Below are 72,089 nucleotides of genomic sequence, written 5' to 3'. Positions count from 1 at the left end.
AAACTTAAAATTGTTTTTTCTCAAAACAGCCCTTGTGCACGTTAGCAGTTTTGCCTATTCAGCGACGATATATTTTACAATTGTAATCATAAAAAATGGCATGGCGCAAACTTTTACAGTTGTAATCATAAAAAATGGCATGGCATCAACTTTTACAGTTGTAATCATAAAAAAGACATGACATCAACATTTAACAAATTCTAGTATTCTAGTAATGCAGTGAATAATGGTTACTGACTTTTACCTAAGAAAGGCAGTTGTGTAAAACATTTTCGATTATAAAGTAAAAACGATAAAATATTTTGTCATTACTTAAATATCTGATAAGTGTTATTAATAGCCTTAATGTAGGTATATTATGAAATGTTAGTCAATAATTACATAAAAGATAGTTTTTTTTCTTGTTTTTTTTTTTTATATGATTGATTCGTTTCTATTTCAGGTTGTGTTATTTTTAATACAGACGCTAAATAAGAAGCTTGTTTATGAACTTCTATCTCTAAGGCCTCTCGCGTTGAATCACTACATTAGTTTCCTTCAAGTGGAAGGAAAAATAACCGACCTCACGGATTTACTTACGTACGTTTCTTTATAATAAAGTAAATTAATATTTTTAAGTTTATATTATATAAAAATGCAAATAAAAAATAAAATTTATTTCAACCATATTATAGTGATTACATTTTAATGAAAATTTTAACTGTAATAAAAAATTAATTAGTTAAAATTTTTATTATATTAAATTAAAATAAATGATATATATTGGAGACGGATACTGGTTAAAAAAAACACATGTAAATTAATTTTATTTGAATGCTATAGCATGATTATTCATTAATCTATTATATGAATGTTTTATTTTCAGAATGTTAGGGCGGAGTCCAGAGGCTGCGGTAATATTAATATAATAAATATAATTCAAAACTTTTTGCACCCGAATTTTTTTATAATTTACCATTATTAAAATATCAAAACTAATACTATATAGATTCAATATTTATTTACTTAGGTCTATGATTTTATTTTTATTTCAAATATATATAACCACAATGTTATTATCCAGGTCTATCAATTCCAACACACAGTCAAGACTCAAGGAAACAGCATTGATGGTTTGTTAAGAAAAATAAATAACTTACTTTCAAATCACTTTAACCAGCCCGGAGTGGACACGCATCAGACTAAAATGGTTTCCGATTATATTAAATTATTGGGTACGTGAAACTGTAAGTTTTATAGTCACTATTAACAATTTTGCTTATTTAACTTTTTACTTGGTCCTTGTTACCCTGTCACATGACGGAATGTAAAATATATTTTTGTATTACATGTATTTTTATATTATATGTACTTTTATACTATATGTATATTGACGCCGCGTTGGCACATCGGTTACAGCCATGGATTGTACCTGTTGCGCTGGCGGTTGCGGGTTCGAACCCCGCACATGACAAACATTTGTATTGGCCATACAGTTGTTTGTCATGGTCTGGGTGTTTGTGCAGTCCTTGTGGGTCTCCCCACTGTGCCTCGGAGAGCACGTTAAGCCGTCGATCCCGGTTGTTATCATGAACACCTGATAGGGATCGTTACTCATAGTAGGGAATATATCCGCCAACCCGCATTGGAACAGCGTGCTGGATTAAGCTCTGATCCTTCTCCTACGAGGGGCGGCTGAAAAATTGTGAGCTATTTGAACGACATCTACCCACTATATAAGCGAAGTTTCACGTCATTAGCTTCATTACGCTTTGAGTAATTGAACCGTAAACATCACCATGTCTGAGTCATCACTGCACTTAACGAAGTTTGAGCATCGCGCCGTCATCAAATTCCTCGTTAAAAAGGGGAAATCAGCAAAAGAAATTTTTGAAGAAACTTCTAGTGTAATACGGAGAATCTGAACCGTCGTCAGCCACGGTTAAACGATGGACACGCCTATTCCAACAAGCCAGAGAGACTATGGAAGATGACCCCCGCTCGGGTCGGCCGAACCCGCAATCACCGATGAAAACATCGAAAAAGTAAAAAAAATTGTACTGGACGATCGCCGAATAAAATTGTGGCAGATAGCAGAAGAGCTTGGCTTTAGTAAGGAACGAGTTGGAGATATTATTGTTACGAACACACAACGAAACTAGCGCCATCTAGCGGCAACCATTGAAACCACACAAAGACAGCGATAGCATGAAACTCTCTACTCAATACTAGATGGCGTTAGAGGAACTACTGTGGAACTATATAGAAGTATAGTCTCGAAAACCGGGTACATACGCGAACTTTCCAGAATGGTCTGAGCCTCGTGTCGGCCGATATAAATAGCCGCAGGTAGGCGAGCGAGGCAGTTCAGTTTGAGCGATCTTTGAGGCGACTTCAAAGTGAAAACTAGTGATCAAGAGTGGTACCAGCGAAACCTACGACATTGGCTACGACTTAGGACATCGTTAGTGCTTAGTGTTTGAACCTAGTGCTTTGTGTCGGACCTAGTGCTAGTGAATAAAGTCTTGAAAAGAGGCAGCAGGTCTTTCTCTCCAAATCCTTCGAACCCTAACACGTAACAACTGGTGTCAGAAGTGAGATTTGGAGATGCCATTGACTCCGAGAGAAGACTTCAAGGACTTCAAGGGCGTCAGGACAAGGGCACAACGAGCTGCGAAGGCCACACCTACTGGGGACCAAGCTCCGCCCACCGTGGACCAAGCCCCGCCCACTGACCCCGCCTATCATGTCCCGCCCACTGACCACGCCCCCCAGGCCCCGCCTACTTGGACTCAGGCCCCGCCTACTCGGGCTCAGGCCCGCCCACTCATAGTCAGACCCCGCCCACTCGGGCTCAGGCCCGCCTACTCAGACTCAGGCTCCGCCTACTTTGTCTCAAGCCCCGCCCACTGGATCCGCCCACCTTACCACGCCCACCAGTGACACCGCAGCTTCTACAGACTCTCAAGTGGCTCTTCAATTATGAAGTTTCATTAAATTAATGGAGCTGCAAAGGGCTGAAATTCGTAGTGCTTTGCAAGAATCACAAGAGCAAACAAGTTTCAAATTGCAAGAATCACAAGAGCAACAAAAGGCTGAAATTCGTGGTGCTTTGCAAGAATCACAAGAGCAACAAAAGGCAGAAATTCGTGGTGCTTTGCAAGAATTACAAGAGCAAACAAGTTTCAAATTGCAAGAATTACAAGAGCAATAAAAAGAGCTCCAAGAAAAAACGCTTTGGGCTATAAAAGATGTTAGCGACGCGGTGACTAAGCTTCGAAAAGATATCGACGTAGTGGAAGAACGAGTTACCGGGTTAGGATTGGATCTTGAAAATGTGAAAACCGGCCTCACTGAACTAAAGAAGAGAGTAGTACGCCTTGAAACCATAGGAATTGCGATGTCTAGTGGAACTACCGGAGTGGCGCAAGGACCAAAAGTGAAAGTGCCGCCATACGACGGCACTACTTCGTGGAACGCTTATCGTCGACAATTCCAGACTGTTGCTACTGCGAACGGATGGACGGAAGAGCAATGCCTGACCGCTCTCACTGTTGCGCTCAGAGGGAAAGCTTTGTCTGTCCTGGAAGCACTGCCAGGAAATGGGTTCCAAGACTTGATGGAGGCACTTGAATCCCGATACGGGGAGCGACACCTGGAGCACGTATTCCGTGCCCAACTGCGTGACAGAGTCCAACGTTCAGGAGAAGGACTTCAACAATGGGCGTTGGAAATCGAAAAACTCGTCAGGAAGTCATACCCAGGAGCCGACATCAAGATGGTAAACACGAATATTGTTCAAGCATTTGTCGACGGAATCAAAGACCTGGAGGTCAGAGCTGCAGTGAGGCTTCGTCACCATACCTCGATAAAGGAAACATTGGCGCATGCTTTGGAGGTCGAGGCTGTTCGCCATGACATACGGCAGACCCATAAGATCCGCGTGGTCTCTGAGGAAGTCAAGGAGGTTAAGGCTCCTACGAAAAAAAGTGCTGGAGTTATGTGCTACAAGTGCGGCGAGAGGGGCCATCTTCAGCTCAACTGTCCGCAGAAGAAGACCCAGATAGCAAGGATGAAGAGGATCGAGGAACAAATAGAGGAGCTGAAAAAGCAAGGGGCTTCGCCCCCTGCCCGGGATCAGGAGTATGACTTCAAGGCGAAACACCGCAGCGGAAAGGAGCATGGGAATGCCGACGCACTCTCACGAAGGCAGTTTTCGGAAGTCTGCAAACATTGTGTTAAGCAGGAATCTAATGAAGTAACATTACAGCTAACAAGAACAAGTCCTTTGGGTATCTGGGAGAATGATGCTATGAGGGAAGCTCAAGAAAGAGATGACGACCTTCGGCACATCGTCACATGGAAGAAACGGGGTGACGTAAAACCAATCTGGAGTGAGGTTGCACCCACTGGCGCTGTCACTAAGGCGTACTGGGCTCAATGGGACAGTCTGATACTTCAAAACGGAATACTCTACCGCAAATGGGAGAAGACTAACGGCAGAGAGTTCCACCTTCAGATAATTGTCCCAAGAACGAGAGTACCAGATGTTCTCCGTGAAATACATGATGGCGTATCAGGAGGTCATCTAAGTGTCAAAAGGACGTTAACAAAAGTGCGAGAACGATTTTACTGGTTGCATTGTCGAGATGATGTACAGGATTGGTGCCGCAAATGTACTACTTGCGCTGCTGTAAAAGGACCACAGACCAGGAGCCGTGGGAACCTGCGGTTGTATAACGTCGGTGCACCGTGGGAACGAATTGCAGTTGACGTAGCGGGGCCATTTCCTGTAACGGAATCGGGAAACAAGTATTTTATGGTTGTCATGGACTAATTCACCAAATGGCCCGAAGTGTTCACCATACCAAACCAAGAAGCTACAACAGTCGCTTCTAAGTTAGTTGAAGAAGTGATATGTCGCTTTGGTGTGCCTCTAGAAATCCATTCTGATCAGGGCAGGAACTTCGAATCGCAAGTATTCCAGGAAGTGTGCAGAATTTTGGGCATGCATAAGACGAGGACCACCGCGTACCATCCACAGTCTGATGGAATGGTTGAGAGATTTAACCAGACCCTTGAGAGGCATTTGGCGAAATTGGTAGACGACAGACAAAAGGATTGGGACAAGTATATACCACTCTTCCTTCTGTCGTACCGAACCGCCGAGCATGAGAGCATAAAAGCTACCCCGGCGTATGTCAATTACGGTAGAGAATTACGGATACCAGTAGACCTATTGACTGGAGGGTCACCGGAGGAACCAAATACCGTACAAGACTATGTCAGCGATATGCTCATAGATTACCTTCCAAAAAAAACTATAATAAATGCAGAGTATTATACTGGGCTTTTAAAAAAAGTTCGCGAAGCCATTGTCGAAAAAAGAAGAGGTAAAATCAGCCAAGGAATTTTGTTTATGCAAGACAACACGCCGGTTCAACGGCGCGCATTGCGAGGCAAGCCTTGCGAGAAACTGGCTTTGATGAAGTGAATCACCCTCTCCCTATAGTCCAGATCTGGCACCTAGCGATTATTTTTTATTTAAAAATTTGAAAAAAGACTTACGGGGACGAAGATTTGGGGATGATGAAGAGATGAAGGTGGCCGTTAATGAACATTTTCTAGCCAAAGACGCGGGTTACTTTTTATCAGGGATACAAGCCCTCTATAAAAGATGTCAAAGGTGCATTGAAGTCCAGGGGGACTATATTGAAAAATAAATTTTATTTATAATTTTATCTAGACTCTTAATGCCCTAGGCTCAGAACTTTTCAGCCACCCCTCGTACATGGGGAAAGAGGCCTATGCCCAGTAGTGGGATATTACAGGCTGAAGCATGTATATTTGTTACTTAATAAATTATGCGTCTATATCAGCCGGCTATTACCTAAAACTGATATTTAAACAAAAAAAGCCTACTTTTGTATTGTATTTTGTATTTTTTTTTTTTCTTTATAGAAAAGAGTACACTGTTAAATTATGCATTGTGTTTATAACTATCGATACTATATGTCTGTTATACTATATGACAGAGTGGCAGAAATGTGCCAATAAAACGGAGCTGAACAACAAATCAACACTGCACTGCCTGTCGTATTGTTGTACGAACCATTGGACCGAAGGAGCTGGTAATATGATGTCACCGCTCACGCTTTGCCAACGACAACAAGTGAGACTTAATATATTTTATAATATTACTAGCCGTGCCCTGCGATTCCACCCGCGTTAATTGGACGGGGAAAAAAATACCCTTCCTCTGTAAATGGGCTATCTATGATAAAAATGATTTTTCAATTCGAACCAGTTTTATTTACCACCTTTGTAAATAAAAAATATACTATAATATAATAACTATACAGGTATTTTACAGGTGACTCCATTGCAGTACGACTGGGTTGTGTTAAACGTTCACGCCAATTCTAACAAGTGGGACATCGTTGAATCTTTGTTTACGAAAAAAGTTAGTTTTGTTAAGTAGTTTTAGTAGTAGTTGTAAAGTTTGTGTTTCATTAACTATTATAACTAATAATAATCGAGTAATTGAAAATTTATGTAAAATAAGGAGCATAAATTAAAACTAATAAATCCAACAGGATTGGCTGGGACGTACAACGGTATCATCACACATACCAATTGAGACTCTACTGTCTAGATTGAGTGAACTGTCTGCCAGTAAGCAAATGCTGGCCACTTGCCTCAACAAGATACAGAGCTCCGAAGATAGGCTGCGATTAGCTCAGAAATATAAGGTAAGAAAGATAAATTTATTCAATTTAAGTAGAAAAAGAAAATACACTTTAGTAAAACAACACTTACGTCAGACCAAAATCTTGTTAGAATGGAAGTCAGTCTGATGTTATAAATGAGTTTACATTATACGCCAATTTAGATTTCTCTCTCTCTCTTTCTCTCTCTCTTGTCTCCCTCATGTCTGAGGATTGTGGTCAGCATCAGGGTTGCATCTGGAGCGGATGACTTACCTCCACCGGTCTCTATCCATGGCGTCTCTTAAAACTTCTGTAAAACTTAGATTGGCAGATGAGTTTTTGACTTGGTCTGCCCATCTCGTTGGTGAACGACCGCGCGATCTTTTGCCCTCCGTGTTCCCAACCACAATCAATTTAGATTTATTACATCATCATCATCATTCCAGCCTATTGCAGTCCACTGCTGGACATAGGCCTCCACAAGTTCGCGCCAAAAATGCGTGAACTCATGTGTTTTGCCCAGTCACCACGCTGGGCAGGCGGTTTGGTGACCGCAGGGCTAGCTTTGTCGCACCGAAGACGCTGCTGCCCGTCTTCGGCCTATGTGTTTCAAAGGCAGCGGTTAGATAGTTATCCCGCCATCGGTCGGCTTCTTAAGTTTTAAGGTGGTAGTGGAACCTTGTTATCCCTTAGTCACCTCTTACGACACCCACGGGAAAAGAGGGGGTGGCTATATTCTTTGGTGCCGTAGCCACACAGCACAGACTTATTACATAGCATGATTAATTTTCAAAACTAGCCATTTAATATATTATAGTTGTTTCAATAGTATAATTTATTATTCTTTGGTTATGGTAACATTGAAGTCATTTAGATTACATTAACTTTTAATAAAAGTCCATTTACTATAGTATAACAATGACATATTTTTTCTTATACCATTAAGGTGATTAGCAATTTTACTTGCAGCTTAATTATAACCGGTTACTGTAGCCTAAGACTGCCTGCAAGACTAGAACCCCTGCAACTACTGCAGTTAATAAAGCCCATCGCTAGGAGTTTTGACCACCTTACTCACCACAGGAACACAAGAACGACTTGAGAACAGTATTATTTAGCTGTGATCTTCTGTAAGTTTGAGGTACTTCCCCAGATGAGTTGCTCCAGATTTTGAGCAGGCTATTTTCTGCTAGGCCATATCTCAATTACCGAAAAATCAACTACTTAGACAACTATATACACAACTATGTAGTCAAAAATAAAATGTTAGAACAATATTTTTTTGCCTTTTAGGTACATGCCGTAGTGATAGAAACTTTAGCAAAACAGAAAGATAGATTAACTTTAACTAATTATAAGATGACCTTGAACCCGCAATCTGAGGAATATATTCTCGCTGAGAACACGCTCAGAGATGCTGTGAGTATACAATAATAATTCATGTTTGATGTGTACTTGTACAAATAAATTTTAAACTTATAAAATTATTAATTCATTTTCATTTACAAAGGGAAACGATAAAAGAGTTGATATAACACATTAAAGTGAGAATTTAAAAATTAAAAAAAATAGGAGCTGCTTTGAGCCAACTTGATATTTGTTCTGTTGAATATATTATGTATATTCTAGCAATATAATTTGTGTTCAAAAGTTTGTTGTATTAAAGAACCGTTGTTAACTAGTAATCTGGAAACGATGGCTAAATATCAAAATGTGCTAAGCGCTCTAGTATATGATTACGTGACTTCTGATATTGTTTGAATGTTGCAATGTAAAAAGTTTTATAATTGTGTCATATTTTGGTTGCTTTCCATTTACTAACACAGAGGGTCTCTGCGTTACACTGCCAAAGATTGACATGTTTAAGAGCGTTACGTGGAAAAGTGTAGTGTCTGAAAACCAAACTAGATGGCATTTTCATCGGTGCATTTTCAACAACGTTCGAAAGTGTCATTGATGGAAAATGCTTTGTCGAACACTGTGTTGCACAGCGTCACTTTTTGTGTAATTGGAAAGTTACCTTTATCATCCTAGTGTTTAAATGTTATGCTTATAGCAGTTATGTGTTTGATCAATAATTGTGTTTTCTCGCAAACGAAAAAAAAAATAACAACTTTAATTACATCGACAAGTAATACAACGTAGGTAGATGAAAATATAGTCGAATAGTAAAGTAAATACATAATGAGAGACTCTCAAGAATTAGTTTTCAGATCTCAATGTAATTTAAATTCGACCACATAATCGTCACCAGTTTTCAATTAAAAAATGAAAGTCATCAAAATCAGTACGCCCAGTGAAAAGCTATGACACCAAACATAAAAATACAGTCGAATTGCGAACCCCTCCTATTTTGAAGTCTGTTAAAAAACGTCTAAATTTAAATTTAGAATTTTTTTTTTTTATATATCCATACTTTTCAATTGATTTTATTTAACCTTAATCATGTTTTATTTTCAGTCAGTAAAATGGAAAAATTAAAGAAAATTCAGTCGTGATTGAGAAAACAAAGCTTGACGTGACTACTAATTAATAATCGTCTACTATAAGATAAAAAATATATTAAATTATTATAATGTATTCTTTTTAATAAAAATGTTATTTAAATGAAACTAGTTTTTTTTTCTAACCACTGAATCACTATTATCGTCCATACTTTGATTAAATATAATTCTACGATTATAATTAACTCTATTATAATAACAGTTAGTGTTTTTTTTTAAATATTATTATTAAAAAAATAAAAAAATAAATAAATTTAATATCATCATATTAATTAATCGAATATTTTTATTAAAAAATTACTTACTTAAAAACTTACTTTTAAGTAATAGTTAGTTAGTTATTTATGAATATATACATGTTTACAAGCATGATATAAAACAAAAAGTTATCTATATATATAATACGTGCAGCAAAAATTTTGTACCCCTTTTTACAAAAATCACGTGGAAGGTAGAGTATGAAATTTCGTACACTTATATAGAGAACTAGCTTTTGCCTGCGGATTCGCTCGCGCAGGAAACCTACCCAAGGAAGTAGTACCTAAGGGTTAAGACTATTTATTTTTTCAACAGGAGTTCAAAGTTTGTATTGGGAAATAATTTAATTAATTTTATGTCATGTCCGCCGTCTTAGACTTCGAAATAACTTCCATTTTCGCAATCAACGTCCCTAAAAACATAAATAGCGAAACCCGTGTCGATTATTAGGTTTATTTACCCCATTTCACCCCCTAAGGGGTTGATTTTCGGAAAATCACGACAGACGTATTTGCTTATTTATTTTTGGGAGTACTCCTACGAAGTTTTTCAATTCGAAATGTCTATTTAATATTGTTTCACCATACAAATTTTGAACCACCATTTACCCTTTAGGGGTTGAATTTCGTAATATCTTTTCTTATTCCTTGTCTATATCATAAAGGGAAACTGTGCAAATTTTCAGTTCTTCAGCTCTTTCAGCTGGGCGTTGATAAATGAGTCAGGACTTTTCTTTTTATATATAAAGAAGAGTGCAGAATGCTAATATTTTTTTGAAATTATGCATAGGTATATGTATAGTTAATCAATAAAAAAAACATTACACACTACTATGTATTTGACACACACGCGCATATTATACTCTTTTCTTGATTGTGTCTGAAGTCAAATTGAAAAATTAAAAAAAGGTTCTTTATTTTCATTATTGTTTTTTTTTTGTTTAAATTTTTAATTATGGTCGAATTTCGTTGACCACTAGTATTTATAAAAAAGTTTATACACTGATATAAAATAACAAATTTATTGAAAATAAATATCTCAATTATTTACGTCGTTTTATTTATATAGATGAATACCTGATTGAAACCATTACATTCATACAATATGCATTTTATGAATAATTTCTTATTGTATGTATTTGTACAACGCAACTATTTTATTAGATGACAAAGGTACGAACATCGTGAGTGTAAATAGTTTAAAACACTTATTATTGAAATTACAACTTATAATTTAAACTTTACTTCATAATGAAAATCACTGTGTAAAAATATTCGCCGCCGCGTTGGCGCATCGAATACAGCCATGGATTTTACCTGTTGCGCTGGCGGTTGCGGGTTCGATCCCCGCACATGACAAACATTTGTATTGGCCATACAGGTGTTTGTCGTGGTCTGGGTGTTTGTGCAGTCCTTGTCACCGCACCTCGGAGAGCACGTTAAGCCGTCGGTCCCGGTTGTTATCATGTACACCTGATAGCGATCGTTACTCATAGTAGGGAGTATATCCGCCAACCCGCATTGGAGCAGCGTGGTGGATTAAACTGTGATCCTTCTCCTACATGGGGAAAGAGGCCTATGCCCAGTAGTGGGATATTACAGGCTGAAGCGTGTAAAAATATCGTGTCACGGTATTATGGTATGGACGCATTCCTCCAAAACGGTTCGCCAAATTTTTACTAATTTTTTGTGTATTTGGTAGGTATGGAAATACCTAGTTCGTAAAATATATAAGTATTATATTTTATATATCTTCATTCGACTAGATAAATATGCTATGGTTTTCATATCCTTATTAGGTTACAACATCTTTTGGGTCAGCTACATAGTAGGTATACTTACAAAAACCTACGAAACTTTGTTAATGTGTATCTATTTATATATTTAAAAGTCCCTTGATCTAATATGTAAAAATTTCGTGTCACAGTATTTGCAATCGAACTCCTCCGAAACGGCTTGAGAAATTCTAATGATATTCTGCGTATATTTGGTAATGATTTGGTAGGTCTTAGAGTAGTTCATAGACTATTTTTTAATCGACTTCAAAAAAGAAGGTTTTTCAATTCGACCGTATATAAATATTTATAATTTTTATGTATGTTCACGGATAACTTCATCGTTTATGAATCGATTTTGATAAATTTTTTTTTATTGGAAAGGAGATATACCAAGAATGGTACCATGATAAGGAAACCAGGCTCTGATGATGGCATCCAAGAGAAATCGAGGGGAACCTTCGAAAATCGTAGTGACGACTGGTGCGTTTGTTATTTTTTTTAACCGACCTTAAAAAAAGGAGGAGGTTACTCAATTCGACCGTATTTACCAAAAGTATATATTATACTAAAAGTTCACAAATGTAACCTAAGTAGTATAAAAAAATTGGTTGTCTGTAAACTGTAAAGTTGGTTTATGGACGGTAGTTTAACGTGACAACGTTATAACAAAACATCTCCTTGGATGTATAAGGCCAATCGAGTCAAATCTACTCGATTCATTCGAGTAGATTTTTGAATTAAATTTTGTTAAATATTCTGTAAATGCATGGAATAAAAGGCTTTTTTATTTTTTATTTTATTTTATTTATAAATAAAGGATTATAACAAAAAATCAAGTAAAAAAATTGGATCCCCGTAATAATAAAATACTTAAGTACATAATTACATATATCTATATAAATCTAAAAAAAAAAACAATTAAAATAACGTATAGTATTCATATGAATAAAATGTAAAACTCAAGCAAAATAAACCGAGAATAAAAACAGATTTATGGATAAAAAAAAAATAATATTAATAAATTAGTAGTTATAGAGACTGGCGATACAAGTGAAAACTTAGAACTATTCTATAATATAAAAATAAGTCGCTGAATGTGTTGCTAAGCGCAAAACTCGAGAACGGTTGGACCGATTTCGCTAATTCTTTTTTTTAAATGTTCCTTGAAGTACGAGGATGGTTCTTACGGAGAGAAAAATTCTAAAAAAAAAAATTAATAAAATTAAAGAATCGACTGTTAGGCGATACGAAGTTCGCGGGGTCAGCTAGTTAGTAATAAATTTGCATGTCGGTGACGCGAGCGCACGAGATATCCCCCTACCAAAAAGTGCCCAACGCAGGTAAAGAAGTTCTCTCTTCAAAAAACGAGTGTACTTTAGACCACACGACTGAAGTAAAACTTCTGCACAATAGGACTGCACTGTTTCTTACATATACGAAATGAGATTAACGAATGATGAATGAGATGAATGGCTATGAAAGAAAGAGGGAAAGAAAATGTGTGCTCGCACCTATCTCTCTTGTTCCGCTCGCCACGCCAGATCACTCTTTTCGTAACGCTCTCGTCACGCATTCACCACCTTACTTCCCAAGTCAAGCGTGCGTATAGAAGTTATAATTCAAAAACTTCTTATCTTCATTAAGATACGCTTACTCTACGTTTATCCCAAAATATTTAAAACGCAAATGACCACCCGTGCGAAGCCTTCACGGCCCCCCAGTGGTGTTCTAATTATGATCGTGTGTAGGTAATTACAATCTTCTCAAAAGACGTTTTTCAAATATAACGTTGAATTTAAATAAAATACATTTTCCCGACTTGTTATTTTATTTTACTAAGAAAATTAAAAGTTAGATAATTTAATTGGTTTAAGATAACTAATACTATTTATTTAGATTTTATATTTTACAAAATTTGAAATTAAATAATTTTATATTTTTAATTCCAGTTATTTAATTATAGAGAAAATCAAAAACATATTTATAACAAAGTTATACAAAGTAGATAATTGTAAAATTTAGTTGTTAGTTTTCAAGGTTTACCCTTCAGAATAAAAAAAAAACAAGTCAACGTGTTTGTCAAGTCATCATTGTTTTGTTATCAAAAGATAAATAAGGAAATGAGTTTAAGAGGCTTAATAAAAATTGTGTGAATAACAAAGAAAAGATATTACATTTTTGTACAATGAAAAGTGATGTGGCCTATATTTTCTTAAAGCATGTAGTGTAGATTAACTTTTAACTGTCTTTCTTCGTTTGCGTAGAGTGTTGATGAGATGAAGGCTACACATTAAAAACGGAAGATCACAACTGTTAACAAATTACAAATGACATAGCCGTGAAATTCCTATTGATCTCAGATTCAGGAACAAAGGACATATAAGTTGTGTTCTAATTTTGACAAGCACATGAGTAGGAAACTATTTAAATTTGCAAAACCAATTGTCAGAAAGTTTCACTTTCAAGTGAGGTAAATCTCGTCGCTTCATCATTGGCATTCAGCCTGTAACATCTCACAGCTCACAGATCACAGAGAAGGATCGGAGATTAATCGGCCACGCTACTCAATTACAATACATAATATACACGTACGGTCATTAGTTCCTAGGTAAGCAACTATAGCCCTATTTTTTAAGTACTGCCGACTTATAGACACATATTTTTTTAAAACAAATGTACCAACAATGTAGTAAACAAATGTAGAATGTAATATAATAATGTAATATCCCTCTGCTGGGAATAGGCCTCTTTCCCCATGTAGGAGAAACATCAGAGCTTAATCCACCACGCTGCTCTAATGCGGATTGTCGGATAAATGTACATATAATGTACAGATCTTATTGACAATGGAATAAAACGATGTGTTGCTCTGTAAACAAAGAAACGACATTTAACGTTTATTATTCACAGTGTCAATTTCTTTATTAATCTTTTTTTAATAATCTAAACAAATTAAATAAGGTTTAGTCTTAACCGCAATATCATCTTTTTCCCAATCCATCAATTTATAATCTCTTCATTTTCATTGACAGCACTGCTTTACGGCCAGTACATAACATTCAAATCAAAGAAAAGTTTTATCTATTTCTTTACATACATATAAAAATATATGTCGGAAGCAGGAAGTCAGACTGGTTAAGTTGAATATGAGATAACAAAATATAGTTATAAGTTAACGGGGAGAAGGAGAATTCCTTTCTAATTGCGTACGACAGCGCTAGTGCTGACATATAAATAGTTTATGTGCTGTCGAATAACGTTTTTGCTATTTCCTTAAAAAGCCTTATAGCGTTAGGACCCCAACAACCTGTAACAACAATGATGCAACTTGTTCAGACCCTTCCCATCTACGTGGAACCAACAACAGAGCTGGTGCGGTTTGTGAAGCGACTGAAAAAATTAAAGCATGCAAATACAGGGTTCTAGGCTCTGAATATGATTTTGTCCCATTCGGTGTCGAGACCCTTGGTCCGTGGTGTCCTAACGCTATAAGGCTTTTTAAGGTAATAGCAAAACGGTTATTCGACATCAAAGGAGACCGAAGAGCTGGCAGCTACTTCGGACAAAGAATTAGTTTAGCTATTCAAAGGGGGAACGCTGCCATTATCTTTAGAACCTTGCCTAAAGGGACTCCTTCTAATAATATATTTTGATTATATTATATATAGTACTTGTAGTGGCTTTATGGATATTTGTCGTTGTCTAAATCTAATAGAATGTTTGTATATTGTTTGTTTTTCTGGACCCCGCACACAGGAGAAAATCCTATTGGAGGCTGTAGAGTGTCAAGGGTTTATTTATTTTTTATATTTAAACTATCTCATTGGCGTACAGAATAGTACCATATAACAATGACATTAAATAGGTTGATGTTAATAAGTTCCGCTTATGATTATTATCAAAACAACCTTACTAAGACCCTCAAATTTTGTTGTCCTAATGTGTTGTACTTTTTTGCTCCGTGACAGAAAGTCGTCATTTGTCTTCGCGGTTATCAAGCTCTAACGATTGGCAATGCGTATTCTGCTTCTAAGTAACGACGGGTCGTGACGTGCACAGTACTGAAATTTTTTTTTTATTTTAAGTTCGCGGTTGAAACCACGGAGTAGTATAATAGTATTTCTATGGGCTGTGGTTGAAACATATAAAACTCGTTTGTAAAATATTTAAATTAAAAAAAAAATTGATTATAATTTTCAGTCCGGAAATTGAAGTTATGAAAATATTGTAAATGAATGAGTTTTTAATAAATAAAATATATATATATATAAAATAAAATCTGTGATATTTGTGCCAGTGTTAAATAGAAAATAAATTCAAAATGAAAATTAACATTTCTTCAGCCGTGATCAGACAGTATGCTCTTGTTTTTACCGGTAATATACTTATGTTTTATTTTTATTTTAGCAATTTTATGTTATATATCTGTTTAATAAATAATTTTAGGTTTTGCATATTAATTGTATTTAAAAACGCTAAAATGACAACTAAACAACTAAATATAGATTTTGAAAAAAAAATTAGAACAAACATGCAGCAGGTATGTTCAGATTACATGATCAGGTAACGTAACCAAATGGTTTCAAAGGGAATGTCCCTTTATTTCTAACCTATTCGCCTACATGTCCTATGCCCAGAAATTCTATCGTTGATACTGTAAAAGTTAGACACCATAATTAAAAAAATATTTTCATAAGAATTATATAAAAAACAAATCATGTTTTTTCAAGGTTTTAGTTCGACATCAATAATTATTTAGTTTGAATACTGTGCGGTGGCAATTTTCTTTTTACATCTACATCACGACGAAATTTTGTTGATACTAGATCAAGCAGGTAACGAGACGTATGCGATGGAAACAATGGGTTTTTCATATCAACATTCATGTAACATAAAAATTTGCACGTGAGATTGTTGTAATTAAACAGACCAACTGAGATGACACTTAAGAGTCATATCGTGATGTTTTACAGCCTATGACTAAAATTACATAGTTTTTCTAGTTCAAAATGTACCTGTAAAATATACCAGTCCTGAGATTGGTGCGCCCAAAGATTCAAGCTTTGTAACTTTACCATAATAAAAATAAAGGATATGAAAGTAACAAAAGAACTGCACTTAGAAAAAAATATTTAAAATTTTATAATTAAATAATAATAAAAAAAACTAGCAATAATATTATTTACAAAAAAAAAATAAGCAAAAAATATAGATTCATAGAAGTCCATATTTCAGTTCACACGGTTGTTTTCACAATAAAACAAAACATAAATAGAATAAGCATTTATTTAAGTTATTAGGTATAAAAAATATTACAAAACTTCATTCAACAATTTATAACCCAAGGGTCCGTGAGGGCCAGCCCTTCGTCATTTTATAAAAGCTGACATTTTCTCAGTGGATGCTCCCAACACAAGTTGAAGCAATGGCCAAATATGAAGTCATAGTTACTTTGGCAGATACCAGGTATCGAAGGCGTATAAAATTACTTCGTATTCGTACCCACGGCCAACCTAAATGTTTGTCTAGGTCAGGATTGGAGCTATCAAAACTGACCGGCTACATCCATTTTTTTATACCACTAGGTCGACAAACAAGCATACGGCTCACCTGATGGTAAGAGATTACCGTAGCTTATAGACGCCTGCAATACCAGAAGCATCGCAAGCGCGTTGCCGACCCAACCCCTAATCGCCTCCAGGAGCTCTGGTCACCTTACTCACCAACAGGAACACAATACTGCTTGAAAACAGTATTATTTAGCTGTAATCTTTTCTAAGGTCGAGGTACTACTCCAGTCGGGCTGCTCCATAGTTTGAGCAGGAAATTCCTGCTATGCCCTAAAATCCATGGTCTATTATCATTTTCGACGTGACATTTTCGAAACAAAAATATCAAGACTTCTAGAAAACTCAGTATAACAATTAGCTGCGTCAGTAATTAACAACAAAGTATTTTTTATTAGTAACTAAATATAAGCTGTCTTTTGAATTATAGACATTAGATGTGCAATTAAATCTGTGATGATGGATTATAGCGTCTCTCCCTATAATAATGGTTCATACGATGAAGTCAATTTTATGAATTGGCTACCTCACTATATCTATCTATGTACATATATTTATAATTTATAGACGAGTACTGTAAATAATATGTAGTTTAAATAAATATTTTTCATACTTTATTACTTATGTTATCAATATTTTCTCGATTAATAGGGTTTTTCTGTAAGAGATCAATATTAGTAATATGTCGCTTTGCCCTTTTTTTTAAATCGAATTTTGTTATTTCCTTTAATGTAATTTTAAATGTAAACATTATAAATAAATAAATAAACAAAAAGTGTAAAAACAAAAGTTGTAGATCGTTTTGCTGCCTACAACTTTGCCAAGGAATTTTTTTTCCATAGAACTTGTAGTTTAGCCGGAAATCGAGATAAACCGTTTTTCAACCCTAAACCCTCAATTCCCACCACTTCCCGAACGCAGATCCCCCTTATTTTATTTTTCCTATCATTTTTGTTGTATTCTCTTCCTTTTTCGATGAATTTCATCCTACTATAATTTTTTGCACTTTTTACCATTTTTTTAAGCTTAAAGCAAACAAGCAGGTCTATTAGTAAAACACTTCAAAATGTTACAGTGTTATAAAGTACATTATATAAATATTATCAATAAAAATAAATTATAACGCTTTTTTCAAATTAAATAAATAAATAAATCCTGTCATTAGCATGTATAAATTTAAAAAAGTTTAATTTTCAATCTAATAGCATTTATATAATTAGGTACATATAAATAATTTCAGTTTATTTTCAAAGAAGTAACTGTGGAATTTCTTGCCGATATTCTGCAGAACCTACATACCGAATTCGATGGTAACTTCGCTTTATTTATCTACTTCAGCCTATCGCAGTCCACTGCTGAACATAGGCCTCCACAAGTTCGCGCCAAAAATGGCGTGAACTCATGTGTTTTGCCCATAGTCACCACGCTGGGCAGGCTGGTTGGTGACCGCAGGGCTGGCTTTGTCGCACCGAAGAGGCCGAAGAAGCCAGCAGGTGGAAAGGTCCAAGGTGGAAGTGGAACTGTGTTATCCCTTAGTCACCTCTTAGGATACCCACGGGAAGAGAGGGGGTGGCTATATTCTATATTGCCGTAACCACACAGCTTAATAAGCAGATTGCTTATCTATACTAATACTATAAAGCTGAAGGGTTTGTTTGTTTTATTTGAACGCGCTAATCTCAGAAACTACTGGTCCGATTTGAAAATTTCTTTTAGTTTTAGATAGCCCATTTATCCAGGAAGGCTATAGACTATATATCATGACGCTAAGCCCAATAGGAGCGAAGCACCAATGAAGAATGTTTCAAAATCTTTAGTGTATTTATCTTATACTATTAAACGAGCAATTCTTGTATATATATATATATATATAGAATCTGGATCTCGGAAACGGCTCCAACGATTTTCATAAAATTTAGTATACAGGGGGTTTCGGGGGAGATAAATCTATCTAGCTAGGATTCACTTTCAGAAAATGTCGTTTTATCCCTGTTTTTAGGGAGTGAAAAAAATATCGTTAGAATACGAAGGTAAATTTCGCATTTGTTAACTTAGTTACAATAGCTCGGTGGGAAATCGGCCAGTCGGGATCAACCGAGAAGATCATGGTTCAAATCCCCATGTCCCTGATCAATTTTTTTTTCTTTTTCTTTTTCTAATTGCACTCGTTATTTTTTATTTAAATAGGCTGTTCTTATTTTTTATTATTATGTCGGTAAAATCGAAACATATTATTCATATTTTATCATTATTATTTTTTTATTTCTATTTTTTATTATTGTCGGTAAAAAAAATATTATTCATATTTTATAAATAATGTAATTTATATTTAAATATAATTTTCAGAAAAAAACACGATTTGTTGGAGCGCCTGTCAGTTTTTGAGAAGCAATTACTCTCAATCTTGTAATTGTGTGTGATACGCGTTGGCGCAACGGTTACACCATGGATTGCACCTGTTGCGCTGGCGGTTGCGAGTTCGATCCCCGCACGTGACAAACATTTGTATTGGCCATACAGATGTTTGCCGTGGTCTGGGTGTTTGTGCAGTCCTTGTGGGTCTCCCCACCGTGCCTTGGAGAGCACGTTAAGCCGTCGGCCCCGGTTTTTATCATGTACACCTGATAGCGATCGTTACGCTTAGTAGGGAATATATCCGCCAACCCGCATTGGAGCAGCGTGGTGGATTAAGCTCTGATCCTTCTCCTACATGAGGAAAGAGGCCTATGCCCAGTAGTGGGATATTACAGGCTGAAACGTTGTAATTGTGTATTTTGTATCAATTTTTAATTTATCGTCATTTTTTATTTTTATTTTGCGTTAATTAATTATTAATAATTGTGTTTGCAGGCAAACGAAAAAAAAAACCGACTTCAATTATATCGACAAGTAATACAACGTAGATGTACGAAAAAATAGTCAAGAAATACGCATTATCAAAGATTACTCCTAAAGTTTTAATCAGATCTCGATGAAATATGACCACATGATAAACATCGGCTTTCGATTAAGTTAAAAATCATCAAAATCAGTACACCCAGTAGTATGTTAAGTATTATGTAGTTAATGTAAAGTTATGCGGATTTTCGAGAGTTTCCCTCGATTTCTCTAGAATCCCATCATCAGATTCTGGTGTCCTTATCATGCTACCACACCAGGGATATCTCCTTTCCACCAAAAAAAGAATTATTAAAATCTTTTCATAAACGACGAAGTTATCCCCGAACATACATTAAAATATATATATATACTAGCGACCCGCTCCGGCTTCGCACGGGTATAAAATATAATTATAGCCTATGTCATTCACTGAAAAATGATTAAAATCGATCCAGTAGTTATGATTTATTCATTACTGCCCGTGGCCCGCACGCGTCAACTTTAGAGTAAAAGCCGGCCGGAACCGCCGCAAACGCTACGTATCGCAATTTTTCAATCTATAATATCTTCAAAAATATTCATTTAAATCATATGCTGTAAAGGATCATAAAGATCTATATTAAATCAACAATGTATTTAAGGTATTTAATTAGATAAGGATTAATGCTGCATTGGTTAAAATCGCTTTGAAAATTAGCCATTATTTGTCGTAAAAAGTAAATGACAAAAAAATGTTATTGTGGAATATCCATAAGAGATAGACATATACCACAGCGGAGCTTTCTGTAGAACTTTTCAATGTGTATAATACTTAGTACATTATTTTGATAAATCTCGTAGGGTTCAGGCTGCGTTTGCAATGTAAGCGTAAAAAATGTAATTATTTACGACATCACATTAGAAACCTCAAAAATAACAGTATTTCTCCACTATTTAATGGATCTTATTATACATATAAACATTCCTCTTCAATCACTCTATCACCTCATTTCTTAATTTTACAGGAGAGGACTTTTAATTATTTTTTCGCATTTATTTCCTCATTTCTGGATTACTATTTATAGTAGGTTTGAAATCTTTATAAAATTAATAGTTTACTTTCTTTGCTATAGTTTAAAAATCTTATATTAAATTATCAAAAAGTCCTAATAAAAGACATAACAAAAAAAGTGTCCTGAATTGTGACTTTGTTGCACGGAAGGTGGGATATATATATATATATATATTGAGTTTCCTTAAGCCGAATTGAGTAACCTCCTCCTTTTTTGAAGTCGGTTAAAAAAGATTTCATCCAAACCGGCAGCGAATCATTTTAACTCTCTCTTTTACTACTAATCCTTCACGATTTACTAAAAATACCGAGCTGGGCTCGGTCACCCAGGTACTTATATATTAGTATAATTATTAATAATTAATATTTGTTTAACTTCAATTTCGCATTATTATTTAATTATCCTTTTTACTATTGCCGCCAAAATGGGAAAACGAATGGTGGTCCTGAAAACCAGTGTCAGGACTTTTAGTCCTGAGAATAGCTGAGGTCCCACCTTTTTGTGAGACACACTGTTGCCGCGCTACTGTCTTCTTTTATTTTATCTTTTAGTCTATTTTTTATTTTATTTTATTTTGTTTTTAAAGTACTCACATATTGTATTAGACTTAAGACTTTGATTGTAATGCCTGCCTCTGACGTTATATGTATATGCATATATTGTGTATGTTAGGAACAGTGTGTTTTACAAATAAAGTTATTATTATTATTATTATAAAATCGGGCTTTTTTTCCTTTTGAGAGCTTCCGTTGCGTGCGCTGCATAAACGGTTACAGTTTCGCAAAAATCATCTATGACAGAATTGTTCCCCTTTAAAAGTTCTACGCGGACAAAGTCGCTGACAGAAGCTAGTAATTAATAAATATCTTTAGCACGTTTGTTTGTTACTAAGATAGGCAAATTACAGACTTTGTTATAGTTAACAGCTGATCGATAGAGCTTTATTTTTTTAAAATACGTATAAACTTAAATAACTATGAACAGAATCGGCCCTGAGCGACATTAATTATAATAAGACAGTGATTCGATGACTGAAGTCATCATAAAAATGGTACTAACAATCAATTTTATAAAAATGTAACAAAAAATTCATTGCCACATTATTATTTTACACACTTACATGTTCGAGATAAATAATAATGACAAAAATTACACGTATTTTTTGTACATGATTGGCTTGTTACTTCTGTTCGTGGTAATTTTGACGTAATAGAAGTAGCAACAGCTTAATATGCGATGTTTAGTTATTTTTTTTTATCCATAGTTACTTGTGTTTGAGTATTTATCTGTTTAACATATCTTTTATTTAAAATATATTTTATATATTAATCAAAAAATAGAATTATAGGTATATTATTAGCTGTACCTACTCATAATGTTGTAAAAAGATTTATTGGTGATTTATATTAGTTTACAATAGGAAAATTGTCTAATCAGCATCATAACAAATCAGCTTAAAAATGCGTTATAATTTATTTAGATGCATTTTAAAATAATAATAATAATAATTATTATTATTATTATTATTATAAATATATGTATCTATTATATATTACGACACCCATGGGAAGAGAGGGGGTGGCTATATTTTTTACTGCCGTAGCCACACAGCTAACGTAACATAAAAAGGTAATATAGAAATCGAATATTCGAGAACTTTTTCATATGAATTTTTCGAAGTATCATCTTAGTCATGTAATAAGAAAATAGAATCCACTGAATTAAGCGCATAACTCGAGAGTGGCTCGACCAATGCGGCTAATATATTTTTTCGTGTTTTTCTTAAGTCCAACGGAAGATATTTTACAAAAAAAAAAATTAAAAAAAAATCGTTACTATCAAATTTTGACAGAACGAAGTATGTCCGAGCAGCTAGTAATTAAAAAAAAACTATAAGTCGTGAAACAGCTTTGGCTACATCTTCCCATTCCCACTTTGCATAAACTTTGCCCACGGGCTAGTCCAACGTAAACGTCCAGACTACAAACACACTATAAAGTCTAAACAAAAATTTCTTGAGTGGTGATCTAATATTGATGAATAATTGACTAGCCCGTTGGCGCAGTTTGTAGTGACCCTGCTTTCTGCTCCGAGGGTTGTGGGTTCGATTCCCACTCCGAGTCTGGGTGTAATATAAATATTTATTTATATATTTATATATGTTTTATTTATAAGTATGTTTATCAAAAAAAAATATGTAGCTATATACCAGTCGGCTGTTACCTATAACACAAGCATGCTTACTTTAGGAACAGACGACCGTGTTGTGTATTGTGTAAAAAAAAAAATTCTATCGGCTAATCGCTAACGTCACAGTAAATAACGTCCTCGTCGAAAATATGCAAATATATTCGAAATGCAAAATCATAATGTTTTTTTAAATGGCTAGTTAAATCTTAAATCTGTTTGGCCTCCAAAAACGAGAGACAAATTTTATTTAATGTATGTTAATATTATTCAAAGAGCTAACTCGAAGCTGTTACCAATAGTTTACTGAATAATATTTATCAAATATACTAGTTACGTGTATATTAATCAATACATAAAATAAATAGTACTATTTTATCTAGATTTTAATGTAGGTAACCTTGTTTTTCATTCATCTTTTGTAGTACAATGTCTCTAGCTATACCCGTGTGAATAATTAGCACTAAATGGGTACCTGTAATAATTAGCACTTTACAAAATTACAAAAAAGTATTATTATACGTGACTTGTTTGTAATTAAACAATAATAATTTGCTCGCAAACGAAAAAAAACCGACTTCAATTACATCGATAAGTAATACAACGTAGATCGACGAAAAAATCAAATATTAAATATTGTTATCAAAGATTACTCAAAAATTAGTTAACAGATTTCGATGAAATTTAAATATGACCACACGATAAGCATCAACTTTCGATTAAATTAAAAATGATCAAAATCGGTACACCCTGTAAAAAGTTTTCGGATTTTCGAGAGTTTCCCTCGATTTCTCTGGGATCCCATCATCAGGTTCTGGTTTTCTTATCATGGTACCAAACTAAAAATATCCCCTTTCCAACAAAAAAAGAATTATCAAAATCGGTACATCTAGTAAAAAGTTATGCGGTATAATACGACGTAGGTCGACGAAAAAAGCGTCAAGTAAAAACGCATTATTCAATATAACTCGAAAAGTAGTAGTTAGATTTCAAATAAATTTAAATGAGACCAAATGACACACACCACCTTTCGATCAAAAGAAAATTTGTCGAAATCGCTCCACCCAGTCAAAAGTTCTGAAGTAACATACATAAAAAAAATTATACAGTCGAATTAAGAACCTCCTCTTTTTTGGAAATCGGTTAAAAAAGTAAACGAAATAGCCTGGAAAAAAGTAAAATATTAAAACAATATAACATAAAAAAGTGAAAACAAAGTAAACACATATAAATACACGGAAATTTTATTCTTATTTTCAGTTAATCTCGCCGTTCTCTCGACTGGTATGAGCTTGTCCTGGCCATCACCAGTTCTTGTGAAACTACAGAATTCTACTGAGACACCTCTACCAGAACCCGTCACAGATGAAGAGGGATCATGGATCGTTTCTGCTGGATTCCTATGTTGCTTAATTTGTAAGTCTCCTATAAAAATATTTTATTGCACTTACTAACTATATTTTTCGATACAGACATTTTCAGCATTATTTCGACTGAACTGCTTCTAATTTTATATAGTAAAAAGTGATTGATTTTATACATGATTTCCATATTACCTGTAAAGTCTTGAGTTGAAGTCGAGTAGACGATAAGACGCTTACAAAAACATCCGGGACATAAAATACATGTGTCGTTCCATAGCTTAATTGGCTAGAGCGCCGACACGGTCAGTCGGAGACGCGGTTTCGAACCCCACTGGAGCGGTCAATTTTTGTTTTATTTATTTATTTATTTATATGATATTCAAAAATGTTTAGAATTCCTAATGTGTGGATAACACAAAAATAAAATCGTACATATTAAAAATAGCATGGTGTCGTCTCCTGTCAAAGATTTTCATTGTAATATGAAACTTTGAATAGTTACGGGTCTCTGTAAAGAACTCACTATAGACAGCGCTACGGTTCGCTTAAACCGAAAATAAAAATCATCATATCAAAAATTTCGCTCTAGCGGGTACATCGTTCCATAGCTTAATTGGCTAGAGCGCCGACACGGTCAGTCGGAGACGCGGGTTCGAACCCCGCTGGAGCGGTCAATTTTTGATATGATATTCAAAATTGTTTAGAATTCCTAATGTGTGGGTAACACAAAAATAAAATCGTACATATAAAGCATCTAGACTTAGGAATAAGTATTCAAACAATATTCACATCGATAATTAATTTAGAAAATTGCCATGACAGTCGATAAAGGCCAGAACTTGTAACGTAGACACAGAATTTGTAACGTACAATGTAACTATAACCTTTTAGATATATACACAGAGGTCAATGCAATCGGCTCGGCTACCAGACGACATTTGCTGGTCACTAACTAATTTCATTTATCTCTGGGGCGTTCTTTCTTCATACTTAAAGAAAATCATTGATTAGAAACGATTACGCTAATAAAATATATGCGAAATGAACTCCCAATAACCCCCTTCACAGATTTTCCAGCTTCGAATTGTCGAAATTTTAAAGTGGTTATTATTTTTGTAAAAGTAATGCTACCACCGATTCGGAATGTAGATTCTGCAGAGAAGAATCGGCAAGAAACTCCGCAGTTACTCTTTTGAAATAGTTCGCATAAATTACCACAATTAGAAGAATTATTTTAAAATTTATAACTTTTTAATTCATTATCATAAAATTTTAATATTGAAAAACTATTTGTAAACTTTTTTTTATTTTAGCAAATATTTTCGGCGGTATGCTGCTAGATGTTATCGGTAGAAAGTACTGCATCTTGTTGGCTATGGTTCCGAAGTTACTAATGTCGTTCATACTCATATTCGCTAACAGAGTATGGATGTTCATATTTTGTAGAGCAGTTATGTTGATGACAGATTCATTAGTGTTCATCGTCGTTCCTGTTTATGCTTCTGAAATTGCTTGTGTAAGTATAGCTTTCAAAATAGTAGTAATTAGAGATAGCAGTAGTTAGACCTCCCTTTGTAGTTGTTTTGATTTTACCACCCCTTTTTAAATTATCAGTTAAGAAATGACCAGTAAGTCTCTAATAGACTGCAAGTTCTGTGTCATCTTTTAAAATACGCGATCTGGTTCTAGGTGATATCTTCATCTCCCGACATCTTTTGCTTTCGGACAGGATTTCTTCGAGTTCTTTCCCTTACTGCTTTGACAGTGTTTATGGCTAGACTATGTATACAATATTTAAATCTATACTTTACTTAAATACGATTTTATTTCAAAAAACGAATGTTTTTATTTCCAGAAAGACAATCGCGGTGCGTTAGGCACGTTTCTTCAAATATTCTCGTCACTCGGTATTGTAGTAACACTAGGAGTGGGACCCTTTCTATCGTACACCACCTATAACGTGTTGTTAACGGCAACGATAGCTGTATGCACTATACCCTTAATTTTTCTACCGGATACGCCTTTCCATCTATATGCTAAAGGTGGGTTATATAAATTCCAAAAACTTTTATATGCATAATTACAAAGATATAATCCGATAAAAACTTCTTCAGTGCGGTAAAAAGTTATTCTTTAAATACTGTCTGTTATAAAATAAAACTTGTTGTAGATAGTTAAAGTGGGAATTTGGTATTCTAACGAGGGAAGATCGTTTTCTATAAAAATGAATTTAATGTTACAGGTCGCATCGATGACGCTATGAAAGTGTTATCTTCAATAAGAGGATCAGAAGAAAAAGCCAAACAAGAGATGGAAGAATACAGATCTAGTAAAAATAATGAAGAAAAGGTTGCCAAAGTGGCGTTATTCAAAAATCAAATGTTTTGGAAATCCGTATCCTTAGGAATTTTAGTAGTAGGAGGAGCACAGCTCACGGGAACTAATGCTGTGCAATTTTATTTACAAACTATTTTAGAGTCTACACAAACTAGCGTTAAGCCTGAAATTGCGTCCGTTATTATTGGCATAATTCAAATTTTGGCTAGCTTTTTCACAACTCCGAGTACTACTTGGTTCAATAGGAAGACGATATTGTTAACATCTCTTGCGGGAATATCCTTTGGTATGGTAAGTTAAGTAATCTATTTTGGGTTTACAATAAAAGTTACTTTTTTACCTATCATCTATTACATACTTGTTATCCATCAATTTATGCAAAATTTAGAAATCACCAGACAAAAAAAAATTGCCGAATACCCTATGGGTATCTATAGGATAAAACTTGGTTGGGGGTCGATAAACACTCACAACAAAGACACAAATGCTCAGACAAGTACAAACTATACAGCCATCAAAGCTGTGCTATCACTTGTAACTTTGACAGTTCCAATACTGCCGTCTAAATCCAGTCTTGAAATTCAAACTTGAGCTAATATTAGGATATTTAGAGGAATAATATCAAAATGTAATAATAATAATAATTTTGTACTTTATTTTCCAGTTGGGACTCGGTACATTTTTCAAGACAATCGAAACAGAAGGCTACAAAATTACCGGCTTTATGAACTACTTACCAATTATATCACTGATACTGATCAAATTCTGTTACAGTGCTGGTAAGTTCTGCAGTGTATTGAAATATCCCATAAACATCCTGCTAGTATCTAAGACGTCATCTCTGACGTGGTATAGAATTATTGTCAAAAATCCGTCCGAAATATGCAGCTGACATTTTACTTTACTGCTGAATACTACTAAATAATAAATTTAGTGCTACAATATTTAATTTTTTGCAATATACTGTGTGGCTACGGCATTAAAGAATATAGCCTCTCTTTCCGTGGGTGTCGTAAGAGGCGACTAAGGGATAGTTCTTACTTCACTGTTCCACTGCCACCTTGGAACTTATAAAGTCGACCGATGGCAGGATAACCGTCCAACTGCTGGCTTTGACATACACACACCGAAGACGGACAGCAGCGTCTTCAGTGCGACAAAAACCGGCCCTGCGGTCACCAACCCGTCTGCCCAGCGTGGTGACTATGGGCAACACACATGAGTTCACGCCATTTTTGACGCGAACTTGTGAAGGACTATGTCCAGCAGTGGATTGCAATAGGCTGAAATGATGATGATGATGATGAATACTTAATAGCGCTAGCCCAAAGTTGAGCCAAGTTATAGTGAGATCAGGATCTGTCTATGTACTGTAGCTCATTTAGGTAATTAATTTATTATTTTAAGTTAAACAGCTCTTTTTTGATCTTATTGACTATCTTGGAGAGCATAAAGGCTTCGTCCTGTGGATTACAAGATTTTGGCTGTTCCGTTTTTTTGTAGTTTAAATATAGCCTATATTTATTCAGTAATAACGTAGCATTCTACTGGTAATAGAATTTTCAAAATTGGTCCTGGCCTTTTTGAGTTTATCCAATATCTACATAAAAACAAATCAAATATTTCCTCTGTATATGTTAGTGTAAATAGTATAGATGACTTATTGGTTTTTTGCGCGTTATACACAGATCATTTTTGTTGTTGATAAAGTTTGTCGTTGTTTTTGTTTAAGTGCAATAAAGAATATATATCTTCAACTAAATTACGGTTTAGAATACTAATTATTCGTTATGCATTTCGTTTCCTATTTAGAATTATTAATCCAAAAACTTTTTTTTTTCAACAGGTATCGGTTCGTTGTTATGGGTGGTAGTAACAGAAATTTTCGAGGGACCAGCTAGGGCATTAGGTTTTTCTATAAGCCTTAATTCATCATCTTTACTTGTATTTATAACAACCAAATATTTAGCAACAATGATTTCAACGGTAGGACCAGCTGCAACATACTGGTTCTTTAGTTGTATGTGTGTATTAGTTGGAACTTTAATATACATTTTATTACCTGAAACTAAAGGCAAGACGTTTGGTGAAATCCAGGAGGCATTGGGTGTCAAAAAAGTGGTCGTTGAAGATAAAACTGCTGATGGAAAAAAGGAAAAGAGTAACGTGTAATTTACATCATCATAGAAAATTATAGTTTAACACAAAAGGTTACGAAAAATAAACATTTTTCGTTTCGTTTTTGTAGATTAAAACAAAAAAGCTCCCGAAATTGGATTTAATGTGTCTCCGAAATTTATAACTGTTTTAATGTCTGGATTTATTTTTTGTCTCGAAGGAACATATTTTATGTACAAAGATCCGCCCAACAGTGCCATTATATGCATTCTATATTTACCTTTATACAAATATATGGCTGGAGATATGAAAACTGGATCTTAAACGGAGCTAAAAAAATACATTTTTAATATTTCCATGAGTTTCTTAAATGTTGTTACCTACATTAATTTAAAACTCGATTTGATACTTAAAATAAGAGCACTCTATAATAATTTAATTAAGTATTCGAAAAAAAAAAGACTTTCTAGGAAATACTTTTAATACCTACTTTTATAAATATATCAACCGTAGATATTTTTTGTTAGACGCAAATATAGAAATGGTGTTTTTTTTTATAGAAGATAGAGGAAAATAGGCCCTGCTTCTCTTTTTCTTATTTGTTGTTCGTTTTCCAAACTTTAATGGGTTCAATAATCTCTGTGACATTTTTGAAGTGAAACTTTTTTAGGCGCATGAGGGTAATTTTTTTACGGATGAAACGTCACGAAGATTTCCAACGTTTTGATGTGCAACTTTTTTAATTATGATATCGCCTACTTCGTCCGGTACAGGCGTCACTAGCCTCGTGTCCTACTTCACCTTAATTTTCAATTAGTTTTTATTTATTTATTTTTTCAAATAGTTTGTCAAAGAAGTTTGACTTCTGACATGTTTACTTTGTACACACTCACTTTTTTTTATACTGCAACGTAAAACTTTCTTAATAAACTCAGCTTCATTTTTGTATGTTAGACAATATACATTTGAGTAAACGTGATAAAGAAAAAAAAAAACAGTATTCTTTTAACTAATAAAAAATGTTTCTTATGCTATTGTTTGTTTGTTCATTATTACAATGGCAATATTAGCTAGAGATGTCGTGAATGGTGATTTGGCCAATTGCCAAATATTCGGCTACGCTCTCGGACGAAGTGACGAATAATCGGCGACCGAATATTTGGCAGATGTGTGCATTTCGTTCGTGTCAATGGCGGACATATTACAAGTGGTGATCAAAGATCGCAAAAAGTATCTAATACTGAAATCTTGCATGTCTTCTTGCAGTGGTATTAGTCTCGTCAACAAGTCCAAAAACGTTTTCAGTAGACTTCAAGCTCCTAAAAATGTGAGCCACAGCTCATTGGTCCAGAATGACGTCTAGAAAAACGGGTTGGAAGGATTTTCTAGCATGCAAAAATTGCAAAAGTTTTGAACAAAATATTTTAGGAGGTTATATCTATGCAACACGTTTTTGAATTTGTTAACTAACTACCTACTAAATCGTTATTGAGAGACCACTTTCGGGTACTATTTGAAGAAAAGAGCGATTGTTTCCTATAAAAAAATGCTAAAAAAATTGTGTTCATTAATTAAGACGTACCTACTACTGGTGGATTTTAATACGTCAATTATAAAAGTTAACTCTGACCCGTAAGCTTGGTTTTATTTTGATCACACTATTAATGTAAAATTAAGTATACTTGTAATGTACAAATATACATTTGACGTAATATGTTAAATGAAAATTGTATATTATTGTAATAAATAAATAAAAATACGATAACTGTGTGAAAGGCTCAATTAGTTTACAAAATGTATTTATAAAATAAAATCGTATTATTCTTAATAAACAAAATCACAAATTTTTGGATTTCAAGACAGCCTATTACTTATTAATAGACATAGTTAACCCTATTAATGCTATGATACCACATAAAGCTAAAATACATAAGCTATGTACAGCTACCCGACAGAGCTCTGCGCTCGATTTACCTAAACCAAAGCGAAAGGTTGTTCATAACGCCATCTATTGGGTCATAACAATAGACATTGGGCGAAAACAAAATTACAATCACTATCCCCCCCTCCCCCTCCATAAAACTTTATAAAAATTTTCAAGAGTCAGCGTGCACCAGAAAGCGATGAGTTTACTAAATATCATCAGGTTATCGCGTAGTAAGAATTTTGTGAATGACCTTCTACAATATCTTGCATTATAATTCAAATTAGCGCAGTTTTATAATATTTATGTTAAATTGTTTGTGGAATACTGCAGCGCACGCTACCTCAAATTGAATCTAGATGACGAATGAACTCGAGAACAGATATGAAATATTCCATTCTACCTCAAAAACATTCACATTCGTCAATTTTACAAATCTGCGGTTTTACTGGCATCATGCTCCTTTTACTAAAGCGTTGGTGGTGGCAGTACTACTGTTTCGTAAGTATATCTGTTTCCTAGCTACTGTAACTACTTTTTGTCACAACCAGCTGCGGTCTCCTGTACGTATTTTCCTTCCATATAAAATGTGAAGCTATAACGAATTCGATTTCAAAATTAAATAAATGACGAATTCGATTTCAAAATTAAATATTTCGAAATAGGTAAGGCTATTCTTGTTAGCCTTACATTAAACTTAAAAATATTATAAACTTTACCATCGTTTGAGAAAAGTATAATATTTCATGTTAAGAAAAAATTACCTAAATAACGGTTCGTGAAATAAGCGAATCCTGTCTATTGTATATAGAACGTTTAGTATTTCGTTTAAAATATAATATAGCCAAATTTATTACGGTTTGACTCTAAATGACTTTTGTCTAGCCCGTTGGCGCAGTTTGTACTGACCCTGCTTTCTGCTCCGAGGGTTGTGGATTCGATTCCCACCCCGAGTCTGGGTGTAATATAAATATTTATTTATATATTTATATATGTATTATTTATAAGTATGTTTATCGAAAAAAATATATATGTAGCTATATACTAGTCGGCTGTTACCTATAACACAAGCATTAAGTTGCTTACTTTGGGAACGTGTGTGTATTGTGTAAATATGTATTTATTTATTTATAAATTAAAAAAAAAAAAAAAAAATGACGTCAGACGATTTGCCTAGCCGTGTGTACTGAAGCTCAATATTGTAGTAGCATAATTGTGACTTGTCAATAAAGATAAAAGATGCAGGTGTTGTATCACTGATATTGGTTTTGAAACCCAACCCATCTATCTTTAGGTCGCGAGCTTCAGAAAAACCAGATCATTGAATTAAACAAAGTATAACAACAACTTTAACTAAGAAACGCAACAGTGAAAATATGCTTCTAATATTTTTTTTAACATTTTTTTGTTTCTAACATTTTCCCCTTGAAGTGCAACAACCAGCCCCTGAAACAGGACTGACAGGTCTAATTTTTTATTTATTTTTGTCTAATCGAATCAATTGGTACACAAAGCTTATTTTAAACTAGCATCCCGCCCCGGCTTCCCACAGGTATTTAGCAAAAACCTCAAAAAAAATTCCCCTATTAAAAAATGCAATATATAATGCATATATATATATATATATATATATGTATGTATATATACACCCCTATCTCTCCGCCGATAGTGTAGCTTTCCAACAGTGACAGAATTTTTAAATCGGTTCACTAGTTTCGGACCCTTTTCAATGTAAACAAACAAACAATCCAATCTTTCCTCTCTATAATATTGGTATATATTAAAATATCTACTGAATAATTTACTCAATCAAAGAAATCAATGTTCAGATACAACAAACAAATAAAAATATATGATACTTTATAATATTGGTATATCAAAACTAGCCCCACCCATTATTTCGTTTGTTTCTAACTCTATAAATCTATAATTAATCATTTTGTTTATCATATTATCAAATATATTAGAACAAAACAAATATTCAAGTATATGATATGGATAAGATAGTGAAGCTATTGGGGGCGTCAAATTCCAAGTATCTATAGGTAGAGGAACACCGGGCAAGATGGGGTACTTAAGGTTTAAAGCTCCAGAAATCATAGGGGTTCATGTTTTCATAATCATATTTATTCTTAATCAGGCTTGTAGTTATCAATCTTACATATTAAATTAAATCAGGAACATAGAACCATAGCATTATTAATAATATAACAAAATGTAGAATATGACATATCACCCCATTATGCCCGATAGGTCGGGTAAGATGGGGTGGGCCTAATGGGCAAGATGGGGGTATATCCATTCTCTTGACTATTCAGGAGTGCAGAACTCGCAAATGAATGTTGCTTCGGCATTATTATCATCCACCCCTGCACAGCCACAATGTGGCCATTTACCACAAGAAGAATAAGCAATCCAACCTTTCTTGGAGTCAAAATGTAGCCTGTACAATATAGGCATGGAGTGTTTTCGGTTTCAACTCTTCAGAAGACGATTGTCTAACACGTTTCTTTGGATTAAATTTCTTTGTGGCTTTAGTTTTGAAATAGTGTTTGTTTATTTTTCCTTGTTCTATTTTTGCTCCTTTTTTCTCTCTCTGATTTCCTAGTTTTGCTTTTTTAACTTTTCTGTCACTTTTTTTTTTTGATAAATTCTTGTAACTTAACTCTGATGACTTCTGTTTATAGGGTGAAGAGGTTATGATAGCAGTTTTACCGTGTCTTTTGGTCACTCTTAATGTCTTCTTGGTCACTGGAAGAGGCATTAGTTGCTTTGGGCTGACCAAAGCAAAGTGAAAGCTGAACTTACTTTTATCTTGCATTAAATTAGACCAATAAGAACATCTAGGGGAAGGACTCAAATTTAAATCTGTGTTAACTTCAGTTGTACTAGTTGTCACTACTGTTGAAGTAGCAGGATCTGTAACAACAACTGCAGTGCTCGTTGGTGTTGTTTTAAGAGGCGCTGCCACAGTACCTACAGTTAAAAACCTGCTTTCTATATCTAGTAAATAATCTACCAGCTCATGCTCTTCTTTTTGCGAGGAACTGGTGCCCAAAGGTAACCTTTTCTCAATTTTATTTTCGTTTTCACGAGCCTTTTTTACCTTTCATTCCAATGTAGACTAGGAAAGATTTTACAGTCAACATATATCCCATTTCTTGCTTCAAAACAACTTCTATCGCCTTTTTTATTGTCCTGGCCATTTTCCTCTTTCTGAGTTTCTTTTAGAAACATATATGACTTTTTTTAATATAAACCATCCTAAAACAATATTTAAAAAAATATGAATAATCAAAACCGTATCAGGCAAGATAAGGTACCTGGTACCCCGTCTTTCCCGTTGATCTGTTTTAAAAGGAATATTCAAACAAAAGAAAATTGAATAATGTTTCATAACAAAACAAGTTATTACCTGTTACTGCAGTGTACTGTAGATAGGATTAACCGAGGTGCCGCTTAAAATTCACCAAATACAAGTTTCATGCACTACGAAACGTATATATAAGAAATTTCGACGATAACAAAAACAAATGACTAACCACCGTGTTAGTACTCGTGTGACTAAGAGCCATCATCATGGCGTCATGGCAGCCAGTAGAGAGATGGTAGAACGAACGTAATTGATCAATTCAAATCACCTAAAAGGCCTGATGCCCCATCTTGCCCACCACCCCGTCTTGCCCGGTGTTGATATATATATATATATATATATATATATATATACTGTATATACCCATATACTGATATATAAAATAATAAAAAGTTTCTGTTTAGTATTTTCGTCTAATTATAAAAGTAAGCTTATATTTAAAACTATTCTCATATATACCAATATAATTGTTATATAGTTTATATTACCGAAAAGTGACATAGTCAAGGACAGTGTTTCCCAAAGTAGGCGATAACGCCCACTTGTGGGCGTTGCAGTACTAAAGACGGGGTAAGAGACCTAGTGCTGTGTGGCTACGGCACTAAAGAATTTAGCCACCCCCTCTCTTCCCGTGGGTGTCGTAAGAGGCGACTAAGGGATAACAAGGTTCCACAACCACCTTGGAACTTAAGAAGCCGACCGATGGCGGGATAACCATCAAACTGCTGGCTTTGAAATACACAGGCCGAAGACGGGCAGCAGCGTCTTCGGTGCGACAAAGCCAGTACTGCGGTCACCAACCCGCCTGCCCAGCGTGGTAACTATGGGCAAAACACATGAGTTCACGTTATTTTTGACGTAAGCTTGTGGAGGCCTATGTCCAGCAGTGGACTGTATAGGCTGTAATGATGATGATGATGATGAAGAGACCTAGAAAAAAAAACAGTGGCGTTGTGTAGAGGCTTGGGGGGCGATTTTTCATTTAATCTATAAGGACTCTCGACTACAACTTGTGAACATCAACTAATATTCATTAAAAGATTGTTCAAAGGGACACTATAAAATAATTTATTCTTTTAGTGGGTAGTAGACAACATAAGTTTGGGAACCCCTGGTCTACGATATTATTCTACAGTATAGTAATCTGTAGGGTCTAAATGAGGATAAGTTTGGAACACGCTTGCCTAAAAATACTTACCTAGTTCCCTACCTACCTTCCTACCTAGTAGTAGTTAGTAGTAAGTTTTACGGTAGGGGTTTAAACACATTAGTGTTAAATGTTGACACAGTTGCACTGCAACTGTTCAAAATGCGTCACTATTACATGGCAAAACGCAGAAGAACAAGAAACTTATAACATTCCTGAATATATGTATACTTTCAAAATACGTCCGGTAAAAATCTAAATATTTATACAGTTGCAAGTACAGAGTAACACGTAGATATACAGAATTATACTAGCTACTTATAATCTCAATCAAAAAAAGATTTCTAGACTCACGCTAGTAAAATAACAGGAATAAATTAATTTAATAAATAAAAACACACAAAAATATTACATAATTATATTTAATTTAAATATAATCTTTCTGCTAATACTAATCATCGTCGCCGCAGTTGTCACAGCAGTCGACACCACACATCTTCAATAAATGTACACACAGAGTCACACAGAGCAAGCATCTTAATATCTTGCAACAGGGTCCACAATCGCAGGCACACATTTTAATGCAATAGAATCACAAAGCAAAATACGTTATTTTATTTCTAATCTACTAATTGTAGGTCCTTCTTAAAATGTAAACGGATTTTAACGGTCTTACACAGTCGTTAACAATTGACAATTGTGACGCACTTCGCGCTCGAATGACTAGCACAAGTACACTTAGAAATATTTTACCTTGAAAATAAAAAAGTATAAAATGTTTAAGGTAGGTACGTCGGTTGCTGTCGGTATTTTAGTTTCGAATGAATGCAATAAGATATGGATCGATATTTGTTTTACTTTTATCAGTACAGATAAGATTTATATAGTTACAGGTATATTTCCGTTGATATAGTTAAAATCATTTTAGATTGTTGCTGTAATATTTATGACAAATTCGAAAAAAAAAATCTGTAACTAATATTTTACCAAATTATTTCTACTTATTTACGTTTTTATTTTTACTATAGAGATTGTATTGTTGTTTTACTTTATTTTTGTTGGTTTCGTTTGGTAGTCTTTTTTTATTATTATAGCAATGCTGAAAAACGTTACTCAAACGAATTTAATAAAAAATCTAATAAACCCTCGTGGAAATATTTGTTTTACAAAAATCTTTAAAGACCTTCATAACTCTGGTTAAGACTTAAAAGGACAATATATATCTTAATAACTCTGTAAAATAAATACTTCCCCTAGGGAATATATTGTTTCTATTATATGTTGCACTAACAATGTAAATTAAACGATGAAAAATATTGAGAAAATTAAAAAAAATCCTTCGAATTCTACCTTTTAAGAACAAAGTTCTCTTTAAGTTAAGGCCCGCTCAGGACGGTCTAAGATATTCAAACAAAGATTATAACTAAGTAGTTAATACAATCAAACTGATAAGGTAACAAGAATTAACTATTTTGTATTTTATACATACATATATATAACAATCATAATTGAGACATCGGTTGGATTAGAATTTATTTATTCTTCTTCTTCCTCGTTCCCTCAATGATGAGGATCGCGACCACGAATGATATGTCTCCATTGAAGGCGATCGTAAGCAGCATGTATTGCACGGTGTAAGCTGCCTCCCACTGTATTCTTGATGACATCAGACCATCTTGCTGGTGTCCTCCCTTTGGCTCGTTTCCCTTCAACTTGACCCAATATTATAAGTTTCTTGAGAGTATGCTCATAATGTGCCCGAAGAAGGTAATGGCCCGCTCCATACAGGTCGTTGATAGTCGCTTGGTGATATTGAGCTCTTGTAAAATTGACTCGTTCGTCATCATGGCAGTCCAAGAGATTCGGATACCAAATTTATATATAGATCTTAGTAAGACAACAATATCAACGACGGAATTAGGAATTCACTAGAATATTTTAATGTTTCTTACTCGTATATTTAAGGACACTTACCACCTATCGGGTGTGCGATCGTTACTCATGATAAAATATTATCCGCAAGACCGAATCAGCGTGGTACCGTAAAACATGGCAATTTTGCCCTAAAAATCAAAATATTTTTGCATTAGTTGAGTTATTTTGGAAAACGCAAATATATTTAATATTGTGTTTGTACCATACCATACTATATGTTCATGTTTCGATATTTATTACTTAAAATATCCTGAAAAATGTATGCGTGTTGGTAAAAAATACAATTATAAGTGTTGAGCAAAAAATCATACGTTCTTGGCAACTTTGCCAACTTGAAATATTTCTAAAATTACAAACCGTATCATTATTTTAAAAATAGCTAAATATAAATACAGGGCAATGTAGTAAAGTATCAAATTATGAGATCAATAAACATATTTGTTGTTATTCAAAATTGAGTGGGCAAAGTCAAAAAGCCCTCTAGAACATTTCACCTATGATAATGATCAATGTTCAAGGGCTGTCACCATTGAATAAATGCCACATTTAATTAAACACTTTTTAAATTTTAAGCATTTTTTAAATTGCAAAACTTTTTAATGTGGAATATTTTATTGATGAAAATGTAACAGAGGTAAATAATATAGGTAAGTTATGATTTAAAAAAAAAAACACTTTACAAGGTACGAATCAGATATATATAATTATAATTAAATAGTGTCATGGTAATAAATATTTATACTTATATTTATTTAATACGTCTTTAATTATTATTTTAATTTGTGTATTTTGACAATAGTTATTTTATATTAATTTATTTAATGCTATATATAAGTAGCTCTAGGAACAAAAGTTACAATTGAGATCGAATTAACTACGAGTAGATAACGATAACTGAGATAATTTTGGTTTAGACTTATAATTAACTAACTTTACATACGATCACAAAATAATTTTCAATGTGCGAAGACAGTCACGCGAGAAATTTGAAAGAAATAGTAGTTTTATGGATTTTTCACACAAAATACATTCGAGATGTACTTTCACATTTTGCGACATTACTTTAAGACACTGTAATTTAGTACCTATAGTCCTATACATTGATTTTGGCTTAACGTTAACATAATTAAAAGAATAGTCTCAAACACAAATCTTGACGACTTTTCTAGTACAAAATTTTTGTTTAAATTTTATGATTTAATAGAAAATAAAAGCCATGAATATATAGGAAATATACTATTATTATAGCCTATTTACTAACTTTCTATTTCTATATAATACATTATTAATGTCGCTTCACCGCATTGTCAACGTCTCCACTCACTTTTCTTAAACCGCATCCGCTGCCAGCTTCGCGAGTACATCCTCAATAACGTAAGCATCCCTATTATGGATCGGCATTTTGAGGCTGTGCTTGAGGATCTGTTTTCGGTTTGCCTCCACGCCTTTTTGACGAAGTGACAGATCGCGTCACCCTTGTCGTCGGTGTAGTAGACACAGGTGTTTGTGTGTCTAGTTACTGCAACAACCGCCTGTGAGACACAGTCATGGATTCGGAGCTTCTCCACCCTCGTCTGGACAACAATGATTTTTTCACTCGTCTGTCCCTGCGCCTCGTGGATTGTCATGATTCTCGACCTCTCCCCGGCAACGTATCCCCGACTCATCAACGCCTTCTTCTCCTTTTGAGTGAAAGACAGGTACAGGGTCTGGTCCTGTTCTGCTGGGATTCGGGAGTCGATGAATACTTTCATGCGCAGGGAGTGGATGATCGGGCTCGAGCTGTAGATTCTATCGTACTGATGGCGAAAGCAACGTCTTTTGGGTTTCCATTAGTGCACACACATACTAAATGCTAACGAGGACACACCTATACTAGCGCATAATAGTTCAAAGTACCTAACGAATAAAATCGCACAAACGTCAAATCTGCGTGGAGATTTTACTAATGATTGTCGGTATTTTCAAAATCGAATATCTTTTTTCCCCCGCAAGCTACAAAATTGCTCCCATATAACAAAAAGATATATTTTTAAAGACCTTTCTTATGGTACCAATTTAAATTTGCTACAAGGTGGGTACGTTTTGTTCCGTGTTCTTTAAAAATTAGTTACAGGAGACAACCCTACGGGAAAAAATTTGGTGGGCAATGTCGTCAACAATGCTTCAAAATCGTGCATGTGACTTTGCCCACCAACGTATTTTACGATTTCATAAGATTTATTGTGTATAATTTTAATGTATATTAATCATTTCATATATACTAACGGTGACAAAAAAATTATTTACCTGCTGTAACTGCAACTATTACTTTTTGGCAAAGTTTTTGTACTAGTTTTTGTCCGCGAAAAAACACTACCAACTTGTATAAGTTCTTATAGGCAACTGAAGTAACATCGGTGATATTACATCACTTAATGTTGTAAGAAAAATAATTAAGTTTCTATCACAGATATAAAAATACTTCAAACTACAGACAATTTAGCTATGTGTCGAGTTTTTCAAAAAATTCCCAACTGGGCAAAGTCAACGCTTAAGGGCAAAGTTGCCATGTTTTAGGTATATTAAGCTCCAACCCTTATCATATACCGAACTGAGGAATTTGGCCAGAAGTGCGCACTTACACGCCAATTTAGTTTATACAATGAAGACTATTAGAATAAGACAGAAAGAATAATATGCAATCAAAACAATTTAGGAATCATATTGCTGTCCACTGTTGCAACAATTACAATCACAGTTCAATTCAACGCCACACAAGTGCAGGGCGTAAGCGATCAAAGTGAAGCAAAATATGCATCGCAGACTACCACAGAAGTTACAACAACACATCGTCTAGGTATATTAATATAAATGAAGTAGTTCGAATTTTATTTAAATGTCCATATATTCTTAAGAAATTAAAAACTAATAAAAATTATTAAACTTGGAACTGAAAAACCAGTTTTATTTAAATTTCTTTTAGAATTAGTTGATGCCGTTGTCTTTATGTAGATTCTTTTTTTAACTTATCGTACATCCGGATCTTCTGGATAAAAAATTAGTGAATTTTGTAGTTGTTGCGCTTAGTGACGCAGCGAAAGCAGAAGCGATTTCAAGAAATTAGAATCGTGTGAACAGGCGGCCACGTAATTATATGGACAGAAAAATAATCTTCATTTCCTGCTTAAAAATTTTGCTGAAAATGTTTAAACGTTTATAAGATAAAATATTTATAAAATAAATAAATACGACCTATTCAAACTGCGTTACAAAAACGTGAATTTGATGTGATAAGGATCAAGTAAATGTTTTTAATTAATATCTTTGAAAATAGACAGATAAGGAACCTCAGAAGCACCTTATCGACGATGAGTAATATAAAATATACTAATAATACTTTTTTTTACGTACTTTTTGATAATATTTGATAGAAGTAACTATGCTTACTCATTATCAGCTTTCGCTCAGAGATGTAGGTATGAGTTACGTCCTTTCTGTAATTTAAACTGATACTTCATTGCTTATATCTTATCGTCACTTCGGTTTTTATAAAACGTATTTCTATATACATATAAAGCTTACATTAGATAGCCATACCCCAAAATGGTTTTACTTTAAATTACTATTTCATAATTTAAACAAAACTTTTATTCATTGGACTCAGTAAATCGTCGTTTTTTGTGTCAAATATGTTCCTATGTTTTATGTATTTTAGGTATGTAATACGTATACAACGAATAAACTTGGAATTTCAAATCTAGGAAGATTTAATAAACATTCTATTAAATAAAATTACGAACCACAAATACTGTATATTAAAAATATCATTCAAAAATTCTCATCAATCGTCCTCGACGCTGTCGCAGCACTCATCACACCCGCAGAGGTGCAGACACCAAATACAACAAGAAACGCAGCAAACAACGCGCAGACAGCGCCAACACCAATCGCAGCAGCAACACATCACAAATTTTTATTGAATAATATTCACATTTATAAAACATGTTCTTCCGTGTATCGACATTTTATGGTTGAAATCCATTTTCTTAAAAATATATCGTTCTTTAATGTAAAAGAATTATTTAATACTTCTTGGTTAACAATTGGCTTTCAAATAAATTTTTTAAGTAATTGAAATCTACTAAAGTTTTTTTCTATATTTTCTATATGAATGACAATAATATGTCTAGAATGACAAAAAGTATGTTTTCAAAACTAGACAATGACAGAATTATACGATGTGCACAATATTATGCTATCAAAATTGCATGTCAAACATAAATAGAAGTCCCTTTATTCTCTTTTATTATGCCTTTAAAACTAAGTAGTTTTGCAATATTCTTTGAGAAATGTATAGACGGAGCGTGCTAAACTCAAAAAAAAAAAAGAGCAATAACAGTCGACTGTTACCACACACTTGTTGTTATAACACAAGCAACAAGTTCCTTACCGTAGGAACAGACGACCGTTATAAAATATATTGTTGTATTATTTAAAAAAAATACGCCAACTAGTTAACACGTTCTAGTTGACTAAACCTAAGTGAAACCTAATGATAACTTAATTATTTGAGTTTTGTCTTATTCTATCTTGACTTATTTTATGGTGCGAGTATAAAGTAGATACTAAGGTATTTTGTTATTTCACTCGTAGCAGTTAGGAAATTTCCATTCATGACGTAATGTAACCTCGTTTAAACAATTGGTAAAATAATTGATATCTTGTAAAAAAAATGTGACTAATACTTAGTCAAATATTCCAAGTATGTCGACTCTCACTCCTCTGCTTACCGGATGAATATTATATTTTATCAAATTATCAAATTAATTAAGTTTCTGAATATGTACCAAATAGGGTTGTCAAAAATATTGACGTTACTTGGGGTCCTATCCTATAAAGTTTTGTATTTTGGATTATTATAATTGTTTGTTTACTCCTACTAATATACAAACACTTTATCCTAAAATAAAATCGAACGTAAAGTCAAACTCACATCAAGGTAGAAATAAGAAGGCAAACAAAGTATAAAAGATTTAATTATTAATTTATTGAGAAGACGATTCCTTCCTCCAGTTCACATTGAAACCGGTATCACGAAATAGCTGGTCCAGGTCATCTTGATCTAAATTCAAAGAGCTCTGAAAGATGAAAATTTATATTATACACTAACATTATAAAGTGGAAATTGGTTAATTTGTTTCAAGTTTCAATTTACGTATATCAAGAACTAGCAAACCTATTTTAGAAATTCATATTGCATTGGAATGCCTGTTTATTTGAAAGGCTCTAAAACCTTACACTTTGACCAGTAAAAGCAAAAGTAGAAATCATAAACACGGGAGATAAAACACGAATTTCTATAATAGTTCAGCACAGGTAGGTGTACAATTGCTTTAAGCAGCTCAGATGTAAGATGTATAGGTTTACCACTACGTCGTTGTACTTTTAGTAGCACAGATGTTACACTCAATTTGTTTTAAAAACAGATTCGATTTAGTTCAGTTAGATTACTTGAATTGAGTGAAACTGAATACATTTTAATATACTTTTTATCATATCTACTAAGTTTTATTACATTTTCACAAAAATTCACCGCTTAATATTTAATCTAACCCTTAGGAAATTAAGCTAACATTTCGACGGAAGAAATGAAGACATATAGGTATGTTAGTAAGTATGTGATTACATATATCTTGTTTTTTTGGAAGAGTCCTAATTGGTAAACAAACCGCTGTCAATCGTAATTCACGTTTTTTCCGCATTTATCACTCACTTTCACAACATATTAGCTTACGGACATTTGTAAAACTCCATTTACTATTTATTTCACTAAAAACAAATATCAATTTATCATTTTAAACACATAAAAACTACAAAATACGAATTCCGAGAGTACAGATAACTAATATTTTCGAATATGACATTTCAATATCTTTTTTTATAAGGCAAATAGGGATGTGGTCATAATATTTTTAGAAGTGAATGAGTATAAGTGAATGAACAGCATGAGCGATAAAATAGGCCATGTTCTTTAACTATATTTTAAAATTTCACGAATTATAACTTGTTAAATAATATTACAGTAAAGCGATTTGTTATTTATTTGTATTTTGTTATTAATTGTTTATTTTTCTTCTTTTTTTTTATGTTGAGCGCACAAAAAAAATGCTTACAAAATATTGCAAATGTCAATCATTTATGGTAAAGTGTTCATTGTAAAGGTTTTATTTTATATTATGAATATTTCTGAATATCAATTTCATCCTGAACATTTTTAATGCTATCCCATATAATATTAAAGTATACCACATAGCAACGGCATAAACGTTTACTGTAGTTCACAGGAAAAAATTTTGAGACTTTAGGATGAGACTTAAGATTACCCAATGAGAGCTTCGTGGAGTACAATGTTATTAGTCCTTTTTTTAGATGTTAGAGAGAGTGTGCCGCCGGCGCAAGGTTTTTTATTCATAGTAAATACAAATAATGTGACAATAATATTAATAGGGTCGACTTTTTTTAGACACAGGAGGCCCCTTTATTTTGTTGTAAATTTTATTTTTGGCTTTTTTTTTACCGACCATATCACATAAACGAAATATATAGGGGACTGTCCACTTTGTATGGGGGTTTCGGCCCCGAGTGGACAGTCACTGAGAATAATAATTATATATTAAGTTAGTAGTACTAACAAGTATGAATTAGAAAAATGATATAGTTTTGTATCCAGGTGTTTCATTTTTTGTTTTTTTGTGGATAGTTACAAGAAGGTTTCTGAAATAAAAAATCATTGTTTTGTTATTTTTGTTTTACTAATCGGATTCGTACGTTAACAGAATGTTATCTAAAAACTAGGCAGGTAGATTTAAAAATTCTTGAAACCTTTTTCAGCCCAAAAACCAAATAATTTCATGACATGGCCACAACAACCTACTGTCCGTCGACCAACCATGCAGTTGCAATAATATTTTTTTATGGCTTCTCTGCCTGACCTTTATTGTTTACATATAAAATAAATACAAAATATATTTTCCTACTTATGAATATGCCTACTGTGTATTTTACGTCGCAGTAGTGATGAATTCTCGGTTGACGGAAAACCTTATTTTGCTATATCACCATGAAAGCAACATCGAAGTCAAATGAATGTATGAAGCAAAAGTCTGTAGTTTAGGGTTGCCATAATAAATAATATTTTCAATAAACAAATAAATCGATTAAATCGATAATCGAATTTAATATAATTAATTGCTTGCTTTTTATTTAGTCAATAACAATGTTTCTAAAATAGTTTATTTTTCACCAAAGTTAAATGTTTTTTTACTAAATACACTTTTATAGACTTTTTTTAAACTTTTTTCTTATTAATTCGATTTAACAATACTTTTAATCGATTTTAACAAATAATTGATTTAAAAATATTTTTAAATCGATTGTTTGTTAATAATAATTGTTTGTTTAAGACTGGCAACGTGTTGTAATCAAATCACCAACCGAAAATAAACTAGAAGTATATAATTAATGAATTAAAATACTTATTAAATAAACTTTTCATCAGTTTATATTGATAAAACTGCAATTCACGAATAAACATGATTTAATTTATGAAAATTATTGGTATATTTGTTTTTTTGTATGAATTCTGTTCACCTTGGGCCAAAATGGACAGTCCCCTTTGTTGCCTTTTATGCTCGATGCTCGATTAATATTTTTTTTCGTAATTCTGTACCTCTACTAATTCTTAGCCAAATTATTTAATATATTATTAGTTTTTGAAATAATTTCAGCAATATGGTATCATTAAATATTTCGATGTTAAATTAATTTTACTTTGTCTATGGCTTATTGATATTGTTCATTCATTTGCTCTTTGTGTCACTTCACTAAGCTACACTATACTCTAATTGTCTGTGGTCATAAGTACGCCATATTTGTTTACCAATTAGGACAATTCCAAAAAAACAGACCTTAGGTACTCGTACACCTGACGTAATGTATACTTATTTTGTTAATGAGAATAATTGAGAACACTCGCCTATCTATTGAAATTTTGTGTTGACATTTTTGTTTATCTCAATGATTTTTATATTTACTTGATTTATGGTTTTACCCATTTCGTATTTAAATTCCTATAAAATTAGTTGATTGATTGATAGGTTCAAAGTAGTTGACATTCCCGATTATAATTTGACAGGTTTATGTCATTTTTTGTTGTTTTAGAGCGTAGACAGAGTAAACCTTAGAGCCTACTTAAAGCTTACACTCAATGTTTTTTTTTTAATAGTTTAACGAAATAAAAGTCGAATTTTTAAGTTCTCTGGCAGTTAATAGTTTTTTGTTTTTGTTTCGTTAATATTATTTTTGACGGTGAATTTAAATTTATGATCACTGTACCAGCTTCATATAAGTTACTTATAATACTTTACCAAAGATAATCGTTTCAGCTGTTTCTCTGGCGGTCTGTTCAAGAGCGCGTTCACACCGGGCCTAGGAAACCATATCATTTTTTAATAAAGTTTACTAATAAGCTATGATTCAGACTAACGCTGATTAAGCCACGCCTTTATCATTTAGGTTATATAAAAAAACTTATTGTAAGAATATAGATACGAAAAGATTAGAGCGCGAAATAATATTGTATCAGTCATATCATTGGAAAATTACACAAATTTTATCAAATACAGGTACACAAAATAAATCTGATATAAATATAAAGGAGCTGTACATCTAGAGGAGAGAATTCCAGTATCTTTATACTGGTGATATGGGATAGGGTAATCGTATCTGAACTGGATTATTATAGGTTTATATCTGGGTTGACGTTGAATTTTCCAGACTACATAAAAGTTGGTAGGTAGGTACAATGACGCGTTGTCGCAACGATCACAGAACTTGTTTGTGGCTGTTGCGCTGGCAGTTGCGGGTTAGATCCCCGCACATGACAAACATTCATATTGGCCATACAGATGTTTGCCTTGGTCTGAATATTTTTGTTGTGTTGTGCAGTCTTTGCCCCCACCGTGCCTCGGAGAACACGTTAAGCCGTCGGTCCCGGTTGTTATCATGTAGACCTGATATGGATCGTTACTCATAGTAGGGAATATATCCGCCAACCCGCATTAGATCAAAGGGGCCTATTCCCAGCAGTGGGATATTATAGGCTGAAGCGTACTTAGGTACAATACCAACTAAATGCAACCAACATCAAAAGTAAAATAAATTCATTTGTTACACTTTTTTCACCAAAAGAAAAACTGAATATTCATTATAAATAAAAATATTGTAGTTGTAACAGATTTTTATATCAACAAACCTCTGTGGTCTTTTTCTCGTCTTTTTCCATTTTTGCCTCAAGTTTGTTTCCTGTAACAGACTCAATAATTTGTTTAAGAAAAACCATGTAGCTCAAATTACAATGTTCTTATTTCGTACTTGCGTAGAAATATGATCTTTCTTTGTCATGAATATCTTGTTATATTCGTGATCAGTTTGGTCGCCATCATGTGCAAAGAAATTGTTTTGTGCATTATGTTCCCATATTTGTTCTTGTTTTTCTCTGAAATAATTTGATACGATTAATTTTCAGTTCATATTAGATATATCGCTCATGATTTTACTTTTTATCTGCGTTTGTAAAAATGGTAAAAAAAACACAGGAATGTGTCGTTGTCTGATTATTTGTATAAATGAAGGTTAATGTTGGAAAATATATTAAATAAAACTACTTATATCATATTTGAGCCGTGTTTACTTTCTATCCAACAATAAATCTGTAATAAGCATCGTCACATATTTGTACCTCAGACGTCCAAAATTGGGTCTCCTTGAAACCCACTGGTGGTATTTCTTCATAGTAAGTTGTTCTTTTTCGTTATTGTTGATTTCGAGTTCATATTGTAATCTATCGATCACGCGACGAGTAGATTCTTTGTCCAAGCTGACTAAAGATATAATTTCATTTTAATTTTAATTTTTGCCATAGATCTACCAATTGCGTATAAACTATTGTCAAGTACCTATAGAAGTACTCGTATAGATGATAATTTACCAAAATAGTCTATTCTAGGGTTAACAGTCATTATAGATTTATCTCGTCCCTCTAATGATGTTGCTTTCAGATGTCTACAAGTTGTAGTTGTTTCCTCTGTTGTCTTAGTAATTCTTCTAGTTTTTGTAGTTTCTTGGACTTCTGTTTTTGAAATATGATTTTCATCATTACTATCGTCAATTTCATATTCTTGATCTTCGTAATCATGTAATTGTTCATGATCAAGATTTTCTTTTGGTCGTTTTACCTACATAAACTTTACTTTTAATGTTGTGAGAAAATAAAAAATTAAATAAATATTATTCCTTGACACACTATTTTTAATTTCGGCTAAGATCTAGATTAGGTAAAACCGAATTTCGGGACCGTGGGGGGATGGGGGAGGAGAGGGTGGGAAACGCTACCCCTGGTACCACTGTCACACCTCGGAACCCCATGGTTATGGAGATATCCATGGTTAAAGTTTTGAGGTTAGAAGAAGAATTTCGAAAGTTAGAGGAACGCTTGGCTCCGGCGCTACGGGAAGTGCAGCCCTTGCGTGCGAAAGCACGCTCACTCATGCTCCGTACAAAAAAAAAACCGAATTATGGGGTTTTTGGGTGTGGAGGGTGGAGGGTGTAGGGGAATCTATACAAGGTAACACTGTCATACCTCAAAACCCCATGGTTATGGAGATATCCATGGTTAAAGTTTTGAGGTTAGAAGAAGAATTTAAAGCTATTATAATACCTTTGAGCTCGTACTGTTTGCATTGTGTGACAAATCGACACTTTTAAACAAAATAACGCATCAGACATAATATTCTAATAAAATTAGTAACATTGCGTGCTAGAATATAGGTTTAGAAATTCGAAAAATACCCAAAACCGAATCGGAGCACCCCACTGTCCACGTGGTCTTGGTCTGTCCTACCCCTAGAGTGTTTTTTTTTGTGCCGCGGAGGCGCGAAGGGAGGGCAGCCCTCGCCCGCCGCTCCGTTCCGCAGCGGAGGCTGGTCGCCGAAGGCGACCAGCCTCAGCCGCTCCTCTACGCATTCGTTCGCGCGCTTTCGCACGCAAGGGCGGAAGGGCTGCACTTCCCGTAGCGCCGGAGCCAAGCGTTCCTCTAACTTTCGAAATTCTTCTTCTAACCTCAAAACTTTAACCATGGATATCTCCATAACCATGGGGTTCCGAGGTGTGACAGTGGTACCAGGGGTAGCGTTCCCCACCCTCTCCCCCCCATCCCCCCACGGTCCCGAAATTCGGTTTTACCTAATCTAAAGCTTTACCTTAATTTCTTGTATAGGTACTAGCATCTACTGTTATAAACACAAAATTTTCACATTTACATCTTCTAATATTTTTAAAACGTACTGGAGCACAAAGCAGTGGATAAGCAGTTCTTGGCCGCCTGATAGTGTGCATTGGACAAGCAATAAGAGGTCCTGGAGTGATCGTCCTCTGACCGAGCATGTTGGTGTGAGAGAAGTCACAGACCAACAGCATCCGAGTATATTCAGACCCGTGGCGGACTGCTCCGCATCCAATCGCACGGAGATTCCAAACAGCTAGTTGACTAAAATGACCCCAAATTGTTCCTCTGAAATGCCAATAGTCAAAAAGATATTTGATACTTAAACGGTAGGTAGCGATATTAATGTTATTACATGTATTATATATTATAACGGCGCGTGATATATTTTAAAGGAAATAATTAAATTTTGATTTGATTAATACTGTTGCCATGTGGAATTATTTACGTTAATAAAGAAATACGTGCTTTATTACGATTATTGTATTTTGGAGCGGGTAAATACCGGATGGAGTTGTCAGTCAGGGGTCAGTTCGGTCGCTGGTCACTTTGTAGATTGAGATTGAGTATAACTATTTGTTTTAAATGTTTGTAAAACATCATCCATGATGGGCAATTCTGAGGAAGCACCCGCTATGAATAACCATGATGAAGAGAGTCCGGTCTATCCTGAGAATTCGCTTGGCGCACAGCCATATACATATATGCTGTATATATGTATATGGCTGTGCCTGCGACTTCATCCGCGTGGAATTAAAATATATATATTGTTCATTTCGCAGTTATGAAGAAGAAGAAGAAGAAGAAGAGGAGGAGGAAGAGGAAGAAGAGGAGGAAGAAGAAGAGGAAGAGGAGGAAGAGGAGGAAGAGGAGAAAGAGGAGGAAGAGGAGGAAGAGGAGGCAGGGGAGGAAGAGGAGGAAGAGGAGGAAGAGGAGGAAGAGGGGGAAGAGGAGGAAGAGGAGGAAGAGGAGGAAGAGGAGGCAGAGGAGGAAGAGGAGGAAGAGGAGGAAGAGGAGGAAGAGGGGGAAGAGGAGGAAGAGGAGGAAGAGGAGGAAGAGGAGGAGGAAGAAGAGGAGGAAGAAGAAGAAGAAGAGACTGAGAAACTGCAATACAGTAGCCTTGCAGCACTGCAGCGCAGCAGCCCTGCGACACTTGCAGCACTGCAGCATCGCAGCATAGCAGCCCTGCAACACCGCAGCACAGCAGCATAGCAGCACTGCAGCATTGCAGCACAGCAGCATAGCAATAATTTGATGGTGACGTGAGGTGTAAATCGTTTATTTATTTGTATCAATTAATTTTCTGTAGGTGATAACTATCTTGCGCGATAGGCTGAATATATGATTGGAAAAATAATTAAAAATATAGGGTACGAATATAGACCCACAACTCATAATATCGATGGAAAATCCTACGATTTTTTTCTATGGAAATCCGTAGCTTGTGTCAACAGTTATAATATTCGAACTATATTATCACTATTATTATCAATAATATAAATAAATAATATTTAAACCTATCATTCCATTTCATGTTCATATGAAAGATACTTCCTCAATGTTCGCGTTGTTATAGAAGTCTATTTTCTAGTAATGTACCGATTACGACAAAATATTTCCATTTCCTCATGAAATTTGGAATATAATAAAATTAAAATATTTAGGTAATACGTATTCTATTACCAAAATATTTCTTATAACAAAAGTCCAATTACTAACTTAGCAGTAAGTCTAAAAGGTGCAGTTAGTTGTTGAGGAGTCACTCTTCTCCGCTCACCCCACCAGGCGTCTAGTACGCGACGGATCGCACGTTGAGCGCTCAACTCGTCCGAGTCACTGGAACGACGCCAACGAACCTCGCCGACGCTTTGACCGGCGTAGGGATATCGAACTAAATGTACATTCTATTTGAAATATATATTTCTACTAGCGGACCCGGCAGACGTTGTCCTGCCCGGAAAACAGCTACCCAATTTGATAACTTAAATACCGATAGCAGCGCCACCTACCGGGTCCAATTGAGATAAAAACTACCATATCTTCCAAGTTAGAAAAAATTACAGATTCTTACAAAATTTGATAAAAATTGATTCAGTAGTTTCAGAGCTACATACAGATAGCAGCGCTACCTACCGAGTCCAATTGAGATAAAAACTACCCTATCTCCCAAGTTGGACCAAATTACAGATACTTAAAAAATTTGATAAACATTGGTTCAGTAGTTTCGGAGTTACATACATTAAAATTTTTCATTGTTAACGCCCGTGATCCTTATTGGGCATGAGTTATCCTAAAATCTGCTTATCGATCACATATAGGAGATTCGTAGCAAATTTGGAGTCGATAGGAGCTATAGCTTAAAAACGGGAATTTTCAATTGTTAACGCCCCCGCAAGAATAAGTAATGTGAAATAGCTAGTTGATACCATTTTTACTGTATATAAATTAAATTAAAATGCGGTCTACGATTAAGATCAATTTAATCATTAATATCTTACGTAAAATGCGCCCTAATATATTATTTAACATGAACTTTATTGAATAGTAAAAAAGTTCAAATTGACTCTACATTTTAGTTAGAAAACGTTTGTATGGGAAAAAGAAAAGGGCCGTTTTTATTATTTTCCCGGAAATTATTCGAATTTTTCTCACCGTATGAACCATCCTCGTACTTCAAGGAATATTTTAAAAAAAGAATTAGCGAAATCGGTCCAACCGTTCACGAGTTTTGCGCTTAGCAACACATTCAGCGACTCATTTTTATATTATAGATTTAACCTTTTAGATAGCTTAGACGTTTCTCTTAAGTTTTATTTTTGTTTTGACTAAATTTTATATTTATTTATTATTTATTTACCTATTCCTACACATACATTTACGCATTATCAAAGATTTCCTCTACCAACAAAAAGCAGCTGGAGCAACACTGATGTTTAAAATCATTCCAACATGAAGCTCAACTGCAGTTTTGCAAAGAGCTTGTTTCCAAGTTTGTTTCACGTTTAACGTTTGAAATTTCAGTGGCGCTACCAGCATTTCAAAATGCTGTAATTTGTCAAATTAATTCAACAATCAACATTCAACAGTTCAAATAACAAGTCAGCGTAAGTCTTAGTATAAATAAAGCTTCCATTACGAGACAGCTATTTAATACTTAGTACTGGCTGAACAAAACTGTTTTTTTCCCCTTCCAGTACTTTTCTTAGCCGAGCAATATTAACTTACCAGTAGCCCGACAATCGTCGTGAACAAATTGGCACTGGTCGGCTAGCCGTTGAGCCAACTGAGCCAACTCGCGATCCCAAGTCTAAAAAACATGAACATGATGAACCATGAACATAACATTAACAAAACAGGCAAAATTTTCTGTGTTATTATTATTGTGTATTTAATAATTAATAAACGAATATCTAAAGATGATGAAAAAAATGCCAATTGAAAGAAAGCTAAGAAAGCCTTGTATGTTTTATAATGCCGTTTTGAATTCAATTGGCACTTTTAGTTTTCAGCTACTTACTATATGTACTGTATTCCTTTATATTCCATTTGTATAACAAATACAAATAGGTACCTATTTGCTGTGAAAATAAATTATCTACACTTGCCACAGTTATATATATATATATATATATATATATATATATATATATATATATATCTAATTAAAATAATCACTACGTGCTTATACTGATCTTAAACAATGTACATATATATATTAGAAAGAAACCTTACCTATTACATTACAATAAATATAAACCTTACCTTATTAGAAGAAAACTTACGACTAACATCATAATCTGAGGTTTGGGAAGACGTGCCCCACCACGAACTCGTTCATTTCCTGCCGCGATGCGCTGACGACGTCTGTAAACACAACATTTGTTGTTATAAAAGTTCGAATTAAAAATTTAAATGAAGCCATTACAATATAATTATAGAGTATCACCTGTTGATATAGTGAACGACGTAGTATTTCAAATCGTTCGTGAAATTGATATGAGAGTAATTCTGACAGAAGAGTCCGGGTTCGGGCTGAAAGTTTTACTCATTTTATATATTGGTGTCGAAAGATTTTTTTTTTTATAGAAACTTTACGTAACGTATCAGTTTCAGTCATACGAGCTAATTTCCTGTTTTACCACACAAAAATTTTCGTAAACGCTGGAATACTTACTAATGTTATATGTAATCAAAACCCTAACAATAAAGTCAATTCAACATTCAGAAATTTTAATTTTTTTTTTTTTTTTGGAGCCCTTATACAAAAAAATAGTTCTTAGTAGACGTTTATTGACTATTAACTATGTTTCTGCCAAATTTCAAGTTTTTTTGTAGCATAAAAAATGAAGGATTTGCATACAAAACTTGTAAAAGCGCTTGGATCCCTTTAATTTGGCCCTACCGAAAAATCCGTTCTTACCGCAGCCTACTAACTACAAACTACCTCCCTGCCAAATTTCGTCTCTGCGTCTAGCGGTTTTTGAAATTTCGTGATGAGGCCTAACGATTTTATATGTACAGGTAAGTAGATTCCATAGTTTAGTGGTTTATGTCCCAAAAATTCTGTAGCATTTAAGTAAAAAAGAATGTAAAAATTATATGAGAATTAAAAAAAAAAAACAGTAACATACTGAAGGGAATTGACAGGCAACATGGTGACCCTTGCCCTGACAAAGGCGCCTATAGCGCAGCGCGCAGTACGGTTGGTCTTCTATCTCCGACGCAGTTATAGCGACGTATAAAAATACCAACACTTTTAGCAGCATGGATGTACAACTGAAAATTTATTATAACTTATACTTGTATAGTAGGTATAGGTATAAATATAAGACGTTTAGAACTTTTTGTCCGAAGAAATTTTAAACGTGTATAAAAAAAAATAGTGTGTGTGTCAGCTCCGACACACGACTGGAGTTTACTCCTTCAGATCGACTGTCTAAATAGGCACAAAAAAGGCTTACTAGTCTAAGAAAAAGATTATTTCCATTTCAAATCAGATAATGCCATCTATCGGAACCCAATAGCGTTCCGATAGATGGCGTTAAAAAAAACGTAACGGGGTTATTCGTTCAGTAGATTTTACTCCTATTTTTTTATACCTGGGGCTTATATGCAAATCGATAACTTAAGGAGTAAGCTTCAATAATATAAATTTGTAATAGAGCAGCGTATTGGAATAAGATCTTACTTCTTATTGTACATACAGATATACGGATATCATATTATTTACGTTAAAAATAGGGTCTATAATAATTCTATTCTAAGAGGACGTCAGTCGTTACTCATAGTAGGGAATATATCTGTAAAACCGGCATTGGAGCAGCGTGGTGGATTAAGCTCTGACCCTTCTCCTATATGGGGATAGAGGCCTATGCCCAGCAGTGGGGTATTACAGGCTGAAGCGATCAGTAGAAACGTCTTACTTTTTATTTTACGGAAATATACCTTTGGAATCCATTTGATCATAATTTAGGTACGTCTACGTGAAGTCTACATTTTTTGGGTATTATAGTGAATATATAAATAGCTAAGGTTTACCTATCATTAACGTACCAAGCGTTTTACGTTTATAATTACTATATCTCGTTGAATCCCTAGAATCATGTATTATATCCTACACCCATTCAAATTAACAGCCTATATGCGGAAATTAAAAAGATAACAAAAAAGATTAATAATGATAGACCGCTACAAAAAATTTAACTTGACCAATATCTTCACTCACTTTATAAAATTTTAATTTACATGATTCATTTCTAGCTTCAACATTAATTTCATAAAATAACAATAATATAAGTAAAAAATATTAAAAAAATGTAGTTTTGAAGTCTTCTATCAAAACATTGTCAAATAATCAGTCAAGGTAATGATTTTTTAATAATAAAGATTAAAAACAATTTTTTTATCACACAAATTAAATACGTTTTACATGTATAGGTACCAATGGAATTCCTAATAAGTTTATATTTGCCATATTACTGTTTAGCGTTACTTATCTTTTTATGGCATGATAGCGATATGTATTTTATATGCATAGTAGCTGTGTCCACACAAGTACCAATTCTTAAGGAATTTTAGGACGAAAATTATACTTTTATCTGGAACTTAATTTACTGACATCCCAAAACCACCGAAAAAAAACATTTTTTTTATGTCACTAGGTCGGCAAACAAGCGTACGGCTCACCTGGTGGTAAGCGATTACCGTAGCTTATAGACGCCTGCAACACCAGAAACATCGCAAGCGCGTTACCGACCCAATCCCCGATCCCCCCAGGAGCTCTGGACCATAACGAAGACCTGTTCCTATATTAATAAAGACATTCGTTTCTCCCACGATCCGTTCAATTTCGAACATATCATGTGTAAGCATGGATAAAAATGAAACAACAGCTTTATACTTAAATTTTTATTATGAAATACAATAATTTATATGTCAGGATATTTACATCGTTTCGTTACGCCTTACTCTAATTAATACACATAACCTACTCCGACTTTACACTTACATACAGTACTCTACAGTGTAGGCACGGAAATGTTAATATTAAAGTTACAATGAATATTCCGAAAAAAATTCGGTCAGTCATAATGACTTGATCATTTATGAAAGTGATCATTTTACTCAGATGACAATATAACTAGTATACAGACGCTATTCTGCTATTAATATCGAGCAATAATGGTACATCCCTTTTGTCATAATAGGTGACTGACAATTTCCGTATTCTACTAATTTAGTGTTGCCATGACCTTGTAAGATACATGAGATTACCGAAGCTGTCAAAACCATTTCTCTATTACTATTTACTTAACCACCATTGTTTTATAACCATAGCAGCAGACTAGCGTCTTTTGTAGTGAATTATCCACTGTACATATTTATAAATTTAAATAAATTAAAAATCAGCGCAAAGTTTTAATATGAACTACTGACTTTTTAATAAGGTAAATAAGAGAGCGAAATAGCCTCAGTTAAGAATTTAATTCAAAATTTTTGTAGGATTTTCAGATATAAACTATTCACCAATAGATTACACTTAATATTAATTATAAGAAAATTTTAATGAACAAGTTATCATTGTTGTGTTTTTATCACATTCAGTTTTAGATTTTTCCAATTTAAAACATTCTATATTTTTTTTCTATAAACAAAGGTAATATTTGATTAAAATTCCTACTAAAATATTAATTCCTACACATAATAATTTTTTGTACTGTTTTTTTTTTTATGTTTGACATATGACAGTCACCGCAATATGCCCACACTGTGTTGCCAGGGACCACAATATTATATTTTTGATTAATGTCCGCTAATAAATGATAATATACATAATATGTATTTACATTACTATATTGTATTATGAAATATGCTAATAGAACAAAAAAAAAAAAACATAATTTTATAAAAGAAAATCTAAAAAATATAATATTTGTCACTCTATTTATTATTTCGCAGTTTATACAAATAGTATATATTTTAGTACTTTGATAAGATTCTTTTCGGACTCTCGTTGAATGCATATTTTAGAAATAAAACAAGAGCTACAAACAAGTAACATACTGACCGTATCATAAAAAATTATAAAAAAAGGTTTTTTTTTTAACTCTGTAAAATAATAAAAATGTCTTTTTAAGTGTGAAAATGCATTGAAACCGACCCACAAAACATATACAAACTGCGCGTTACCGGATACAATTTTAGTGTATAGCAATTGTTACGGATAGAGCAAAATTAATAGTGTGAAAATTTTAAGTTACAAAAAAATACTTTAATTCAATTCTTAGTTGGCTTTTAGTTGTTAAATTTGACAAATCATTTCGTGTCAATGTTAGTTAAATTTAAACTTAAAAAAAAATGTGTCTGCATAATGGCATTTGTGTGACGTAATACAGACTGAACATTAGTTATTCGCACTATCCTTAACGATGTATCTAATAAACGTGTACCTTGTAAATGTCATAATGACACGTACTATAAGATGCCACAGACTTTATTGCTTTTAATGAGCACAAACATTGAGGTAGACTAACAATTTACGTAAGGAAAAAAAATAATACTTTATATGAAGTTCATGTGGTAAAAATTAGTTAACACAAATTGTAATTTTAATCATATGGAAAACGCTTCGTCATAATTACAATATAATTAAAGCCGTGTTCCTACATGCAGAAAACAGTCCGTTTTGCGTACAAACAGCTCGGATTACGCTTTAAAACATCGAATGAAACGAACGAATATAGTATAATAAAATTTATGACAAATAAAGTAAAAGTTATACGTACAAAATGTTTAAAAATGTCTCTACTGTAATAGTTGGCAGAAGAACTACTTGAAGATGAAAGAAATAGCTATGTAATATGTAAGTATTTCTACTAACATATAGAAACTTCATTCACACCCACTCACGCGTTATTTGAAAGAACGAGACAGCATAACATAGTTACAAAGGGCTGGTTGCTCGACACGATTAGTTAGGTTATGGAATATTTATAAATAAAATCACGTTATTTGTTTACTCATTAAAAAAATCAAAAGAAAACACAATTATTGTTTTGACACTAGAAAGACACGTTTACTTTTTGTTCTACATATTTAAAGAATATTCTTTAAACTGAGGTCTTAAACAGGCGGGAATGATGCAATGTTAATAGTTTAATTCCCACGTAAAATTGACACGAAAAACGAGGAAAGTAGCAATAATTTGACAAGTGACTATTTATCAACCGCCGTTTTCTTTGATAAACGTCAAAGTAGGCTTTGTGCAATATTATACTTGACTTTAATTTTATTCAAATCTTAGTTACAGTTATAGTTTTTGTCTAATCACAGTAAGAAAATAGTGCAACATCAACGTCATTTAGCTTTATCGTAACCTTTGACCATTTAACTCAGAATCCATTAGAACGTCTTTTTGACAGGTTCACTTTAACCGGTCAATATGAACATATCATTCTAATTTGCTACCTTTTAATGGGTATAAGGGCTTGACTAAGCTAAATGACAGCAATGATTCACTATTTACTTAACGCGAATAGGCTATGGGTTACATTGACAATTACAACTATAATTAACATGTACAAGCAACCTGCCCTTGCAACGTCTCACTCGCACCAACTAATGGGATATTCGTAAGGTGACAGCGATATATTCTATTTTACTGTAATATATTTATTGCCATCTATTTCTTTCAACCGGTGCTTTAATATACATCGAAAAGACAAACGATTTAAATTATTGGAGTTTAATAATTAATTTAATGAACATGACCAAATTTTAAATTACCTTTTTTTGTTAATAAATAAAATTGTCACCTTTGCGTTTTTTTTTTGTTTGTTGAGAATACGAATAAATATCTCTTTAAGTCGATCAACATTTTATTCAATTTATTTAAATTGATTTTACATAATTATCTTAAAAATTGATTTCGACTGCAACCATTCGATCGCCATATTTAAATAGTAGTGAAGTTATTCGACACTACACAAGATGGCGGTGTTGTTGCGGTTATTTACTAATGTAGGGGAGGTAGGGGAGGTTTGGCACTACCTCATTCCTCAAAATCTATTCTAGATATTTTTTTCTACCACAGCACTGTAGTTTAATAACTGGCAACACCACTTACCAAAAGTGTCAGCTGTCATTTCACTTGGTTGTCAAGTTACGTGCGCTTAACGGTTTGTAGCGTAGAGAAGTAAATATTTTGATTGTGATTTCAAGAAACATAACAAAGAAATCTGCAAGAAAGTGTAAATATCTGTGTTAACTTCTTCTATTGTGTTTAATGAAGATTATATTTACCTGTCAGTAGGATTCAACATTTGATAAAAATAAACTTATTCAAATCTATTTGAAAAGTGAGGTGATGGGGAGCATTGGGCACGCAGGTACGGTAACGCAGGGAGGTTTGGTCATGCCCAATGCTCCCATTGTTTTTAGTGTATTTTGGTGTAATACTTTTGTGTTTTTTTGATATGCCTATTGGATTGAATGGTTAAACATTTCTTTTCAGGACAATGCCGTTTTCATTTAAAAAGAAAAATAAGCAACGTGAAATCCCTAAAGATGTTATTTTGCGCGTATTGGAAGAAAGGACCCCGCACAATTTGTATGGAAAATGGCTCTCGGCTAAATTGGCTGAAATTTTGCATAGGGATAGTTTTCAATATGCTGATCAAAAGTCTCAAGGGGCACAAACCCCCAAGTTCAACCCACGACCCTCTACAACCCCCCAAACCCCCCAAAATTCACTTTGCAATAATCGACTGCAGTTTTGCGAAGAGATAGGCACCAACATGCTTAACATAATTCTAAACTATACCCCCTCAAAATAGACCCCCGACCACCTACAGCTCGACCCCACACTCCCACCAACCCCCACACCCTCCCTTAATTCACTTTGCAAGAATTAGCTTAGGTTTTTAAAAGAGATGGATATCAACATGCTGGTTGAAATTCTCAATCGAACCCCCCCCCCCCCCCCCTAAAATAAACCCCGACCAACAACCCCAGTTAAACCCCCAACCACCCTAAAATTGAGTAAAGACTCGTGAACGTACCAACTATAAAGCTATTAACGGAGAATACTGCTATTCTAAAAATAATTTTCTTAGGGTCCACAGAATACGGTGATTCAGCAGTCCTTTTCAGGATAGTAGACCCGATCTTTATCACTTTTGCGAACTTTAGTTCGTGTTCGCGAAGCAGTCCTTTCCAGTCTTAAACGAACTTTTTTACAAAAATACGATGTTACGTTTGTAATGGAGAATTCAACGTGGGACAGTTGGCATTTATGAACGGTGATGACAATGCTGATAAACGTCAACTTGCGATTACTAAAAGGGATGATCATAGACATTTACCCCTAGTTCTTAATGAAAATTCAAGACTTTGCATCAACTGCAACAGGTCAATAATAGATGAAATAACTTTAATTAATGACGATCCAAGCTGTTTGCGATTGAACGTTCTAATGCAAACAGCATCGCGTTCGTGCGTTATTCGTAACGAACAAAATAACATCCAGAGATTGTCTATGCAATGCAATTCGTAAAAAGAAATATTTTTGTTCCGGATAATGTTCGCAGTTGTGGTCATCATTTAGACAAGAATAGCTATCTCCTCAACCATATTCATTAGGGTTTGTTAAGTTCGCAAAAGTGATGAAGATCGGGTCTACTATCCTGAAAAGGACTGCTGAATCACCGTATTCTGCGGACCCTAAGAAAATTATTTTTAGAATAGCAGTATTCTCTGTAAATAGCTTTACAGTTGGTATATTCACGAGTCTTTACTCAATTTTAGGGTGGTTGGGGGTTCGTGTGGGGTCGTTTTGGTTGGGGTTGATTTTAGGGATGGGGGGGGGGTCGATTGAGAATTTCGACCAGCATGTTGATATCCATCTCTTTTAAAAACTTAAGCTAATTCTTGCAAAGTGAATTAAGGGAGGGTGTGTGGGGGTTGGTGGGAGTGGGGTTCGAGCTGTAGGTGGTCGGGGGTCTATTTTGAGGGGGTATAGTTTAGAATTATGTTAAGCATGTTGGTGCCTATCTCTTCGCAAAACTGCAGTCGATTATTGCAAAGTGAATTTTGGTGGGTTTGGGAGGTTGTAGAGGGTCGTGTGTTAAGCTTGGGGGTTTGTGCCTTGAGACTTTTAATCAGCATGTTGAAAACTACCCCTGTGCAAAATTTCAGCCAATTTAGCCGAGAGCCATTTTCCATACAAATTGTGCGGGGTCCTTTCTAAAGAAGGAAAAATTAAAATTACTGCGATGAAATATGGTATACCCAGGTCTAACCTTCAAAGATACATAAATCAGGGTGGCGTCGTGAAAGATATTTCTGCTAAATTTATATCATCTCAAATATTCACGAAAGATGAAGAAGAAAAAATTTCAGAATATCTAATAACATCCTTCAAACTAAACCATGGACTGTCAAAAATGAAGGCACGCGGATTAGTTACACGCTAAACCAGCACCTTCCCTCGCCAGTTCTTGTGCTGCTGGACAGTCACGACAGCCATATTTCAGTACCAGTTCTTGATTTTTGCAAAGAATTAGGCATTGCTTTAATGACTTTTCCACCGCACTGCAGCCATAAACTGCAACCCACTGACTGTCTCCGGACCACTCAAAACTTATTATAACACTACTGTAACAGATTGGATGGTAAGCAATCCTGGAAAAACAGTAACAATTTAAGAAATCCCAAAATTAGCAGCTAAAGCCATCCCACTTGCATTCAAGTTGCAGAATATTCAAAGGGGATTTGAAAAACCTGGCATATGGCCACTCAATTCAAACATTTTCTCCGATGAAGATTTCGCTTGTTCTTCTGTAACTGATCGCTGCTTGCCGGAAGAGGATAATGTTCCTACAGAACAATCGATTTCAGACCAACCTGTCATGGAACAACCTTCAACAGAAGAAAATCAGAGTCTAGAGAATCGTACAAGTTCAAATGTGGAAGTCGCTGGGCCATCTCAACTGGAATCGTCCTCTAGAAGCCAGACTAAGGGCACTGTCAATGTAACACCTGATTTAGTAAGACCATATCCAAAGGCCAGCCCCAGGAAATTGCATGGCATGAAACGGAAGAAGGGAAAAACTAGAGTATTGACGGACCGAGAAAAGACTTATAGAAATGGAGCAGAAAGACAAAGAAAAAATAGGATCAAAGAGCTTAACCAAAATCGAAAATGCTCTAAAAATACAGGACAGAAAACAATTCCGAACCTTGCTGATGAACTTACTTCCAAACTAGAGAAAAACAGGAAGATTAGCAGCGATGATGAAATAGAAAATGTTTCCGTTTCTGACGAAGCCCTTGTTGAATCTGAATCGGAAGAAGATTTTGATGAAGACGATGAGATCGTTCTAGATAGAAATTTCCAGATCAATAACTTTGTGTTAGTTAAATTTGACACCAAAAAAAACTGTCTATCATTATGTTGGAATAATCGAAGAGGTTAATAACTCCATGGTAATTGTCAAATTCATGAGAGCGAGTAAAATAAGAAATAGGTTTATATTTCCTGAGATCGAAGACGTAGCCAGTGTCCCCCTGGAGGATATAAAGACAAAATTGCTACACCAACGACATGGATGAAACGTGGCAGCTTAAAATATAAATTTGACAAGCCTCTCTGGATCATACCAAATATAAGTTTAATTAATTTCAACATCGTGCAGTATTGATTCTAAGTCACATTGTTTAATTTTTCTAAAGTCTATGATAAGAAAAAATGTTTGTATTACAATTTTTTATAGAAATGTTATATAATTCTTAAGCATTGTTAGTATAGTAAAGCAAAATCGTGCATATTAAATACAGTGCCCAAACCTCCCTACAGGGGTGCCCAAATCTCCCTCCCAGAGAGGTTTGAGCACTTTGGACCTGTGTTCGAAGATCTTTTGTAACTTTGAGACTAATTATAATACCAAAATTTTTCTTAGCAATAATTACTGCCCAATATGCGTGCTCGTTATATTTGGAATAAAATTTTGATTATGATAAAAAATAGCAGTTTTATTAACATTTACGTAAAAAAGTGCCCAATGCTCCCCTTCCTCCCCTATTTATTTATATATGTATATTACAAATTCTGCTTTATTTTAAAACTTTAATATAATGTTTTATTGACTTATAAATGACTTTATATTACTGACTTAAATATTCAAAATGAATAAAATAAATAAATCTTGTTTGCGCAAGTCATTCAATACATTGATTAAAATAGGTACTAAGATTATTATTAAATTATGATTAATGTAAAATTAATGAAATAAACATTTAAATACTTATATTTATCGAAAATTGCCATATAATAAGCTGATTGCTTTTTAAATGGCAGTTATAATTTAAATTATAAATGAGAAATAATTATATAGGCACTTATTATGTCGAAAATTAATTTAAAATATTCGAAAAATAATAATAATAATACATTGTTTGAAATAGATAATAATAAAAGGAGATCGTATATGTGAAGTCGTGCATTACATATAAAGTGTATATAACAATTGGTGTTTCATAGGAAGCAAATTTTGACACATGGGTTCATTTATATTGGAATAGAAGTAAAAACTAGCTTTCATTTTAAATCGGTCAAAATTTGCCCATCTACTAAGTAGTAGAAAAAAGGTTAAAGGTCGTTCACACTTACGTTATTTTGTAGAACTATAATTAAAATACGATTATGACAACATATTTAATATTTATTCATTTATTTTCATTGATTTGTAATATTTTGAGATAACATTACGAATTACAATCAAAATAATGACACGATATACTTAAAAGTATTAAGTTTTAATTACGTCTACAGTAATCTAATTTTCAACCCCACTCGGGATGCTCCATATTTTGAGCAGGCAATTCCTGCTGTGACCTACCTTTAGTTTTAATTTCACAATGTATAAGAATATAAAGGTATTATTTTATAATTGGCAGGCAGGCATTAATTGGCAAGCTTCGTCGAGTCTTCAGTTCGAAGATTCCGGAATACTTGAAGAAAAAAGTCTTCGAGCAAGGCGTCCTGCCTGTGTTAACATACGGAGCCGAGACGTGGACACTGACGAAGGGACTGGTCCACAAATTTAAAGTCGCTCAACGTGCAAGGAAACGGGCTAGGGTTTCTCTCAACGATAGGATTAGAAATGAGACTATCCGCGAGAGAACGAAAGTAACCGACATAACCCACAGAATTAGCAAGTTGAAGTGGCAGTGGGCTGGTCATCTGTGTCGCAGGACCGATGGCCGTTGGAGTAGACGGGTCCTGGAGTGGAGACCGCGTCTTGGCAAACGCAGTGTGGGACGTCCTCCGGCCCGTTGGACCGACGATCTACGTAAGATTGCCGGTGTAAGCTGGATGAGGATTGCGGAAAACCGGGATGTCTGGCGCGAACTTTGGGAGGCCTATGTCCAGACGACTTACGACGTACGACTGCCATGGGCTGAAGTGATTTTATAATATAATTAAGTTATTATATCTTCGACGATAATACAGAGTTATGTAAGAGAATTTTTTTTTGTCCGCCTAATAACGTAAGTGTGAATGTACCTTAAAGAAAATACTCGTAAAATAAAAAAAAGTTAGTTTAACTAAAAGATATTGGCAGTAGGTGAAAAATTATATAATTTTTAGTATATAAAAAATAATACGTAAAGCTACCGTTTTCTAATAATTGATATTTATTTTCACCGTTAAAATACATTTAATAACTATGACTATACAATAATACCTATCTAGAACTAGCGATGTTGTGTCCGAATCCATGCTACTTTTGTTGCTAAGTAAAGGCGGATAAGAACAGTTTAAACAAACATATATATGTTTAAATTCTAGTTATATATATAAACTGAACATTTGTTTAGAATAAAAATATTTTTTGAATTGAGATATAAATCCTCTTTATAATAAAAAAATGTGATAATTCGAGTAGTATTTTGTTATCATACATTGTCAAATATAATTATCTGGACAATACAAAAAAAAATCTTAGGACTAGATTAAATGTAATTAAAAATAAAATAAAAACACTAGTGATGTGACTAAGCCGACAAAGACACAACATCGATAAATGAAATGCCTTCACTATAAAGACTTTACACGATTTTTTTACATATCAGTCGTATGAAAAAATATAATTGAATCGCGTATGTACAAACATTAGTACTAGTGACGAACTTCATGGAGCTGATCGTGTGTACCGTACTATTTTTAGTACAGTACACATTCGATGGTACTATACGTATATAAATTGTGATGTTATGTATCACATCGTTGTAATAAGACGAAATAGTTACGAATAGTCGGAATTAATCACTGTATGATTTAGTGATATACTAGATAATTTTATAATAGTATTTTAGAGAAAATTATGTGTTCAGCGTACTAAACTTGGTATAGTATCACTAGTCTTGTGTGTGGTACGTGTGATGTAAAAGATTTATTAAAATTAACTGATATGGGTTTTAAATGGGGGACCATAATTTAATTTAAAGATACACACGAGTTTATCTGGATTGGATTATAAATAATAATATGTGTATGACAGACAAAAATAGAATAAAATCTATCAATATAACCAAAAAAAAATTGTCATTTCAAAAGACTTGAAAAATGTTTTTCTTATTTATGGCCGCGAAGTTTTGCGGAAATTGTATCAGTACTTTTTTAATTTGAACAGTTTATATTTATGGGGAAAAGTTATTATTACTTAATGGTTAAAGTAAGTAATAATAACTCTTCCCCATAAATATACCCATATATAACAAACTAACGAATTATTTTCAAATGTCCATAAAACATTTAGTTGCATATTACTTTTGGTTGTTTTTATTTAACTATCTAAAAAATTTTTTTTATTATTCCGACTAAAAAGTACTTAATGTTATTATATTAACAGAAATGTTACGGTGTTGAATAAAAAGTTATCAAGCACCTTTGTAAAAGATCCTAATTAAACAAAATACAGGTTACCCCTTACTATTACTGGAGAAAACAAAATTCAGTCAAAAATCTATATGATCCATCGTTTTCGTGTTATTGAAAAAATATTTAATATATATTAAAAAAAAACATCATTTTATTGGCATAAATGCATTTGGCAATCTCTCGAAAGGAAGTTCAAATTATAGTCTATTTAACTCGCGTCATTATTAATTAAATACAAAAATTCATTATTATACAAATTCTTTCTGTATAAAAAAAAATCCTACTAAATAATATATTCGAGATTATAACTGTAATTCTAGCAGATTTTTAAAGTCCATTTTAAGCAATATTAAGCGCCCTAAAAATCTCTCGTGATTTTACAATATTCAAACATCGACCACAGAACAGAGAGCATTAGAAATAACAAAAGACACTCACACGAGTCAAAATCATAAAATTTTTATTCATATCCAAAACAAGACATGTCAAGACATGTCAAGACTAGTCTAAGAAAGACAAAGGAACGATTAATTGCTATCACAAGTCACTTCTATACCTCTGTTCCGTGGCAATGTTGTCGTCAGTTACAAAATAATGTCCATTTCGATACTTATCCGCTACGCACGAAGCTGTGAGTATTATAGTTCTAACTCCATTGAGCAATGCACTAGACCCTCCTCCTATTTACACATTATAAACCCCTATTTACATTGGTTTTCTCTTCGCCACCTGGAACAATATATATAAAAAAAAAATTATTATTATTAACTGACTTTTGCGAATGTCAAATTAAACGAATATCATAGATACCGCCCAAAGGTGTTGTAACCAATAATGTATGTGTGATATTCACTTTCTCATATCTCTTAAACTATGCGCCCGAAATACACACTGATTATCTCCATACGATGGTCTTAATAGTGAAGTAACTTTTACTCATAAGAATTAATATGTGTGTGTGTGTGTGTGTAGCAGTAACACTTATTTTTTCAATTTTAATAGCCATTTGGAACAAAATGTCACAAAGGTTACCTCACCATTCATTTACCTTACCAGAGTTACCTTCCAAACATTTTTGTAGTACATACATTTTATTAAATTTTCACTGACCAATTACTGATTTTTCTTTCGACTCGTTTTGAAATAAAATATTAGTCAATCATACGCAAGAATAATATAGCTCTCCGCTGGTAAAGTAAATTTCTAAATCGGTTCAACAGTTCTAGGTTCGTCCCTACAAACATACAATCTTACAAACTTTACGTCTTTGTTATATTATATTTAGATAACTTGATTTAGTTCTTTGAATTTCTATAATTAATTGATTCTTCGATATTTATATCGTTCAATAAATTTTCGAACATCCACCCACTTTACTTTATCTAAGTTAGTTAAGACTCTTCTCTTATATGGAGAAAGAGGTCAATGCCCAGCAGTGGTACCAACCAATCAATTAACCAATCAATCAGTTTTCCAAGTTTAGAAACTGTTTTCGCCCCAGCTACTGAGTTTGACTTGCCTTTTAGGCTAGTTCGCAGTAGGGTAATTTAGTCGAGTCCGTCTGTCCTCTGTGTTACGTTCAATACTTTGGTATAGTTACCGGTACAGATCATGAGCGCTGACCTTCAACCTGAGCGGAAACGAATTTTACGTATCTTTGATGGCATGAAGAGGCAAGGGGCGGGGGACACATATTGACGTAAAATGATTTATTATTCGCGCCAAAACTGCTACTCGAGCGCCTTTCGTGGTTCGTTTTTCCTTTCCTTCGCTACTCGTGGGTCACTACTTGAGTACATAATACTCGCTACAATAAAAAAAATTATCATTTTATTAATTGTATGACTTTAATAATGACAAAATGGCTAACACCGAAATTAGTAGCATTCGTAATTTTATGGATTAGATTGGAGAACATTTTAATAATTGCTAATTACTTTTTACTATCAGTTTTGTATTAAACAAAAATATTTTCGTTCTATATATTCCTTTTTTATATGGCAATCACTATCTGAGAACACTATAAATGCAAACAAAAAACAGTCTGTTTTAATATCTAGCGGTTGTCATATCCTACGAACGCCTGTAACATTAGTAGCATCACAAGAGCATTACTACACCCGACCTTCCCCAGAAGCTGTGTATGTCTGACTCATCACAGGAACACTTCGACTACTTGACTAGTAGTATTATTTAGGTGTGATCTCTTAAAGTTGAGTTATATTTAACCCGAGGCATTTAACCAATCTGCCTAAATTCGATTTTGATCGCGACATTTTCTGCTGTTTGATTTCTTTTTTATAATTTAAATATATTTTCTTTTTATATTTAAATAATACATTCACTCTCATAAGTTAAATAAAAAGAGGCAGACATCTAGTGCGCTGCGTACAGTGCGCGTGGAGTGGTCACGCGACAGTCACCCGCTAGCTGTAGGCGCGGTGTTCAGTGGTAGGTGCGCGTGGTGCGCGGACCCACCTGTCGGAGGCGGCGTGGTGCGCGTGGTGCGCGTGGTGCGCGTGGTGCTGGTGGCCCAGCGTGACGAGCGCGGAGGCGAGCGCCAGGCCGCCCAGCGGGGGCGCGCGGCCCGTGCCGCCGGTGGGCAGGCGCACCAGCAGCGACAGCACGGGCTCGTTCAGCTGTAGGAGGCGTGGTGCGCGGACCCACCTGTCGGAGGCGGCGTGGTGCGCGTGGTGCGCGTGGTGCTGGTGGCCCAGCGTGACGAGCGCGGAGGCGAGCGCCAGGCCGCCCAGCGGGGGCGCGCGGCCCGTGCCGCCGGTGGGCAGGCGCACCAGCAGCGACAGCACGGGCTCGTTCAGCTGTAGGAGGCGTGGTGCGCGGACCCACCTGTCGGAGGCGGCGTGGTGCGCGTGGTGCGCGTGGTGCTGGTGGCCCAGCGTGACGAGCGCGGAGGCGAGCGCCAGGCCGCCCAGCGGGGGCGCGCGGCCCGTGCCGCCGGTGGGCAGGCGCACCAGCAGCGACAGCACGGGCTCGTTCAGCTGTAGGAGGCGTGGTGCGCGGACCCACCTGTCGGAGGCGGCGTGGTGCGCGTGGTGCGCGTGGTGCTGGTGGCCCAGCGTGACGAGCGCGGAGGCGAGCGCCAGGCCGCCCAGCGGGGGCGCGCGGCCCGTGCCGCCGGTGGGCAGGCGCACCAGCAGCGACAGCACGGGCTCGTTCAGCTGTAGGAGGCGTGGTGCGCGGACCCACCTGTCGGAGGCGGCGTGGTGCGCGTGCTGCGCGTGGTGCTGGTGGCCCAGCGTGACGTGCGCGGAGGCGAGCGCCAGGCCGCCCAGCGGGGGCGCGCGGCCCGTGCCGCCGGTGGGCAGGCGCACCAGCAGCGACAGCACGGGCTCGTTCAGCTGTAGGAGGCGTGGTGCGCGGACCCACCTGTCGGAGGCGGCGTGGTGCGCGTGGTGCGCGTGGTGCTGGTGGCCCAGCGTGACGAGCGCGGAGGCGAGCGCCAGGCCGCCCAGCGGGGGCGCGCGGCCCGTGCCGCCGGTGGGCAGGCGCACCAGCAGCGACAGCACGGGCTCGTTCAGCTGTAGGAGGCGTGGTGCGCGGACCCACCTGTCGGAGGCGGCGTGGTGCGCGTGGTGCGCGTGGTGCTGGTGGCCCAGCGTGACGAGCGCGGAGGCGAGCGCCAGGCCGCCCAGCGGGGGCGCGCGGCCCGTGCCGCCGGTGGGCAGGCGCACCAGCAGCGACAGCACGGGCTCGTTCAGCTGTAGGAGGCGTGGTGCGCGGACCCACCTGTCGGAGGCGGCGTGGTGCGCGTGGTGCGCGTGGTGCTGGTGGCCCAGCGTGACGAGCGCGGAGGCGAGCGCCAGGCCGCCCAGCGGGGGCGCGCGGCCCGTGCCGCCGGTGGGCAGGCGCACCAGCAGCGACAGCACGGGCTCGTTCAGCTGTAGGAGGCGTGGTGCGCGGACCCACCTGTCGGAGGCGGCGTGGTGCGCGTGGTGCGCGTGGTGCTGGTGGCCCAGCGTGACGAGCGCGGAGGCGAGCGCCAGGCCGCCCAGCGGGGGCGCGCGGCCCGTGCCGCCGGTGGGCAGGCGCACCAGCAGCGACAGCACGGGCTCGTTCAGCTGTAGGAGGCGTGGTGCGCGGACCCACCTGTCGGAGGCGGCGTGGTGCGCGTGGTGCGCGTGGTGCTGGTGGCCCAGCGTGACGAGCGCGGAGGCGAGCGCCAGGCCGCCCAGCGGGGGCGCGCGGCCCGTGCCGCCGGTGGGCAGGCGCACCAGCAGCGACAGCACGGGCTCGTTCAGCTGTAGGAGGCGTGGTGCGCGGACCCACCTGTCGGAGGCGGCGTGGTGCGCGTGGTGCGCGTGGTGCTGGTGGCCCAGCGTGACGAGCGCGGAGGCGAGCGCCAGGCCGCCCAGCGGGGGCGCGCGGCCCGTGCCGCCGGTGGGCAGGCGCACCAGCAGCGACAGCACGGGCTCGTTCAGCTGTAGGAGGCGTGGTGCGCGGACCCACCTGTCGGAGGCGGCGTGGTGCGCGTGGTGCGCGTGGTGCTGGTGGCCCAGCGTGACGAGCGCGGAGGCGAGCGCCAGGCCGCCCAGCGGGGGCGCGCGGCCCGTGCCGCCGGTGGGCAGGCGCACCAGCAGCGACAGCACGGGCTCGTTCAGCTGTAGGAGGCGTGGTGCGCGGACCCACCTGTCGGAGGCGGCGTGGTGCGCGTGCTGCGCGTGGTGCTGGTGGCCCAGCGTGACGAGCGCGGAGGCGAGCGCCAGGCCGCCCAGCGGGGGCGCGCGGCCCGTGCCGCCGGTGGGCAGGCGCACCAGCAGCGACAGCACGGGCTCGTTCAGCTGTAGGAGGCGTGGTGCGCGGACCCACCTGTCGGAGGCGGCGTGGTGCGCGTGGTGCGCGTGGTGCTGGTGGCCCAGCGTGACGAGCGCGGAGGCGAGCGCCAGGCCGCCCAGCGGGGGCGCGCGGCCCGTGCCGCCGGTGGGCAGGCGCACCAGCAGCGACAGCACGGGCTCGTTCAGCTGTAGGAGGCGTGGTGCGCGGACCCACCTGTCGGAGGCGGCGTGGTGCGCGTGGTGCGCGTGGTGCTGGTGGCCCAGCGTGACGAGCGCGGAGGCGAGCGCCAGGCCGCCCAGCGGGGGCGCGCGGCCCGTGCCGCCGGTGGGCAGGCGCACCAGCAGCGACAGCACGGGCTCGTTCAGCTGTAGGAGGCGTGGTGCGCGGACCCACCTGTCGGAGGCGGCGTGGTGCGCGTGGTGCGCGTGGTGCTGGTGGCCCAGCGTGACGAGCGCGGAGGCGAGCGCCAGGCCGCCCAGCGGGGGCGCGCGGCCCGTGCCGCCGGTGGGCAGGCGCACCAGCAGCGACAGCACGGGCTCGTTCAGCTGTAGGAGGCGTGGTGCGCGGACCCACCTGTCGGAGGCGGCGTGGTGCGCGTGGTGCGCGTGGTGCTGGTGGCCCAGCGTGACGAGCGCGGAGGCGAGCGCCAGGCCGCCCAGCGGGGGCGCGCGGCCCGTGCCGCCGGTGGGCAGGCGCACCAGCAGCGACAGCACGGGCTCGTTCAGCTGTAGGAGGCGTGGTGCGCGGACCCACCTGTCGGAGGCGGCGTGGTGCGCGTGGTGCGCGTGGTGCTGGTGGCCCAGCGTGACGAGCGCGGAGGCGAGCGCCAGGCCGCCCAGCGGGGGCGCGCGGCCCGTGCCGCCGGTGGGCAGGCGCACCAGCAGCGACAGCACGGGCTCGTTCAGCTGTAGGAGGCGTGGTGCGCGGACCCACCTGTCGGAGGCGGCGTGGTGCGCGTGGTGCGCGTGGTGCTGGTGGCCCAGCGTGACGTGCGCGGAGGCGAGCGCCAGGCCGCCCAGCGGGGGCGCGCGGCCCGTGCCGCCGGTGGGCAGGCGCACCAGCAGCGACAGCACGGGCTCGTTCAGCTGTAGGAGGCGTGATGCGCGGACCCACCTGTCGGAGGCGGCGTGGTGCGCGTGGTGCGCGTGGTGCTGGTGGCCCAGCGTGACGAGCGCGGAGGCGAGCGCCAGGCCGCCCAGCGGGGGCGCGCGGCCCGTGCCGCCGGTGGGCAGGCGCACCAGCAGCGACAGCACGGGCTCGTTCAGCTGTAGGAGGCGTGGTGCGCGGACCCACCTGTCGGAGGCGGCGTGGTGCGCGTGGTGCGCGTGGTGCTGGTGGCCCAGCGTGACGAGCGCGGAGGCGAGCGCCAGGCCGCCCAGCGGGGGCGCGCGGCCCGTGCCGCCGGTGGGCAGGCGCACCAGCAGCGACAGCACGGGCTCGTTCAGCTGTAGGAGGCGTGGTGCGCGGACCCACCTGTCGGAGGCGGCGTGGTGCGCGTGGTGCGCGTGGTGCTGGTGGCCCAGCGTGACGAGCGCGGAGGCGAGCGCCAGGCCGCCCAGCGGGGGCGCGCGGCCCGTGCCGCCGGTGGGCAGGCGCACCAGCAGCGACAGCACGGGCTCGTTCAGCTGTAGGAGGCGTGGTGCGCGGACCCACCTGTCGGAGGCGGCGTGGTGCGCGTGGTGCGCGTGGTGCTGGTGGCCCAGCGTGACGAGCGCGGAGGCGAGCGCCAGGCCGCCCAGCGGGGGCGCGCGGCCCGTGCCGCCGGTGGGCAGGCGCACCAGCAGCGACAGCACGGGCTCGTTCAGCTGTAGGAGGCGTGGTGCGCGGACCCACCTGTCGGAGGCGGCGTGGTGCGCGTGGTGCGCGTGGTGCTGGTGGCCCAGCGTGACGAGCGCGGAGGCGAGCGCCAGGCCGCCCAGCGGGGGCGCGCGGCCCGTGCCGCCGGTGGGCAGGCGCACCAGCAGCGACAGCACGGGCTCGTTCAGCTGTAGGAGGCGTGGTGCGCGGACCCACCTGTCGGAGGCGGCGTGGTGCGCGTGGTGCGCGTGGTGCTGGTGGCCCAGCGTGACGAGCGCGGAGGCGAGCGCCAGGCCGCCCAGCGGGGGCGCGCGGCCCGTGCCGCCGGTGGGCAGGCGCACCAGCAGCGACAGCACGGGCTCGTTCAGCTGTAGGAGGCGTGGTGCGCGGACCCACCTGTCGGAGGCGGCGTGGTGGGCGTGGTGCGCGTGGTGCTGGTGGCCCAGCGTGACGAGCGCGGAGGCGAGCGCCAGGCCGCCCAGCGGGGGCGCGCGGCCCGTGCCGCCGGTGGGCAGGCGCACCAGCAGCGACAGCACGGGCTCGTTCAGCTGTAGGAGGCGTGGTGCGCGGACCCACCTGTCGGAGGCGGCGTGGTGCGCGTGGTGCGCGTGGTGCTGGTGGC

At 36.8% G+C, this 72,089-nt stretch overlaps 3 protein-coding genes across 3 annotated transcripts in view; 2 read left to right on the top strand and 1 right to left on the bottom strand.

The window, feature by feature from the left end:
• The window catches only part of LOC123665178 (vacuolar protein sorting-associated protein 16B), a 14,541-nt gene extending 5,240 nt beyond the window's left edge, over positions 1-9,301 (top strand). Inside the window, exons 4-11 of the mRNA XM_045599522.1 lie at positions 443-579; positions 866-893; positions 1,064-1,214; positions 6,015-6,151; positions 6,353-6,442; positions 6,576-6,731; positions 7,983-8,108; positions 9,150-9,301. Of these exons, the coding sequence (XP_045455478.1) occupies positions 443-579; positions 866-893; positions 1,064-1,214; positions 6,015-6,151; positions 6,353-6,442; positions 6,576-6,731; positions 7,983-8,108; positions 9,150-9,170 (846 nt within the window). The 3' untranslated portion in view covers positions 9,171-9,301. The remainder of the gene's footprint in view (positions 1-442; positions 580-865; positions 894-1,063; positions 1,215-6,014; positions 6,152-6,352; positions 6,443-6,575; positions 6,732-7,982; positions 8,109-9,149) is intronic.
• A 6,248-nt stretch (positions 9,302-15,549) lies between these two features.
• On the top strand, positions 15,550-28,864 carry LOC123664944 (facilitated trehalose transporter Tret1-like). Its single transcript, XM_045599310.1, has 7 exons — positions 15,550-15,604; positions 24,175-24,330; positions 25,592-25,794; positions 26,134-26,320; positions 26,521-26,906; positions 27,280-27,394; positions 28,462-28,864. Exons 1-7 carry the CDS (start codon positions 15,550-15,552, stop codon positions 28,785-28,787), a joined length of 1,428 nt encoding a protein of 475 aa, XP_045455266.1. The 3' UTR covers positions 28,788-28,864.
• A 13,249-nt stretch (positions 28,865-42,113) lies between these two features.
• On the bottom strand, positions 42,114-63,715 carry LOC123664943. Its single transcript, XM_045599309.1, has 14 exons — positions 63,681-63,715; positions 61,125-61,140; positions 53,067-53,150; positions 52,382-52,467; positions 52,218-52,299; positions 51,661-51,742; positions 50,155-50,326; positions 48,498-48,723; positions 47,143-47,389; positions 46,894-47,035; positions 46,531-46,650; positions 46,408-46,467; positions 45,521-45,581; positions 42,114-42,232 (listed from the first exon to the last, which is right to left on the bottom strand). The coding sequence occupies exons 1-14, from the start codon at positions 63,713-63,715 to the stop codon at positions 42,140-42,142; spliced, it is 1,506 nt and encodes a 501-aa protein (XP_045455265.1). The 3' UTR covers positions 42,114-42,139.
• Between the last annotated feature and the right edge of the window lie 8,374 nt (positions 63,716-72,089).

Source organism: Melitaea cinxia, chromosome 23 (assembly GCF_905220565.1).
Source record: "Melitaea cinxia chromosome 23, ilMelCinx1.1, whole genome shotgun sequence".
Classification (NCBI taxonomy): Eukaryota; Metazoa; Arthropoda; class Insecta; order Lepidoptera; family Nymphalidae; genus Melitaea; species Melitaea cinxia.
This window is presented reverse-complemented; position numbering and strand designations above follow the sequence as displayed.

What these genes read in the sequence shown, in the direction of transcription:
- LOC123664943 (XM_045599309.1), bottom strand. Translation starts at nt 63,715, where the DNA reads ATGGATTCGGACACAACATCGCTAGTTCTAGATAG. An exon ending in ATCCACTGCTTTGTGCTCCA is followed by an intron (nt 47,390 to 48,497) that starts GTACGTTTTAAA and finishes AAGTTTATGTAG; the next exon opens with GTAAAACGACCAAAAGAAAA. An exon ending in CCCTAGAATAGACTATTTTG is followed by an intron (nt 47,036 to 47,142) that starts GTAAATTATCAT and finishes TTATATCTTTAG; the next exon opens with TCAGCTTGGACAAAGAATCT.
- LOC123664944 (XM_045599310.1), top strand. Translation starts at nt 15,550, where the DNA reads ATGAAAATTAACATTTCTTCAGCCGTGATCAGACAGTATGCTCTTGTT. An exon ending in GTATGCTCTTGTTTTTACCG is followed by an intron (nt 15,605 to 24,174) that starts GTAATATACTTA and finishes TCTTATTTTCAG; the next exon opens with TTAATCTCGCCGTTCTCTCG. An exon ending in TTTCCATCTATATGCTAAAG is followed by an intron (nt 26,321 to 26,520) that starts GTGGGTTATATA and finishes TTAATGTTACAG; the next exon opens with GTCGCATCGATGACGCTATG.